This window comes from Camellia sinensis, chromosome 2 (assembly GCF_055761805.1).
Source record: "Camellia sinensis isolate YWXY chromosome 2, ASM5576180v1, whole genome shotgun sequence".
Lineage (NCBI taxonomy): Eukaryota > Viridiplantae > Streptophyta > Magnoliopsida > Ericales > Theaceae > Camellia > Camellia sinensis.
The window spans coordinates 69196030-69268118 of record NC_138962.1 but is presented as its reverse complement, the minus strand read 5'-3'; the positions used below and the strand labels follow the sequence as shown (position 1 = coordinate 69268118).

Below are 72089 nucleotides of genomic sequence, written 5' to 3'. Positions count from 1 at the left end.
ATTATGGTGGACCTAGCTCTCGTTAGCTCGGTCTCAACGGACCAAACTGAGGTACAAGCAATGAAGGGAAGAACTGAGCTAGTTGGAACTCGGTCATTTCTGTCGCTTTAGCATGGCAATGTTAGCTCGGTCGTTTTGTCATACTACCGAGGTAAAACCATTTCACTTGGTTTAAGCAGTGAAGGGGGTGTTGAAGGATAAGCATTATCTTTCAGGAGTGTGATTCTTAGGAAGACTTTACATTGAGGAATTAGAATCCTACTAGGATTGTACCACGCGAAACCTATAAAAGCTCACAACATCACCTATGGAGAGGTAACACAACTTTGATTTTCGAATACACAGACCTTTTGTCTATTTGTCTATTTTGCTGACTTAGGCATCGGAGAGGTATCCGGCACACACCCGCCGACTAGCTCACGTATGTGTTTTCAGGGAGTAAGGCGATAACGTTTGGAGGAGCGCAGACTTGATTAACAGGATTATACGAAAATATTATTTCTTGCTCGTACAAATGCATAAACAAAAGAAGGGTGAGATGCGAAGGCAGAGGAAGACAATTATGATCAAAACACCCACACAAAAAAAAAAAAAAAAAAAGTTATAACAAACAAATGTCTACTGTTATTTTAAGGGTAAATTTTAGGGGAATTTCATGTGATGGATTTAAATATTTATAAATTTTATACACTTTTAAATGCATTAATAAATATTAAAATATTTATTTTGTCACAACACTTTCTGAATATATTAATAGATTAAAAAAAAGAATTGAATTTATAAGAAAATAAATATGATAAATAGGACAGATCCATAGTCATCCACCACTGTTTTTATGTAAGGAAGTAAATGAATTGAATTATTTGTGACTTCAGCTCGATTCATTATGTATATTCTGAGGCCAAGTTTGGGAAGACTAAATAAGTGTACTTTTTGTCTTTTTGGACTAAAAAATTGAGATTGAAAATATGGATGTTTGGGTTAACTTTTTGACTTTTTATGAAAAAATGTGTAATAAAAAATTGTAAAAATTGGTTTGTAGTGGAAAATTTGAATTGAGAGTTGTGTAGCCGTAATTGTTGACTTTTGGTGAATAGTGTTAACTTTTTAACTTTTTGAGTAACTTTTTGACTTTTTGACTTATTTGGGACTTCCCAAACTTAGCCAATTTGGTCTGTTATATCAAGAAGTCAAAGTTAAATTTTTATGCTCGTTCAATAAATTGAGCTCAAGCTGGAATAAGTTTACTGAAAAAATTCGGCTTCTTTATTATTTATTTAAATAAAAAGATAAATATATTATTTATATATTAATAATTTAAAATATATTATATATGTATATTAATATAAAATAATATTTAATGAGTTGACTGAACTTGATTATTGAGCTATTTATTTATTTATTATTATTGTGCTTCAAACAAAATTCAAGCATAATTCCCATGAAAAATCACTACAAGTTATCAAATTATTTTTCTATTTTCTATATTTACTTTCTATAAAAACTCAATTCCCAAACAACTCTAATGAGCCGAACTAAGTTGAAACTCTCCAAAACTCAACTCATTTGCAGATACGCGAATTCACACAAATGAATAGCGTGATTGCATCTGCGACATTGCCGTACATTGCAATAAACACTTGCTCCAAAACAAAAGATATCTCGAATACGTGTTGTTTCTATATGAGTAACAGGTACGATATTAGATAAATTATCACACCATTTCTTACCTCAAAACATATGATAGACAAACATATAATTTAACAAGTTAACAGTCTCTTTGATAACCGTTTCGTTTTCACTTTCTAATTTATATTTATAAAATTTTTAAAAATTATCATAAAAACGTGTTTGATAATTTTTTTAGTTTATAAATAGTTGTCTCAGTTTATAAATTTGAGGGTTTTTAGTTTTCAATTTTTTTTTAAAATAATTATTTTTCAATTAATTTTTCTTTCAAATAATTTTTTTAATTAATTTTTTTTCAAATAATTTTTTTCCCAATTAAATTTTTTTCAATTATTTTTTTAATTATTTTTTTTTCAATTATAATGTGTGTGATCCCATTGTCATAAATAATAAAAGTAAAAATAAATATTTTAGCCCTGAACAAACATATTTTTTATTTTATGTTTTAAAATTTTTTTAAACATTTTGTTTAAACCAAACTCGTTTATAATTTATGTTTTTCTAAAAATAAACAAAAACCAGTTTATAAAATTTTTATAAACATAAATAAAAAAACGTAATCGTTACCAAATGCTACCTAAGTGTTTGTCTCGGATTGGTTTTTTTTATTGGCTTTTTATGTTAGGATTTTTTTAGTTTGACTTTTTTAGTCTCATTTGGTTTAACTTTTTTTATTTTTGTAAAAAAAAAAAAAGTATAATAATTATAGTTTGAATGTGACATTTTGTTTTATTAATTTATATAATTAATTTTATCTATTTATATTTTTTTTAGTCAAAAATCTAAAACCAAACTAAGCTTTAAATTACCTTTTGCTAGGATCAACTTTTTATTTTAACAAAATATAAATATAAATATAAATATAAATTAGATGAAAAAAAACAAAAAAGTAGTAAATCAAGCCAGTCAAATTTTTTTGTCATTTTTCAGTCAATTTACTTTTCTTCTTGTTGGGTCGGGTGACGTAGTACAAGTCATGTTCGCCGTGTGTCTCGGAAGTCAAACGGAAGAGTAGGCCATCTTCCAACCAACGCGTTAAGCTGCAGACTAGTAATCATCACATGGTGCTTCCACTTATAGCACACAAATAATTCATTATTCTTCTAATTTTCCACCCCCAATTCCATTCCTGCTGATGTGAAATTAGGAGAACTAAATATGGAAGAGATAGGAGTATCTGACTGTTTCACATAATTCTTAATCATACCGTTAGGGATGAAATTGAGAGATCTCAATTAAAAAATGTAACATCTCTATTTTTTTTATAACAATTTTATATTTATTTCAAATTACTAAAACATAATGAAACTCAAAAATTTTAAATCATAAATTCACTTTCCTTTTCTTTAACTTCTCCATTGGACCACCTATACTGCAACCCACAACCTCCGCTCTCTATTAACCCTTCTACGTCCACTTCCCAGGCCCTTTTCCTTTCCCATGCCAATGCCACAACTTCTTTTTCTTTTTCTTTTTCAAACTCCAGATCTTTTTCTTCAATCCCTTGATATATACCCTATCTTTTTATCCTCCAAATGGTGGTCGTGAAAGAGTAGAGACGGCTACTAGTGAAGGTTGTGGAAAGGTGAAAACTGCAAGGGTAGTGGGCGGTGGTTGCAAGGGGGGAGGTTGTAGCGGTGGGGCTATGAAAGTAGTAGAGCAATGGGGGTAATGGTTATTGGGTGATGGTCACAAGGTGAATGAGGGATAGAGAGGTCACATGAAATAGCGACTATAGGGATAAAAGATGGTTAGAAGTAGTGGTTGGTGGCTGGAGAAGGCGATAGTGAGGATTAGGGCTGCAAATGAACAGAGCTATTCATGAACAGAGCTATTCATGAATAAGCTCGGCTCGGCTCGACTCGTTTAGTAAACGAGCCGAGTTCGAGCTCGCATAAGCTCGGCTCGTTTACCTTTATTTAAATTATATAATAAATATATTATTTATATATTAAATAATATATAAATATATATAAAAATAATATAAATACATTTTTTATATATTAAATAATATAAATAATATTAAAAAAATTTATCAAGCCGAGCCAAGCCAAGCTCGAGTTTCATTAAAATTAACGAGCCGAGCCGAGCCGAGCCGGGCTCGAGCTCAGTTCTTTATCGCGCCAAGCTCGAGCTCAATAAGCAAGCTCGATAAGTAAACGAGTCGAGCTCGATCTCAGCAAAGCTCGGCTCGGCTCGGCTCGGTTCTTTTGCAGCCCTCATTAGGATGAGTGTGAGAATTAGGATTTGAAATGTTAAGTAACCTAAAGAGAAGATAAAAGTTTGAAATAAAGATGTGTTTGAAATTACAAAAAAAAAAATGTAAATAGATCAAATAATTTTTTTTTTTGATTTTTAAAGCAAATACAATAAAAAATGTAATGTTTCTCCTTTCATATTTTTTACACAATTTTACCTTTTGACTTGGCTTATATCACCAATGGATGACATGTCTTGACCCTTAACTTTCTAGTGATCTTTGGTCATATTTGTTTAAATGGATATGACCATAAAATTAGGTTAATAATTAAAAGAAAATACATAATTCAATATTTGGTTAAGAAAATGAAGGTTGAGATTGACAATGCATCCAAGCATAGTACCCCTCCTATGAGGGATTATTGAATCTCAAGAGGAAGGAAAGAGAGACACAACAAGGAACACTAAAGAAAAATTAAACTATCAATCTTACTTAGGGCTAGTTTGGCATGTACTAAATAAGTCAAAAAGTCACTATCTTATTTAAGTCACATCATCTTATTTAAATCACATCACCTCTCTAACACATCACATCAAACCCAACCCAAACCCAACCCAAACCCACCAATAAGTCAAAAAGTGCACTTTTTTAGGACATCCCAAACCAACCCTTAATAATTCAATCTAAAGATAAGATATGACATGCAATCTAAAAGATCTCATCTAAAACAAACATGAGATTTATATCATGCCATCCAAATCCAATTAACCCATGAATTCTTTGTAAAAAAATATATATATATAATAACCCATGAATTATTAGCATATAAAAATGAAATTTTAATATCAAAAGAATTAGAATGGAGGGAATGACCATTTTAGCCTCAAAATCCATTCTCTTAAATCGCAATCAAAGATGTTGAAACGTTCCAAGCATTCAATCCTTGTAGAAATATTGTCTAGTCTTTTAACAGGTAATATTCACATTTGACCTATGGGTCTTGTCAAGACCCACGTTAAGTAAATTTTAAAATATTATATATTTTTTTATATAAAATGTACAATTTTAAAAAAAATTTAATATGCATATTTATACTTAGGACATACATGGGGTATAAAAATAGTTCATGGCCAGAGATGGACCCGGCCTGATTAGGCTCAGTTAGGCGCAGGCCCGAGCCCAGCTCAGGACCCTAGGCCTGAGCCGTCATTTTGAAACTCGGCCCGGTCTGTGGGCTTGCTTGTGGTCTAACCTATCGGCCCGTTTACAACCCACTCAAAACCCGGCCCACTCAAGGCCTAGTGTCTTTTTAGTGGTAAAGAATAAAATTTTAATTAAAAAAATAGAAAAAAAAATATTCAGACCCGCTCAAAACCCGACTATCCCCTCTGTCTCGAATTTTGATAGGAGCCCCGAGCAGCCCGACATGAACCAGGCCAGGTCAGGCCAAGGCACATTTACACTTCTAGACATATGTTAACAAAAATTATAAATTATTACTTATCATTATTTGGATGCAATTTTCACTAGCTTTTGGCATTAGCATGTACTTTTTTAGGGTTGGGCTTGGAGTTTGTCTGGGCCTGTGGGGTTTACCATGACTTTTATTTCGATGATGTAAATCGGTTATTTTGTAAGGTTCGTCGTGTATATAATTCACACACAAAATTAGATTGATTTAATAATCGTTATCTATTCAATTTATTGCATTTATCTTTAAAAAAAATGAATGGCAAGTATATTTATAAAAGTAGATCATTCATTTCTTTTTTCTTTTTTTTTGGTGAAAAACACTATAAATTGAACATGTATTACGATTATTGAATCGATTTATTTATTTTTATTTTTTTATGAATGTTACAAAATAAATGATTCAAATCATTAAAATGAGACTTGTAGTAGACCTCATGTGCCCAAACAATATGAGGCAATCTATATTTTTTTTTTAAATATTCTTTTATGTGTATCATCCTCGTGATGTATGTTCTAAATTAAATTGGCATTTTAATCACTTACATCCAGTAATAAATGGTGAGAGGGTAATTTATGATCTGGGGTTGGGCCGAGATATTGACCGATCAGGTTGAGAGCCCAGCAGCGCACTGGGCCGAGATGATCCACTGTTCGCCCAGAGAAGGGGAGCCAAAACTTGGGCCGAGCAGAGTTTGGACCGAGCGTGTGCCACCCCGGACCGTACAGAAATTGCTCGGCCGGGAAGCGACCGGTCAGACCGGGATGTTCGGTCCGAGGATGGTCGAAGCCAGGCATGCTGAGAGACCGGCGCCCGAAAAGGCGCGGTCAGCCGAGGTAGTTGATTGACCGGCAAGAAGGCCGATCAAAGTAAGTATCCGGGCTAGGCTCGGCCGGGATGCCACTTAGCCCGGTCCTCCGTTTGTTTATCCGGGTAGGCGCTTAAGGTATGAAGCATGGTACGACCGAGGTAGGGCAGCTCGGCTGCCGGGCTCCAGCTGTGCTGACAGGCAGTTGAGGGCAGGTGATGAATGGCATGGCTTATGCTGACAGATGGGATAGCAGAGCCACGTGTCAGGAGATGACAGGGAGTGGATATGGGGCTCAGAAGGTATATAAGCATGTCTGCGCCCCCCATACGCAATACACGGACACATCTGTAAGGATTTCTTACACTCAAACACTCTCTCCCTTCTCTCTATTCCCTCTAAGGTGTGTGCTAACTTGACCGTCGGAGGGTTTTTCCGGCCACACACCGCCGGGTAGCTCACCATTACTTGCTCGCAGGTGATCGGACATCGACGGAGCTCGGAAGAAAGGAATACGGGCACGCCGGAATATTTGCTCCCCGTACAATTGGCGCCGTCTGTGGGAAAGTTGACAGACAAAACCTTGTCTTCCAGGTTCATCTGATCGCCGTCCATGGCGAACAACGACGAGTTCCCGTTGTCCGCCATCGACGGAGCCACCCCGGAGTATACCCGAAGGAGAGAGGGACCACCTGCCGTACATCCAATGGCTGACTTGGGGACGCCCACTGGAGGACAGTCAGGAGACGCACGGGATAAGCGCGGAAGGAGTCATGGGCATTCACGGAGCCCAGACGGTCACCGGCGGAGAGACTCACACGCCAGGCGACTGGAAAGCAAGTTAAGGGACCAAGACGCTGTCATCAGGCGGATGGCGGCGGAGATGGAGGATCTTAAGCGGCATGTCAAAGGGAAAGGTGTAGCTGGAGTGGGAGACCACAGTGAGCGCACCACATCCCGCCGGTCAGGCGATCAGAGTCAGCGACGTACTCAGTCCATTTCCATCACCAGGAGTTACCAGGTTGGTGATTCCGACGTGCATGCAGAAAAGTCTAGCGCGCAAGATAGTACCTACAAACCCTCACGTCCGGCGACGACGTCGAGGTACTCTTATTCTGCTCAGTCAGAGGACCTACGGGCAGCGTTAAGGGAGTGGGCTCGCCGGCGCGAAGCTCAGAGAATACCAGCTTTCCAGCGGCTCTCCTACGGGGCTCACGCCAGTGAGGAGGTTGGAATGCCTCCACCCCGCCAAGCAGTGCCAATATTTGAAGATACAGACCTGGCCAGGCTGAGTGCCACCCCATTTTCCCTGGAAATAGAAACAACACCGCTTCCAGCAGGCTTCCATCAACCTAAGTTCACACTTTACGACGGAAAAACCGATCCGTACATGCATGTGAGCCACTTCCGACAGGTTATGGCCGGACATCGACGCAATGACGGACTTATGTGCCTAATCTTCCCGTCCAGTTTAGGTGAGCTGGGCTTAAAGTGGTTTGAGAGGTTGCCGGAAGGGAGCATACAACGGTGGCATCAGTTGGCCGAAGCGTTTGTTACGCGCTTCAAAACTAACACAAAAACGCCAAAGGAAGTCGATCACTTGCTGAGTGTCAAGATGGAACCATGCGACACACTGAAGGCATACAATTCAAGGTATTGGGAGACCTTCAACGAGATCCTGGATTGCCCGGTCAACCTTGCCATCACGCAATATAAGCGTGGTCTCCCAGTCGGACATAGACTGCGGGACTCGCTTACCATGCACCAACCGACCTCCATGGGCCAGCTCATGCAGCGCATCAATGAGCACATCCGAGTAGAGGATGATGCGTCAGCTTCCACCGTGAAGGCCACTCCGGTTGGAACAGACAAGAAGACAGCAGGCAAAGTGCACGCAGTTGGGCAAGAGTCCAGCCGCTCAAATGACCGAACAGAGGAATCAGACTGAGGTTCAAATCGTAAAAACCGGGGTAGAGGACGTCGGAATGACCGGGATGACTACCCCCGTGATGACGTTGAGGACGCAAACAGGAGAATGAAGGCAAGGACTGGCATAACCACGGTCTTCAAGATTCCAATCTATCGCATACTTAGCGAAATCCGAGACGAGGAGTATGTCCGGTTTCCTGCTAAGTTGGGCGATGGACAAAAGGGGTACAATCCGCGGTATCGTTGTACGTTTCACCGGGAGAGGGGCCACCGGACTGAGGATTGTTTGCCTTTGCGACAACATTTGGAAGAATTGGTTGCGGCCGGGCATCTGGACCTTTACATTGATGGCGGCGTGAAACCAAATCAGGCTCCGGTCGATCCCAGGGGACAGGATGACCGAGATGCACCACCACAAGGAGTTATTAATGTCATCCACGGCATCGTGGAACCGGAGCGCATTTGCGAACTCTGGGGCATGATCAAGAAGGCAGAGCATATGAGGGAAGTTTTGTCAGTACAGCCTGCCATCAAAAGGGGGAAGACAGAGGAGAAAGATGTGATTAGTTTCACCTCAAGGGATTTAGAGCGTATCCAGACGCCGCACAACGATGCTCTTGTAGTAACATTACGCGTCAAAGAATTTGATGTTAGACGGATCTTGATCGATCAGGGAAGCTCGGTCGAGATCATGTATTGTGATGCGTTCAAACAGCTCAAACTCCGTGAGACAGACTTGGCTCCGGCCACTTCGCCACTGGTTGGATTTAACTCGCAGCCGGAGTGGCCATTGGGAAAGATTATCCTGCCGGTCAAAGCGGGATCCGTGGTCAAGCAAGTGGAGTTTTGGGTGCTATAAGTGCCTTCAACGTACAACCTTATCCTTGGAAGAGGATGGCTTCACGCCATGCAAGCCGTAGCATCGACCTACCACCAGGTGATGAGATTCCCCTCGGCTATGGGGGCAATCGAGGAGATTTGGGGTGATCAGGTCATGTCCAAGCAGTGCTTCGTGGCGGTCAACGGGAGCCGGGCAGCCAAAGGATTCGTTCAAATGATCGAGGGACCGGAGGACCGGAGTGTCTTGGATGATGTTGGCACCAAAGCAGAAGACAAGGCTGTTGAAGAATTGGTTGAGGTGCGGATTGATGCCGAGCAGCCGGACAGATTCTTCTTGCTCGGTTCAAGTCTCTCGGCCATGGAGAGAACCGAGATGATTGAGTTTTTGATGGCGAACATCGAAGTCTTTGCATGGTCGCCCTACGACATGCCTGGTCTTGACCCAAGCTTTATCTGCCATCACCTCAATGTCTTCCCTGGAGCAAAGCCAGTCATCCAGCGAACAAGGAGATCGGCGCTGCATCACGCCGAGGTAGTAGCAGAGGAGGTAAAGAACTTGCTTGAGGCATGAGCAATACAGGAAGTGCACTACCCTCGGTGGATTTCCAACACGGTAGTGGTGCCCAAGAAAAATGGAAAGTGGCGAGTTTGTGTCGATTACAAGACAGTCAACCGAGCTTGTCCGAAAGACAGCTTCCCTTTGCCGCGCATTGACCAGCTAGTGGATTTGACGGCTGGACACAATCGGCTCAGTTTCTTGGATGCGTACCGCGGCTATCACCAGATTGCCATGCATGGGCCTGACCAAGAGATCACCTCTTTCACGACTCCAAGGGGACTCTTCTGCTATCGAGTTATGCCCTTTGGTTTGAAAAACGCCGGGGCAACCTTTCAGAGGATGGTGACCAAAATGTTCGCTCCTTTGCTCGGCCGGACAATGGAGGCTTACATCGATGATATGGTGGTAAAGAGCCGACATGAGGCACACCATTTGTCCGACTTAGCCGAGATGTTCGCCATTCTGAAGAAGCACAAGCTGCGCTTGAACGCCTCGAAGTGTGCCTTTGGCGTGGGATCCGGGAAATTTTTGGGATTCTTAGTCACGAACCGAGGCATCGAAGCAGACCCTACTCAGGTCAGAGCCGTGCAAGAATTGAAACAACCCAGCTCGGCTAAGGACGTGCAGCATCTGGCCGGGATGGCCGCCGCGCTTAATCGATTTATAAGCCGGTCATCAGATCGCTGCCGCCCTTTCTTTCAAGCATTGAAGTCAAAGTTCTCATGGGATGACGAGTGTGACCGAGCTTTGGCCGAGCTCAAAGATTATTTGTCTTCTCCGCCGCTGTTGGTTACACCAGAGCCCGGTGAGGAACTCTACCTTTACCTTGCCGTCTCCCAGCACGCAGTAAGTGCGGTGTTAGTCCGGGCTCAAGGAATCAAGCACCTCCCAATTTTTTACGTAAATAAGACCTTGCTGCCGGCTGAGACGAGGTACTTGCCGCTGGAAAAGCTTGCGTTGGCACTGATGATGGCTTCGAGGAAATTGGCACATTATTTTCACGCCCATACCATCGTCGTACTGACCGAGTTCCCCTTCAAGGCCTTGTTTGAGCGCGCAGACTTTTCAAGCCGAATATTAAAATGGGCGGTCGAGTTGGGACAATTCGATGTGAAGTTCCAGCCGCGCACCGCAATCAAAGCCCAAACCTTGGCCGATTTTGTTGCCGAGTTCTCACCTGGCACTCATCCGGTATGCCCGGTCGACATTGCCGAGGCAGATGATGAGACGCCCACAATGCCAATCGAGGAACTACCAGCTGCAGAAGGTCACGCCGCGGAGTTAGCGCGCACCATCGAAATTCCCTCAGTTTGCACGGTAATACCTCCCGGTGCTGCGATGACGGAGTTGTGTATCACCAACCCATCCACTCTGTCCGGTACCGCATCCCCAAGGGGGGAAGGAATGGTTCCACACAGTTCAGAACTTGATGATTCGCCTACGGACTTGGGCATTCTGAACCAACTTGCTGAGTCCGGTGCCGAATCCCCAAGGGGGGAAGGAATGGTTCCAGGCAGCTCAGAACCTGCGGCCGGCTTCACACCGTAACCTGGTGATTCGCCTACGGACTTGGGCATTACGGACCAACTTGCTGAGTCCGGTGTCGAATCACCAAGGGGCACTGAATTTGAACCGATCAACACCAAACTTGACACCGCACAGCCGAGCAGTTGTGATCCCATTGCCCTTCGCAACTCTCAGGACCCATCTGACTGCTGGAAGCTTTTTGTGGGGGACATGTGGAAGCTTTTTGTTGATGGAGCGTCCAACCGTCATGGTGCCGGCCTAGGTATCGTTCTTATATCCCCGGACGGCCTAACCATTGAGCATTCTATCACACTCGGCTTCCCGGCGTCTAACAACGAGGCTGAGTACGAGGCGTTTCTTGCTGGGCTCAAGAGCGCAATTCAAATGAAGGCTGCCGAGCTTCTGGTATATAGTGATTCCCAGCTGGTGGTTAACCAAGTTTCAGGGATTTATGAAGCGAAGGACGACAGGATGGCGAAGTACCAAGCTCTGGTCAGAGACCATATCAAGCAGTTTGAGGCAATCAGAGTCCAGCGGATTGGCCGAGAAGAAAACAGCCGGGCTGATGAACTCGCCGGCCTCGCTTCCATGGTCGATAGTACGTCTCCAAACCCCCTGTTGATTGACTTTCTTCCGCGGCCGAGCATTGAAAACGCCGGGCAGACGGATGTACTCTGCGCCGAGCTAGGTCCTTCATGGATGGACCCCTTGATCTTGTTCCTCAGAGACCGGACTCTTCCAACAGACAAGAAAGAAGCACACAAAATCCGGGTGAAGTCCGAGCGGTTTTGGCTGTCTCCATCAGGCGCGTTATATAAGAAGTCCTTCACCGGTCCGTATCTCAAGTGCGTGCACCCGAACAGTGTGGAGGCCTTCTTGTTTGAAATTCATGAAGGCATTTGTGGCAGCCACATCGGGGGCAGGTCCTTGGCCTACCGAGCTATTTCGCAGGGATACTGGTGGCCGTGCATGCAGGCCGACGCGCAAAAATATGTCCGCAAGTGCGAGAAATGCCAGAAATTTGCCCATCAGATCTACCAGCCTGCCAGGGAACTTCTTCCCCTCACCAGTCCTTGGCCTTTCGCCATGTGGGGGCTAGATATAGTGGGACCATTGCCAACAGCACCGGGCAACCGGAAATTCTTCATCGCGGCCACAGATTACTTCACAAAGTGGGTAGAAGCTGAGCCCTTGGCAACCATCAAAGAGAAAGACGTGAAGCGATTTGTCTGGCAGAACGTTGTCACGCGGTTTGGCGTCCCCAAAATTTTGATCTCTGACAACGGCACCCAGTTTGACGGTCGCCTATTCAGAGGATTTTGTGAAGATCTGAAGATAGAATTCTACAACTCCACCCCGGCCTACCCGCAGTCCAATGGTCAAGCCGAAGCGTCGAACAAGACTATCCTGGATGGGTTGAAGAAACGGCTGGAAAAGGCCAAGGGAAAGTGGGCTGAGGAATTACCCAGTGTACTTTGGGCATACCGAACAACCCCGCGACGTTCAACCGGGGAAACTCCATTTGCTTTGGCTTACGGCATGGAGGCGGTCATACCCTTGGAAGTTGAAATACCTACCCTCAGAACCGAGAGTTTTGAGCCCGAGCTAAATGCCGAGGCTATTGCCTTGGAGCTGGACCTAGCGGAAGAGCGCCGGGAGAAAGCCCTCATCCATGTGGCCGCCTACCAACAAGAGCTCTCCAAGAAGTATAACAAGACAGTGCACCCCAGACCGTTCAAAGTTGGGGATTGGGTTTTGAGGAAGATTATGGGCAACACCCTGGTGCCAGGAGAAGGCAAACTAGGGGCAAATTGGGAAGGACCCTACAAGATCACTAGTCTGGCTGGCAAGGGGGCTTATCACTTGGAGGATCTAGAGGGAAGAACCATACCCCGGCCATGGAATGCGGCTAACTTGAAATTGTATTATTTTTAAGCTTTTTACTTTCCTCTTTTTGTAAAGCAATTTTTTGGCTTGCAAAGCAGAATGTAATTCTTTTTGTCAAATTATAGAAGTCATTTTGCATTAGCACTTGGATTATTATTTTTATGTTACAGACCGAGATGATGTACTCCGGTTGGAAGAGTTGGTGTCTTGCCCAACTTTGGATTCCCAACCGAGATGATGTACTCCGGTTGGAAGAGTTGGTGTCTTGCCCAACTTTGGATTCCCAACCGAGATGTTGTACTCCGGTTGGAAGAGTTGGTGTCTTGCCCAACTTTGAATTCTCAACCGAGATGTTGTACTCCGGTTGGAAGAGTTGGTGTCTTGCCCAACTTTGGATGCCCAACCGAGATGTTGTACTCCGGTTGGAAGAGTTGGTGTCTTGCCCAACTTTGGATGCCCAACCGAGATGTTGTACTCCGGTTGGAAGAGTTGGTGTTTTGCCCAACTTTGGATTCCCAACCGAGATGATGTACTCCGGTTGGAAGAGTTGGTGTTTTGTCCAACTTTGGATTCCCAACCGAGATGATGTACTCCGGTTGGAAGAGTTGGTGTCTTGTCCAACTTTGGATTCCCAACCGAGATGGTGTATTCCGGTTGGAAGTGTTGATTTGTTCAACTTTGTTACAGCCGAGATGGCTATTTCGGTTCATGAATTGGTCTTGTTCTACTGAAGTACTTAGACCGTGTTATGTATTCCGGTTCGATGAGTTATACCGAGATGTTTTGCTGAAGACAGAACTGATTACAACCGTGCATACACTTGCAAAAATTTGAATTTTCATTGATAAGAAATTCATTACAAAAAGTGGGGACCAAGCCCGGTTACATCAGCAGTGTTGAAAGCAAAAATACAAAAGAGAAGAAAATTAAACTAGAGGGGATAGATGAGTGAATTCGTCCTCGCCGGCTTCAAGGTCAACGGTTGGACCGGTATCTTGTTCACCGGGCTCCTCATTGCCGGGCTGCTCTTGCACTTCGGCCTCTTCTTCCTCAGAATCTGCCTCCCCGTCCCCATCTTCAAGTCCCTCCTCGGCCTCAGTCTGTAAAGCGCTGAAAACATCGTTGGCATATGGCACGAGATAGACCGGTAGTGAAGCTTTGGGAGGATTGGCAAAAACGTCGGTGTCAGAGCCCTGGCCGAGCTGTTCGCAAGCGGATTTCCAGCCAGCCTTGAAGTATATGTCTTGTGTTGCAAAGACTTGCTTCTGGTAATTCTTCTCGGCCTCGTTGAAACCCGCGTTGTTGGCAGCCCGGCAAGCCTTCCTCTTCTCCTTCTTCAGAGTGTCAACCTCGGCCTGGAGCTCGCTATGTTTTTTCTCGGCTGCATTCAGTTGGCCGAGCAGCCTGTTATTATCATTGTTGGCCATCTCGAGAGAAGCTTTAGCCCGGCCGAGCTCGGCTTGAAGGCTTTCAACCTGGCTGGCAGTGTCATTGGCTTTCTGCCTAAGCCGGTGGATGCGCTCCAAGACCAAATATTGTTTCTGAATGGCCTGCACAAAGAAGCAAAGTACATCAGAAAGGGGACCGAGCAAGAAGGACCGAGCAACACTTGTGAAATGTTAAAAAGAACGTCGACTTACCCTGGCCATGGACTTCACGGAAGATTTTACCAGCCGGGTGTCAGGGACGTGGTCACTGCCTACCACGTCGCCCGGTAGGAGAAATGCTTTGGAGAGATCGAAGGCGAGCAAGTGTTCTTTGTCAGCCTTGATCGAAGCAGTCGCCGGGATGTCCTGTCCCCGGTGCTTCAGCTGAGGACGCCAAGCGGGCACGGGAGCAGGGGTTTCAGCTGGATGTTCGGTTGTCAGCTCGGCGACGAGCTCGGCGGAGGGATCTGCCCTTGGTCTTTTTCCAGCCCGGCGCGCTTCTCTGGCAGATTGCCCGGCAGCTGGAACTGGAGAAGCAAGGGCTACCACGGCTGCACTCGATTGACCGGCAGCCGGGGAGCGGGTGGTTACGCTCGGTATCTCGGCTGAGGTCGCGGTTAGAAGGTTTTTGATCCGAGATCTTTTGGCCATTTCTTGCTCGTCGGTTAACCGGATTAATGGGACGTCTGGTAGGGTTGGATCTGGAGGAGGCGAAGGAGCTCTGAGGAAGTCGGTTACTCTACTCCGGCGCGGAGCAGAATATCTGTAAGTCGGTGTGTAGCCGAGCAACTCGTTGCAGTCTCGGTGACGGTACCTAAGCACGGCCCGAATTGCCTCGACGTTGGGGAATTGGTAGTTGGCTTGCAAGGCTTGGATGGCTGCAAAAGAAACAGGGAAACCGGTTAGTTAAACTAAAGAATTAAGTTCACCGAGCAAGTTTGAGTGGCTTACATGAAGAACCGAAGTCCTTGCTTATGAACCAGCCCGGCACCTCGGCTGTTTCGTAATTGCCGGACACCCAAAAAAAATCATCGTCGTGCATATCTTTGTCCGGGGTGCCGGTTACGATTTTTTCCTTGCCCGGTCGTATTTTCAAATAGTAAGCTAGGCCGTCACCGGTGTGGCCCATTGTGTATTGCCTCAATATCTCGGCTAGGCCTAAGTTGGTGCCTAGCCGTTGGTTCAATTCGTGAACGCCGTTGATTATTCTATAAGTGTTGGTGGACACCTGTGTGGGTGCTAGCCCGGTGCGGCGGAGGAACTCGGTTATAAGAGGGTTGAGCGGGAAACGAAGACCCCCTTCAACGATGGATAGCACGGTGAAGGGGCACTCCTCCCTACCCCAAGGTGTGGTCTCCTCTTCTGCGAGCTGCAGGTGGACATCGGCCGGTATGCCGTAGTCCTCCCTGAACGTAGCCAGCGCAGCCGGAGTATCCACTAGGAAGCGGAACTTCCCCATTTTTGGCCGGCTTAGTATATCCCGGCTGAGGGGTTTGGCTCTGGGTATTGGATGTTGCCCGGTCCTGAGAGCCTCAGGAATGACAGTGGTCCCCTTGGACTCTGCAGGAAAAGGATGGCAAGTGTTAGCGCGGTCGCGCGAAGGTGCTGGATTTAGCTCGGTCATTAAGTGTGCCAAACCACCTCGGTTGTCTATTCTAACTAAGGAGCCCGGTCGCCCAAGCGGACCAGATGTTAGCCCGGTTGAACGGCCAAGTCCTTTTGTTATCTCGGTTTTCGCCTTGGTTGAAACAAACATGTTGTTATCCCGGTTTGGTCGGTTTTTTGGATCAAAAGAAGGCCCAAAGCCCGGTTCACCCCAGTTCTTCAGTGTTCTTCAGGAAGACGAAGAACACCAAGAACAGTTGGGGCGTTTGGGACGGATTCCATGGCCTTGGCCCTAAATGCTACGTTTTTGTGCCCTAATGTGTGTAAAATAAAAGAAAATAGCAACATAAGAGGGTTTGAGTATCTTACCTGTGAAGGGCTGAAAGTGTTCTTCCTAAACACGAAGAATAGCAGAATGGCAGTCGAGCTTGAGCTTCAGAATCGTCAGAGATGGAGGCAGCAGTAGGAAAAAAATGGAACGATGGGGGGGGAGTTTGTATAGGCGAAAGAGACCGCCCAAATTCAAAATCTGACAAGAACGGCGGGTTGGCTTCTCGATGACCAATGGGAGCACGCCACGTGTCCCCATTTATGGCTACGTCAGGATTGAAGCGACGGGATGAAGAGACGAAGAGCCAGCCGAGCTACTTTCGACGAAAAGGCTGTAAGCCGAGGAACATGACCGGGGAAGGATAGCAGATTAGCTCGGTGAAGGCTTGGCGTCTTGACAACCGGAGAGATGTTATCTCGGTCGAAGTGAATAATCCCAGTCACGCTTCCGCGGACGGAATTAAGGGGCAATTGAGAGGGTAATTTATGATCTGGGGTTGGGCCGAGATATTGACCGATCAGGTTGAGAGCCCAGCAGCGCACTGGGCCGAGATGATCCACTGTTTGCCCAGAGAAGGGGAGCCAAAACTTGGGCAGGGCAGAGTTTGGACCGAGCGTGTGCCACCCCGGACCGTACAGAAATTGCTCGGCCGGGAAGCGACCGGTCAGACCGGGATGTTCGGTCCGAGGATGGTCGAAGCCAGGCATGCTGAGAGACCGGCGCCCGAAAAGGCGCGGTCAGCCGAGGTAGTTGATTGACCGGTAAGAAGGCCGATCAAAGTAAGTATCCGGGCTAGGCTCGGCCGGGATGCCACTTAGCCCGGTCCTCCTTTTGTTTATCCGGGTAGGCGCTTAAGGTATGAAGCATGGTACGACCGAGGTAGGGCAGCTCGGCTGCCGGGCTCCAGCTGTGCTGACAGGCAGTTGAGGGCAGGTGATGAACGGCATGGCTTATGCTGATAGATGGGATAGCAGAGCCACATGTCAGGAGATGACAGGGAGTGGATATGGGGCTCAGAAGGTATATAAGCATGTCTGCGCCCCCCATACGCAATACACGGACACATCTGTAAGGATTTCTTACACTCAAACACTCTCTCCCTTCTCTCTATTCCCTCTAAGGTGTGTGCTAACTTGACCGTCGGAGGGTTTTTCCGGCCACACACCGCCGGGTAGCTCACCATTACTTGCTCGCAGGTGATCGGACATCGACGGAGCTCGGAAGAAAGGAATACGGGCACGCCGGAATATTTGCTCCCCGTACAAATGGTGGTGATTAAATCATGTTTGATGAGCGATAACATTTCGTTTGGAATATTAGATGAATATATATATATATATATATAATTTTTTCATTATTGTAAGAAAAAGTAAAGTAAAAATTGTATCATTGTTACTTTTGGGTGAACTATAAATTTTTCGAAGTTGGTTTAAAATATCAATTACTCTGTAATTCTAAAAATTATATCCACTCTTTTAAATTTCTAATCATATATCAAATGATACATTTTATTAACAAACTATCAAATCAATTAACAATTTTTAATAGTATCAAAAATGTATTTCAAATAATAATTATGGTAATTTTATTATTGCATAAAAGAATAGTTATAAATTTTATTTTTTATATTATTTTTGTTAAATAAATTTTTTTAACAGGGGGTATTGGTAATTTGCAGAATTACAGGGATATGAACAATTTATATTTTAAGCAAATTTTAGATGTAATTGTAATTTACCGTTTATTTTTTTCTCTCTTAACTATTATTTTTGTATAGACAAGAAATCAAAGAAGGTAAAATAGAGATATGAATGAGATTTTTATTTTATTTTTTATTTTTATGGGTAACCTTAATATTATAAAAATATACAGTCAATTAATTTAGTTTCTCATAAAATTTTAATTTTTTATTTTTTGAGAAATAAAAGTGATATTCTCTCTTTCTATTTTCACAATTTTTTGTTTAACGAGTTTGACAAATATGTTGAAGTAATGTTAGAAACCTACACATTTATATCCACAATTTTACCTATAATGATGTTGCATTGAGTTGGACCTGCCATCATTAAGTATATAATAAATCAAAAGTTCACACATATCCTATCACGTTATTATGAATAAAATTATAAATAATTTTTGAGAGTCTCAAAAATTTTCCAATATGTTAACAAGAGATGTCAACCTCATTTCATAAACTTAGGAAGGTCTATAGTATCATAAATTTTAGAAAAAGTTATGAATTACCTTTTTTCTTTTTTCTTTTTTTTACTAATTAACCCTTTTAATTTTTTATATTTCTGTTGTAATACATTTTTTTTAATCATTAGTCATTGAGTTTTTTTAAAAAAATTATTAGAAAATCACCCTTCAAGTACTTGGATCCTAATTTGTTCATAATATATTTTTATATTTTAACAAATCTTATTATTTGGACATTTGATCCACCAAATCCTAATTTTCACATTTAAAATATTTTATGGACAATTTTACCCTTACAAATATTTTTTGAACACTTAGTAATTTGGTGATGTGAATATTCATATTTAACAGTGTGACAATATAAATATTCATGTCAGGGAATATTCACACTGTCAATATAAATATTAATGCACGCTTCATCTTATTATTATTAAGGATATTATGATAATTATGCTACTCATAAGACTTATTAGAATCTAAAAAAATAATTTAAATTACATGAAATATAAATAGGTAAAGGGAGATTCATTTATGCATTCACACATAAAAAGAGAAAGATCCCAAGCCCACCTTGTGATGATTTAATGGTTAATAATTTTTGTAATCTACAATGTGATTCCTTAAGGATCGTTTTCTCTCAAGTTGATAAGTTCAACTGCATACTTTTCGGTCCCATTTTTGATAATTTAAATAATTTTTTATATATATTATTTATAAATAAAAAAAAAAGTTAAATCGATCAAATAATTATAATTATTTTATGGGAGATGCACTAATAAATTCCAAATTCCTATCTTTTGATCCATTTAGCCATAACTTTTATCTTATGAACCAATAAGTCTCATTCCAGTGTTAATGACCAAATAATTTATGTTTTATCGCGTTATGCACCATCTAGTAAGGGTGAACGTGGGTTTTCACGATGTGGAATTTGCATCTCTGCCCAAAACCTTATTGTAGATATTTTTGGTTTCCCTCCTAACCGATTAGAACGGAAGAAACATATATGAAAATTTCTGGGTTTCCAATGTTAATGGGATAATGTTGGGTGTGTTTGTACTCTATCCATAATAGGCAACGTTGAATCTTTGTGGAGTCATAACCTAAATTAACAATTCATTTTCCTCTCAAACCCTAGAAAATAAGAAACCCCTCTTCTGGCATTACATTTACATCGGCGAGTTGAAGTGGTTGTTGCGACGTTGTGTGTTCGTGCGTGACGTGTACGACATGTATCGCCGAGTAAACAGCCTCCATTCGTCGTTGCTGGTGATTGTGTTAGTGGCAAATGGCATCAAGTAAGTTGATCATTTGTCTATTAGAACCCCTAATTTTCTTTGTGTTGTTCTGTTTGATCTTTGAATGTAGTGTTTTATGTGTAATATTTTGTTAACATCAATATTCTATCGTAGTGTTGTTGGACGTTAATGGTAGGATGGGTTTTGTGATTGCAGAAAGGGTTATGGTTGTATAATGCCTATTGCATTTGTAAGTTTGTTAATGTTGTTGGCAATTTGTGGGTTGGAATTCGGCTACCTTTTGGGGCCCAATGTATTTGATTTGATGTCTTTACATTAACTACTATTGTAATGGTATTTTGTGATTGGGTGTCTGGTATTTTGTCATATTGGAAGGGGAATGGTTCCTCTATTTTTTTTTTTTTTTTTTGAGAAGGGGGGGGGGGGTGGTGTATATTAGCTAGTAGTGATGTGCATTGTAAATGGGATTTATGGTATTAGCTGGTGGGATTAGTTGGTTGTGCTGTGTAATTTCGATACATCATCACAGTCGTGTTATGTTCTAATGTGGTTGGGGCAAATGTGTGGTGATGTTATTAAGGTTGGTGTTCGTTTGTAATCTTGTTGTAGTGCGATTTTGTTACTTTATATGTTAAATGGTCACGCAACACCGGATTACGCAAGCAACACCAAAGCAAACCCAGCAAAACATCACCAAAAAGGGGTCACGCAACCGAATTATTATCATCACCGAAAAAATGAAACACAACATACTCAATAACCTAACATTCTCTCTCCAAAACAATGATATTAATATTAAACAATCAAAACCCCCTCCTACACGTTAACATTGCCTTTTCCCATCCAAAACCGAATCACTCATTTAGGGGAAAAAAATCACACCAAGGGTATTCATGTAAATTCAAATGGAACCAAAACACTCTAAATAAAACTTACCAAAAAAATAGGACTAATTAGTTTATAAGAAAACTCTCTGGACAAAATGGTTTAATTTTCCTCCATATAGGATTTATAGGTAATTTTTTCTTATTTTATTTTATTCATCTCTAAAAAAATAAATCATCTATTTTTAAAGGGAGAAAACACCAATAAATCCCAACTTTAGATAATTTGAACCATTTAGTTCTGTAATTTATTTTATAAATTGATTGGTCTCATGTCAATGTTAATTACACTTGAGCTAACGAATGTAGTTACCAAAAAAGCCCAAAAGTATACTATAGCATTTTTTTCTTTTCCCTCCATTGTGAACAAAATGGAAGCTCAAAAATTGGAACGCCAACGTTTCCTTGACGATGTTGCAATGTTGATTCTCAATTTGTGTGGGTTGAACGCTAGATTTGGGAACGTTACACTCAAAATTCGTTATTTCCCAAATAACATTACAAAACCCCCCAAAAAAACCCTAGAAAATCATGGAAATCACTTTATCAAATTTACAGAGGCGAAGCGGCGTAGGCTCTAGGACATCTTGGAGTGAGATTAACATCGAGGACGTAACGTCGGCGATTTAAAATTAATCCATCGACGGCATCGTTGATCGTGTGTTAATGCAATGACAACAAATATGGGTGTCTTTAATGTTAGTTTGGTTGTTTGTGGAACAATATGACATCAAGGTCAAATGCTTGAAATGGGTTTTTGTTTAATTGGTGTGTCATGTGGGGTTTTAGGTGATCTTGTTCACGTCGCAAGTTTGGAGTTTACCATTGATTGCAAATGTGATATGGTGCACGTTTGTAATGTGACAAACACATGATTTTGTTGGTTAATGTTGTAATATTTTCATAAGTTTGGGGGTTACCAATGATTGCAAATGTGATGCTATGCATGTATGTAATGTAACAAACGCATGGTGTTGTAGCTAATATTTGTATGATTAAGTGTGTATTTTGTAATGTTAGGGGCTAGTGGGAGGATGTATGCCTAAAAGTGTTAGTAGGGTTTGGTGGTAGTAAGGGGTAGTGGCTATTAATTATTTGGGATTGTCGAACTGTGTCGATGTTATGTTATGTGGTTGGTGTTTGGTGTTAATGTTATAGGTTGTTAGTGAGAGACTTAATGGAACGATAATGTGGCTCTGGGATGATGTTATGTAGGTAAATATGAACGTTACAACTCACCCACCTCCCCAAAAAAACGCAAATGATTTAACATCAATAATGTAACACCAAGTAACATCAATAATCCCTACAATCACTCTATGAAATCCCTAAAAAAATTGGAAATGTTAAATCATACATTATCCACATACACTCAATCTCAAAAAAAATCAAAAACATAATCGCAATAAGGGGTAAACAAGTAAACTCAAATATTATTAAATCAAATCAATAATATATACTATAAATAAAAAGGACTATTTGATATATAAAAAAAGATATAGGACTAAATGGACTAACATTTTCTCAAATGGGATTATGAGTAATTTTACCTTTTTAAAGGCACTTGTTTAGTTTTTTTTTTTTTTTTTTTTTGTGAAATAAACAGCATAAAATAAAAAAATTATAATTATCGAATCAAGTTAATTATTTTTTACAAACAATATATATGAAGGATTCTACCATGGGAAAATTTTATACTCTACACCTTTGCTTTCGACCTTTGTAGGTTTTGCTTATGACCTCCAAAAGTTGTTTAGTTGTACTTTAAGTGATATGTGGTTATAATTTAATAAAAAATATCTGAGAGATAAAATTAGTCTAAGGTCTCTCTCCTAATTTTAGTAATGGAAGAGGTTCACAATATTATTTTATGATGTTTAAAGTCCCTCAACCCCACACCCATATATCACAAAGAAATTTGATTATCTCAAATCAAACCTCATTTCTCTCTCTCTCTCTACCAACTTCTCCATTCTCAAATAGGAGACAACAAGTGCATTGAGGAAGGGCAGTGCATCTTGACGTGAATAATGGGGGTGTTATCGAAGGAAAGCTAGCTCTAGCCGTAATGAATGGTGGTGGCGCTGCGGCGGCAATCGGTAGAGAAGTGGACTAGGGTTTTGAAGAATTTGAGGAAGCGACGGAGGTCCATCACGAGCCTCCTAATTTTGAGTACTTGGCATTTTCTTACCCATAACAAGACTAGTTGGAGGATGTTCTATGCTCTTGTAGCTGTGCTAGATTTCTTCCTCTATATCTTCAATTTTGACTTCAGACTGTGATTGTAAAAGGCAATGTGAATGAACGAGGCAACGTACAGAGAATTCACTAAATTTTTGGAACTAAGATTGTGTTGGTAATGTTGTGAGATTTAGAACTAAAACTCGTGGCAGAGACGGTGGCGGCGGGGAGTAACAGTGGTAAAAGAAGCGGAGCTAGTGGTGGCAGAGACACTAATTTTTGGATTGTATGTCCATACTGTTACAATCTGTATTAGTATCCGAAGAGTTTTTGTAGATTGTTGTTTAAGGTGCCGCTCAACTCCTTACGCTCCTTGTAGTCCACATTGATGGATGGTGGATATGCAATTGAAGACATTGCTGCCAATGGAAAATCTCACTTGTTGTTACTATATTGAATAGGAGAAAAATAAGGATGTAAAGATGTTAAACTTGTACTGTATTTTATACGAAAAATATATCAAATTTCTCTGATTGTGATCATTGTTTGTGAATTTTCTCTAGGTTTGAACCTAGAGAAATTCTTCGAAAATCTAGAGAAATTCTCCTTGTGGTGAGTCTCTCTCTCTCTCTCTCTCTCTCTCTCTCTCTCTCTCTCTCTCTCTCTCTATATATATATATATATATAGGTTGTTGTTGTTGTTTATTTGGGTGATCGATTTGTATATTGTACATTGTGATTGGGAAGGTAGAGAAATTTGTGAACAAAGCCAGAAAAATTTCTCTGGTTTGAATTCAGAGAAATTTCAATTTTCTCTGGTTGGAACTCACAGTAATTCTTTGTACGTAATAAGGCAAATTTCTTTGGATTTGAGAAAATTTCTCTGGAAAATTCAGAGAAATTCTCTGGATTGAATTTTCTCTAGATCGATTTGAGAGACCTTAAATATTATGAAAATATTGGATGTTCTTTATGCTATAAAATATTAATATCAGGGATCCTAAAAAAAATTCCTATTTGAGACACCTAATTTATTATCCTTAAAAATCACCTATAATGATGTGTGTATCAAATTTTGGTTTGTGAAACATTTCATCATATGGATTCTAATTTCAATATCACATCATTGAGGATATATAAATTGTTATAATTTTTTTTTTTTTTTTTGAATTATAACTCCCATAAAATTAAATTACATATACATGTGTGTGTCAAATTTCGATTTGTAAAATATTTTATCATATGGGATCTAATTTCAATATCACATCATTAAGAGTGATTTAAAAAATAATAAATTAAGGAGATATAAATTGTTATAAAAAAAAAATTTCAATTATAATTCTCACAAAATTAAATTACATATGCATAACATTACCCTCTACAATATAAAAAGTTTAAGTTTCTGCTAAATATATATATAAAGTTTTAGTTACAAAAACAAGACTTATACCTGTATAATACGATCCAATTGAAATGCTCCACATAAGAGAAACCAATCAGATTCCTTAAACCCACAAATTACTTACCAAGTATCTAATTCTTAACTTCCCCGCGTTGGATTAGGAAAATTATTTGATCCTCCTACGTTAAGGTGATCCTTACCAATAATAATATGTCATGTATTTTTTTTTTTTTTTTTCAATAACTTAATATAAAATAATTAATTTTATCTTTTTACTCAATACAAAATCATTAATTCTATTTTGAACCATTTAGTCCTATAATTTATTTTGTAAACTGATTGGCCCCATGTCAATGTTAATTACACTTGAGCCCACGAATGTAGTTATCAAAAAGGCCAAAATTATACTATATTTTTTTTTTCTTTTTCCCTCCATTCTAAACAAAAAAGAAACTAAAAAATGAGAACGCCAACGTTTCCTTGACGATGTTGCAATGTTGATCGTCAATTTGTGTGAGTTGAATGCTAAATTTGGGAACATTACACTTAGAATTCGTTATTCCCCAAATAACATTACAAAACCCCCCAAAAAACCCTAGAAAATCATGGAAATCACTTTATCAAATTTGCAGAGGCGAAGCGGCGTAGGCTCTAGGACATCTTGGAGTGAGATTAACATTGAGGACGTAACGTCGGCGATTTAAAATTAATCCGTCGACGGCATCGTTGATCGTGTGTTTGTACGATAACAACAAGTATGTGTATCTTCGATATTAGTTTAGTTGTTTGTGGAACAATATGACATCAAGGTCGATGCTCAAAATAGGTTTTTGTTTAATTGGTGTGTCATGTAGGGTTTTAGGTGATCTTGTTCACGCCGTAGATTTGGAGTTTACCATTGATTGCAAATGTGATGTTGTACATGTTTGTAATATGACAGACACATGATTTTGTTGGTTAATGTTGTAATATTTTCATAAGTTTTGGGGTTACCAATGATTGCAAATGTGATGCTATGCATGTATGTAATGTAACAAACGCATGGTGTTGTAGCTTATGTTTGTATCATTGGGTGTGTATTTTGTAATGTTGGGTGGCTAGTGGGAGGATGTATGCCTGAAAGTGTTAGTAGGGTTTGGTGGAAGTAAGGGGTAGTGGCTGTTAATTATTGGGGATTGTCAGACTGTGTCGATGTTATGTTATGTGATTGGTGTTTGGTGCTAATATTATAGATTGTTAGTGGAAGGCTTAATGGTACGGTAATGTGGCTCTGGGATGTTGTTATGATGTTATGTAGGTAAATATGAACGTTACAACTCACACACCTCCCCAAAAAAGTGCAAATGATTTAACATCAATAATGTAACACCAAGTAAGTAATATCAATAATCCCTACAATCACTCTACGAAATCCCTAAAAAAAATGGAAATGTTAAATCATACATTATCCACATACACTCAATCCCCAAAAAAATCAAAAACATAATCACAATAAAGGATAAACAAGTAAACTCAAATATTACTAAATCAAATCAATAATAAATACTACAAATAAAAAGGACTATTTGATTTAAAAATATATACATATAAAACTAAATGGACTATCATTTCCTCAAATGAGATTTATGAGTAATTTTACCTTTTTAAAGACGCTTGTGTTAGTTTTTTTTTTTTTTTTTTTTTAAATAAACAGCATAAAATAAAAAAATTATAATTATCCGATCAGGTTAATTATTTTTACAAACAATATATATGAAGGATTCTACCATGGGAAAATTTTATATTCCACACCTTTACTTTCGACCTTTGTAGTTTTTGCTTATGACCTCCAAAAGTTGTTTAGTTATACTTTAAGTGATATCATGTGGTTATAATTTAATAAAAAATATTTGAGAGAGAAAATAGTCTAAGGTCCCTCTCCTAATTTTAGTAATGGAAGAGGTTCGCAATATTATTTTATGATGTCTAAGGTCCCTCAACCCCACACCCATATATCACAAAGAAATTTGATTATCTCAAATCAAACCTCATTTCTCTCTCTCTCTCTCTCTCTCTCTCTCTACCAACTTCTCCATTCTCAAATGGAAGACAACAAACGCATTGAGGAAGGGCGGTGCATCTTGACGTGAATAATGGGGGTGTTATCGAAGGAAAGCTAGCTCTCGCCGTAATGAATGGTAGTGGCGCTGCGGCGGCAATCGGTGGAGGAGTGGACTAGGGTTTTAAAGAATTTGAGAAAGTGACGGAGGTCCATCATGAGCCTCCTGATTTTGAGTACTCCGCATTTTCTTGCCCATAACAAGGCTAGTTAGAGGATGTTCTATGCTCTTGTAGCTGTGCTAGATTTCTTCCTCTATATCTTCAATTTCGATTTCAGATTGTGATTGTGAAAGGCAATGTGAATAAACGAGGCAACGTACAGAGAATTCACTGAATTTTGGAACTAAACTTGTGCTGGTAATGTTGTGAGATTTGGAACTAAAACTCGCGGTAGAGACGGTGGCGGCAGGGAGTAACAGTGGTAAAAGAAACGTAGCTAGTGGTGGCAGAGACACTAATTTTTGGATTGTATGTCCATACTGTTACAATATACATTAATATCCGAAAAGTTTTTGCGGATTGTTGTTTGAGGTGCCACTCAACTCTTTACTCTCCTTGTAGTCCACATTGATGGATGGTGGATATGCAATTGAAGACATTGCTGCCAATGAAAAATCTCTCTTGTTGTTACTATATTGAATAGAAGGAAAATAAGGGCGTAAAGATGTCAAACTTGTACTGCACTTTATATGGAATGGATGTCAAATTTCTCTGATTGTGATTATTGTTTGTAAATTTTCTCTGGCTGTGAACCTAGAGAAATTCTCCGGAAATCTAGAGAAATTCTCCTTGTAATGAGTCTCTCCTTCTCTCTCTCTCTCTCTCTCTCTCTCTATATATATATATATATATATATATTGGTTGTTGTTGTTGCTTATTTGAGGGATTGATTTGTGTATTGCACATCGTGATTGAAAAGGTAGAGAAATTTGCGAACAAAGCCAAAGAAATTTCAATTTTCTCTGGTTGGAATCCAAAGTAATTCTTTGCACGTAATGAGACAAATTTCTTTGGTTTGGAGAAAATTTCTCTAAAAAATTTAGAGAAATTCTCTGGATTAAATCTTCTCTGGATCGATTTGAAAGACCTTAGACATTATAAAAATATTATATATCCTTTATGTTATAAAATCTCAATACGAGAGATCTTAAAAAAAAAATCTCCTATTTGAGACACCTAATTTATTATCCTTAAAAATCACCTATAATGATGTGTGTATCAAATTTTGATTTGTGAAACATTTCATCATATGTGATCTAATTTCAATATCACATCATTAAGGATATATAAATTATTATAATTAAATTTTTTTTTTTCAATTATAACTCCCATAAAATTAAATTACATATACATGTGTGTGTCAAATTTCGATTTGTAAAACATTTTATTATATGAGATTTAATTTTAATATCACATCATTAAGAGTGATTTAAAAATGATAAATTAAGGAGATATAAATAGTTATAATCTTTTTTTTTTCCAATTATAATTCTCATAAAATTAAATTACATATACAAAACATTATCCTCTACAATATAAAAAGTTAAGTTTCTGCTAAAAATATATATATATATATATATAAAGTTTAACTTACAAAAACGAGACCTATTCCCGAATAATACAATCCAATTGAAATGCTCCACATAAGAGAAACCAATCAGATTCCTTAAACCCACAAATTACTTACCAAGTATCTAATTCTTAACTTCCCCGTGTTGGGTTAGGAAACATCATTTGATCCTCCTACATTACGGTGATCCTAACCAATAATAATATGTCATGTATTTTTTTTTTTTTCAATTACTTAGGCTTCGTTTAGGAAGTAAGTTGATTTTTTGACTTTTTAAACTATTTTAGCCTAAACTAAAAAGTCTGGTTTGAGAAGAATTTTTTAATTTTTTTGTGAGAGAAGAGTGTAATGATTATGAGTTGGATGTGATATTTTGTTTGTTATGACTAAAATATTCTATTTTATTTTTTGTGACTAAAATAATTCCAAACTTATCCAAACCCACTTGCCAAATCATACTTTAATATAAAATAAAAAAATAATTAATTTTATCTTTTCTATTTAATATAAAATTATTAATTTTATTTTTTTCATCAATCACAGTACTATTAGAATATTACTGCATGATGTTTCGGACAAATCAATAACTTTTTGTTGGGTTAGAACTTGTTTGCAATGTTAACTATTAACATTTTTTATTTTTTATTTTTTGAGTTATATTACTTTTTTAAATTTTTATATATTTCTTTATAAAAAAAATTAAAATATATATTTATTTAAATCATTTTAAACCACTTATTACCACAAGTCAACTCCCTAGTCAATACCAACGAACCCTGCCCCCATGGACACAACCGTAATTTCACGGTACCGTCCGCCCGCCCACCACAAAAGTCCTCAATCACTTTTCCTTCACTCTCTCTTCTCTTTTATTTATTTATATACTATAATATAACGCGCTCCTCTTCGCCATCTACTGCCACACACACACACACACACACACACACACATAGAGAGAGAGAGAGACAGAGAGAAGAGAAGTTTGTACTGGTACCCTGGTGCCCTGTTGTATATGCTATCCTGGTAATGGGCGGCGCTGGTGGCAGCAACGGCGGAATAGCGGCGGCGGAGATGGCGGAGTCGCAGTACGAGAAGGCGAAGATATCGGTGTGGTGGGACATAGAGAACTGCCAAGTCCCGAAAGGCTGCGATCCACACGCGATCGCTCAGAACATAAGCTCCGCACTCGTCAAGATGAACTACTGTGGCCCCGTCTCCATCTCCGCCTACGGCGACACCACTGGTATTCCCTCCTCTGTCCAGCAAGCCCTCAACAGCACCGGCATCTCCTTAAATCACGTCCCTGCAGGTATACATACATATTTATGATTCACGATTTTTTGATCTTCGAGTGATCGGATCGATTGATTTCATGGGGTTTGATTGTGGATTTTAGTCCACTTTTGTCATCGGAGAAGATGATCGGTTAGTATGTGCCTAATTTGTACTTTGTGGTTTTGATGAATTGTTGAATTTATGTACAAGTTGTTTGTTTTGATCTTGGAGTGATTGGATGCCGATGAATTGTGGTTTTGTGATGTTGAGGTTTTTGATTGTCTTCGAGAATTTTGATTGTGGAACTAAAGGTAATTCAGTGGACCTATGTATGTGTTGTTTGACTTTAATTTTGTGATCGGAGAAGATGATAGGTCATCAGTATGTGCATAATTTCTTAGCTTTATACTTTGTGGCCGTTGTTGTCAAATCACAAATTCAATTGTGAATTATTTTGCTAAAATAATGAATTGAATGGTAAGATTCATTTGACTGATATATATGATATATAATTATATATATATATATATATATGAAAATACATTGTCCAAAATAAAGTAATTTATCAATATAACTAATTAATCTCTTCTATATATCTTGATAATTTGGTGAAAACAACGGCGATTCATGCATTATGTAAATAAAAAAAACAAAAACAAAAACAAAAAAACAACTGAATTGTAGTGAATCACAAATTGAATTGTACGATTAACTCAATTTCAGATTCAATAGCTCGATTTGAATTGTTGTTGTTGAAACTAGTATCAAATCATATGAATCGAGTTGTGAATCATATGATTCTAACATCTATGTTTGTGGCTTTAATGTGTGCATCTCATAATTTGGGGTGAAATTTTAGAATCATGAGCATTTATATTTCTGTTGATGATGAGATCTCTCCTTGTGGAACAGGAAAGGGGTTTCTTTACCAGTCTTTCTCTCTCTAAAAATTACTTTATTTTTTGCTATGTTTTCTTTAAGGTTCCCTTGCTTGTGCTGAAGTTGTGTGATCCTTTTCTTTTAAGTCTTGATCTTGCATATATTTTGAGGCACGGTTGACTTGTCATCAAATACCGGACGTTTTTTTCCTTTCTTTTTGTATTAACCCTTCTTTTGATTAATATATCAATTCCTTATTTTCTTGTTCTCTGATCTATCGGTTAGCCCTTTTTATGGCCCATAATGTTATTTTTCTCTCTAATCTTCCGTAAAATTGTCTTGAATTTTGCTTTCTAAAGAATGTTTTTGTTTAGGTGGGCTTGGAAACTCCTGCTTTAAACTACGATAAACTTCGCGTCTTTGTGTCAAATCATTGAATCTCATATATTCTGACGAGTGGCTAATAATTCCATGTTTTGTTACTTATATCAGTGTTGTGAAAAGAGTTGCCCTTGTGTCGGAAATAATAAGCACCATCAAGAGTTGCCCATGTGTCGGAAATAATAAGCACCATCCATGCAACTAACAATCTGCCATAGGAAGGTTATGATTTATGTATATTTCTTAATTCAGAAAAAAAGAAGCCAATAGGTCCAACATTCCACTAATTCCAATGAAATCGCTTCTGAGCTCGTAATAGAAAGAAACTGTAATTTTTTAAAGCCGAGATCTTTGATTTCTCTGTATCTGTAGTTTCCATTGTGTTGGACTTCAATCTTAAGCATTTTATGGCAGTTCATTATTGGCATTAATGACTGACGTGTTAGTTCTAATTTTCAGCATGTGGGTGCCTTTGCTTACCATAATTATATGGAAGCCCACATCATCCAACATAACTATAATGACCAATAATAAAAGATCAAATTTCTGGTAGAGACAGAAGGAAGCACTTGTGAAGATTATTCACATTCATGGGAGCAAATTGTAGTTGTTTTTTCATGTTGGATGTTATTGATTTCTTTTTCATATATTAAGAGATGTTCGCACACATTTGTGCATGTGTGCCTCGTGTGATTTTGTGGCAGTGCACTTGTAGCATTAATGGGTGTAGTTAAAGGTTTCCAGTTAAGAGGCAATTGTGCCATTGATTTTATTATTTTCTCTCTGAAGCCATTTTTCTTCTATTTGTTTGAATCTTTTTTACTGCAGGCTCTAGTACTCCCTTTAAATTTATGACTTTGTTAAATTGGGAAAAATTAAAGACTTGGATTTAATGTGATAGGTGTTAAAGATGCGAGTGACAAGAAGATTCTGGTGGACATGTTATTCTGGGCGGTGGACAATTCTGCGCCCGCTAATTATTTGTTAATTTCTGGTGATCGAGACTTCTCCAATGCTCTGCATCAGTTGCGCATGAGGAGATACAACATTCTCCTAGCACAACCTCAAAAAGCATCTGCACCACTCGTAGCTGCTGCAAAGAGTGTATGGCTCTGGACAAGTCTCCTGGCTGGAGGACCACCGGTATCAAATGGTGACTCACCTCAATTTGTTCATAGTGGCTCGAGCTATTTACCCAATTTCGATTCGTTACATATTCCAGTTTCTAATCATAGTCAGATAAACCAAACTGTGGAAACCCCTCATTTGGGAACTCAGAAGTCTTCAAATATGGGAAGGGGAACCGAAACTAAACAGAAAGGGAAACCATTTCGGAAAAACCAGAGTCAACCAAATACTTCAAGAACTTCAAGTGTGCCAATAGGGGTTCAAGAAAATAAGAACAATGCGAATGCCCGTCAACCTGGATATACACAACCTATGCAATTCAAGGACCCCCAGGAATCATCTAGTGCTTATAATCCCAGAATCTCCGTAAGTGGACCTGCCCCAAACTTCATTCCTGGCAATTCTGACCCTTCCTGGACCAACAGTAATAACCTTCAGAGCACTCATCAAAATCATTATTCGCACCCTGTAAGACCAAACAACCTCCCTTTGCAATCGTCATTTGCACCAGGTAATTTGTTTCCACCTGATCCACACACCCATGCATCTCATTTGATGCCTCTGAGGCCTGATGGACCAGGCTTTACTTCAGGTCCTCCAACAAATGTGCCTGATGTCGGTAAACCAACTATTTCTGGATACCCCAGCAATGATTACAGACCTTCTATTTCTCAACCGCGAAATGGAGTAGAGCCGAAACAAAGTAAAATAATTGAGTCCCCGAATCATGTGAACTTAAACGGTCTTCAAAGAGGACATACTGTGCATAACGCACCATCATTTTACCATGACACACTGAACAACAGGTACCCGAATGGTCCAGAATTTCTTCCGTCATCTTCCTCGGCTACGGGTACTGCTAATACCTCTGGTAATGGTGTATGGGGAACTCCAGGATTCCCCAAACCTTCTGACTATGTTCAATGCCTAATCGGGGTAGTTTTACTTGCCTTGAACACGCTAAAAACTGAGAAGATCATGCCGACTGAAGAAAATATCGCTGATTGCATACGTTATGGAGACCCCAAGCACCGCAATACTGATGTTAAGAAAGCCCTAGAGAGTGCGATTGAGCAGCAGCTGGTAGTAAAGCAGAATTTAGGTTCTTTGCAAGTATTATATGTCGGTAAGAATGAAAAACTATGGAAGTGTGTGAACCCCATAGGGGGTAATCCTAAGCACTGCCCAAAAACAACTTGGGATGAAATCCAAATTTTTTTAAAATCCTCTGCTGGACGCTCTGCAATAATGGCTTCTCAATGCAGGTATTTGCCTACTGGTCTATGAAGCACGAATACTTTAAATAGGGTGACGTATCCGTATCGGATACCGATACTCCTTGGATACGTATCGGATACTTATTAAAAGTATCGGATATTTCTTAATTATTTTTTTATTAATTTTGGAGTATCGGATACTTAATTTTGAAGTATCGGAATCGGATATTCCAAGTCATGTTTACTTGTTTTATGAAATTAGAATTGCAACATTTCTTGCATAGTAATATAATATAATATAATTACAAGTATAAATATAAGAATATTTTTCTAATACTTTGTTAAATTCTTCGATAAGAAGAGCATAGTGAGTTAAATAATAGAATTTATCAAATTGATGTATCCTAATTATTTCATGCATGTCCCTTATAACTACATAGAAAGTAAGAATTAACAAGAGAATATAATAATAGTGAAATTAAATATCAATAAATAAATAAGCAAGTGAACTTGAATACAATATTTTTCACTAGTGTCAAAGAAAAAAGTATAGGGACATGTTGTGAATTGTTCTATTATTGTAATATAAATATATTAAACTTGATATTGAAATGAAATATTTGAAAGGCCTATGAAAAATTTAAAAAGTAAACAAGCTACTAGCTTAAATTAATGCAAAATTCTTAAAGGTTAGTATTTTACATTATAAAATTACATTGTGGTTTCTCAACATTCTTTAGTTTATGTGTAACTCACTATTAATAATTTTAAAAAATATATTTTTTCACAAATGTATTCTAGCCGTACCGGTGCCCTATTTTTTTATGTTTTGTCGTATCGCCGTATCCGTATCTATGCTTCGTAGCTACTGGTTCACCTCAAGTTACTTCAGCTTCTTTGGATTTCATCTAACTGCAGATATTTTCTTTCATACTTCTTAGGTATGAAGCAGCTACTATTCTGAAGAAGATGTGCTTAAAAGAGCTTGCTTTGGGTGACATACTTCAGATTTTACACCTGGTGATAAATGCAAAGAAATGGATCACGCATCATCAGTCAGGATGGCAGCCGGTTAACATCACTCTTGCAGAGACCTTCTCTGATTGGGAGTAGTTGGTACATAAGCTCAATCAGAACTATTGATTATGGGGTAGCTTTGGAAGTTAATTTATGGCAGCCGAGTAGGTTCTTCTTGTTTTGTTCGAATTTTAAGGAAGTTAGAAAGATTCCTTGGATGAAGTGTGGTTAGATATCTAGTTATGCCCAGTTTAGCCCCTGTTGGATGGAGATTTGGGGGGGGTAGAATGGGCACGAAGCTAATATCTATAGAGGCAAATTTGCAGAGGTTGTAGAGTTGCTAGTTGTTTGATACAGGTCCAACTGTTGTGGTATGCATTGCTTTGCACAGGGTTGGAGCTTATTTGTCCTTCTTGATCATTAGATATTTCAACTTCACGAGAAGTTGTTGAATTAGAACATGTCCATAGCTAGCGGCTAAACGAAACTCTTCAATGAAACATTGCGGGAGAAGTCAATAAACCTTGAAGCTAGTTATCCCAGCATAGACTAATGTTTATGCATTGTACTGAAAATGAGTAGTTTGTGTTCATTTGTTACCTCCAATGATTGTGGAGTTAGCAGTGGAAGTGGTCCTAAATTATTGCAGTTTGCAATATCAAGGTGGAAGTAATTTCTGATGTCGAAATTTAATCAAGATGGAGGAGGAGATTTACTTAGTGAACAGAGAAATGTAAGACCTTCGACCTTTGCAACGCAGCAGAGAGATATAAAAGCAGCCGAAGTTATGCCAACGGATTATGTTGTTTTCTAGCTTCTAAAATTGGTCAGTTTAAGGTGGCAGCCAGGTAATGCCGTGTATCACAGTACTAAGGTATGCATGCGTGTATATGTTTCGATTAAATAGGAGTTTGCAGAGTCATGAAGTATTTTTAGTGGATGCCGGAAATTGAACCAAGATTTCTGTTGGGGTTTATGAAAGACAGTTATATTCTGCTGCTGTGTTTGTATATATACATGTAATGTTCATGGGTGAGGACTTAAATGTGTTCTTGCTGAGGAGAAACATATGAATAAAGTTGCTTTTTATATAATTGGCCCCGTTGAAAAATCATGTAATTTGTTTTTGGATAATATTATAACATATAAACTCATGTTTACAATTTAAATAAATTAAGAAGATTTTATGGTATTTACTGGATTTGTGAAGGGATTTATAACTGGAAAGGAAAGGGAAAGAGAAGATTATTAATAAAAAAAAAAAAAGCTTCTAGCTGATTTCTCAAGAAGTTGTATCGTTAGTCAACAACTGTGTCAGTAAGTTTTGTGACTGACTAATAATATATTGTGAAGGGTGTTGTTAATGAATGTTTTAAATGTATTATTTTTAAATTGCAAGATTTTTGGGTGCTTTCAAATCTAGCTCATGAATTGTCTGAAGAAAGCTTGCACTTTTTGGTAGTGGATGGAAAAAGAAAAAGAAAAAGAGAGAGAATAAAAAATTTAGAAAAAGAAAAAGGTGAAGATTAGGTAATCTTAACCAAAAAGCTTATTAAAAAATTTACCTATCACTCATTGGTCAGTAAAAACCCAGCCTGCACGCGCTGCCTTATGAGTGGTGGTGGGTAAGTTTTGGTTAACATTTTTGAGTGCGCACAACCTGTCTTGCTTCACCTGGTCTCAGAGATTGTGGTATTTGATCTCAGCACTATCAACTCTTGCTTCACCTGGTCTCTAGGGCTGTGGTATTTGATCTCAGCACTACCAACTGGTGGTAGGCATGTTTGTTTGGCCTCTAGAGATGATAGGATTGAGCTAATAATGTGTGTGTTATATCAAATTCATGTTTAGTTGTGATAAAATATCATGGAATTGTTAATTCTATGGAACTACCAATACCCCTCAAGGGTGGGATAAATCACACTATTTTTTAGGATCTCTCATCTTTCCAAAAAAAAATTTATTACAATTTTGTCTTTTCACAAAATGCCCTTTCTAGCCCCATCTCCACCATCCAAACCCTAACCCTACTCCTCCTACCGAACTATCACCATTGCCACCTTGAGCTGCTCCTTCCTTGGTGCCACCCCCTCCCCTCTTTAGCCTCACATGCTACCCTCATCCTTTCTCTAGCCCCTCTCTTCACTTGCTAGTGCCACTATCACGATTGCTCACTACCACGATTCCCCATTATCACGATGTCACGATCGGTACCCAAAGGTTTGGCATCGCAACAAAATAATAACTGAAGTCATAACAAATTAATAGTTTAGCGGGATAAAATAAAAGGGTACTCAAATCTTTATTTAAGTATAACAAAAATGTATACATTGGAGCTTCTATTCAATTGCAATACCAGAGATGTACTATGACTACAAAGTGCCTTTTGCTTACTCCATGCATTGGTCCTGATACGACACCTAAAAGTGGTTAACAGTTATAAGTGCATGGCAGAGTGAGAAATATTATACAATGAGCATGAGGATACAAAAATTACCATGGATAATTATTTGGCTAAATAGATATTAGTTTGGTAACTGAAATACATAACTAATTTTAAATAACAGAAGCAGAATGCGGAAATCATATAAGCAAATAATCATAACTACAATACAGAACAGAAGTCAAAACAGAAGTCAATAAATTCATGACAAACAAAAGGCTACAAAGTGACCAATCTGAAACTAGTGGTTATGTAAGTCCCCCAAGGTATGGAAGTCCCATGGTGATACTTACAAAATAAATATTTATAAAATTATTGTCAAATAATTTTTAAAATTTAAATAATTATATCCATAGGTTTCGACTTAAGCAAATAGAGTTCATAAAATAATTAACATAATTGAAATATTAATATAATGTATAAAATATGAATTATATAAAATAAATTGTGATAACTCAAGATATACGTAAAATATTTTATGATGACTCAAGGTATAATATAACTCACCTTAGTGTTAATTCTAACTTTTTACTTTATGTTCATTGTGACCCACAAAATACTCTCAACTAAACTCAAAGTTTTATAAAACAATTAGAGAGAGAAGTGCCGGGGGAGAGAGAAGAAGAGAGTTTGAGACATGATGTTGATGCAAAAGATGAACATCTTTATATAGGGGAGAAAGCGTGGGCATCAAGAGAATTGGGGGCACGTATCTTTATTGTACAAAAAAATGTTACGTTTTAATATATTTTAGTCTAGAAAAAATATAAAAATATATAACAAAAATATCATAATACTCAGAAAATCATATCAAATAATAATATAAAGTTAAAATTATTTTTTTGAAATAATTTTCAGTATAAAAATATAGAAACTATTAAATTTAAAATAATGTGAATAATTATACAAAAAAAATCATAAAAATATATTATTTTTATTTATAAAAATACGCAATTTTACAACAAATGTTGTCCTCAAAATTCTCAATTTTTAATACTCTAAAATTTAATAACATCTAATTGCTTAAATCACATGCTTCAAAAATTTAATATTAATGTGGTGTAAAATTAATTGAACATTTGGGGTGTCGCCTGTAATTTCTTTGTTGAGTAATTACACTTGGGCCCAACTCCTAAAATAGTTGTATTATATACCATCTTTTTGATAGGTCACAATGATACCCTACTTATATTCTAGCACATATAATTTCATAATTGTTTTGATTTGGCTCCAAACAATATATTAATCCTATTTTGGTAAACTATGCCTCTTAATTTTAAGTTAGATTACATTTTAACGAGTATAATTATAAAATCAAATATTTTATTTTACTTAATTTTATTTATTTATATTAAATTAATTAAACAATTAGGGTGTCACACACGATATTATACCTTTGCGACTCCTACCCCTCACAATCTCATAATCACTCTTTCTGTCTTCCAGCTTTGGTTGCCATCACCCCTTTCTTCAATATTTTCCTTAATTCTTAGATTTGAAAACCCTAGATATGGGGTATTTAGATATAGGGTTTAGCCGCTAAAAAGGGATTCACGATAAGGGTTAGAAGCGAAAGAGGGGTTCTGGTGCAAAGAAGAAGAAGAAGTAGAAGAGCGATAGAATGGTAACGGGAATGGTCGCTGTTGGAGAAGATGTGAGAAAAAGAATGAAATGATGGTGGGTAAAGGAAGGAGAAGGGAAATGAATTAGGTGGCGGCATATGAAAGAAGAAAAAAAGGTTGCTAGAAGTGGGCTAAGGTTTCACATGGGATGGGGGTCATTAAGAACGAAGATGGAGCTAGCAAAGGGTCACTGGAGTGAGAGGATGGTCGGATAGGGGTGGAGATTGTCACAGGAAGTTACAAGAATAAGGGGTTCAAATGATAGGGTTGGTATTATGGTAGATGCTCAAAGAAGAAAGGAAATGGAATAGATTAGGTGTGTAGGGGTTGAAGGAAATGACGGATCTAAAGAATAATTTGGGATGCAAATAACAACATTCTATGATAGATGCTAATCCAATCCCATAAGAATGAATATGAAAAGACTAATTTGCCCTTAGTTTAAAAAAAAATGACAAAGTCAAAGGTTTGGATTGAGCAGGATAAAACAAGTTATCCCACCTCTAAGCATTACATACTACTCATTCTGCGAGAAAAAATAACAACTATTACATTGATTGACTTTAAATATTAAATTTTGAATATCCTTTTCATTTTATTTTATTAATGTCTTAATTTGTGTGTCATTTGATAACATTGTTAATTTTTTTATTTTTAAAAAATCAATAAACAAATTATTATTGTTATTTTGTTTTGTTTTGTTTTTGGTGCTTTGTGTTGTGTTTGGCATACACAAATGTTTTGAAAATAAATATAAAAAAAAAAAGCAAAAACAAATAAACATATTTGTTAAGTTACTAAAAGTAGTTGCGATAAGAGAGGATGACTGGATATTGTCACGACCCAAACCCGCCCCTATAGGTTTAGTATCGTAACCGGCCAGTAATCCGTGGACTACCGAAGGCCTCTGAACAGATTAACAAAATCAAGGGGCTAGCAGAAGCAAATACATAAATATAATTGTCCAATGAGCTGTGCTGACTTATATGAAACGGAATAATTGAAAACTTTATATACATATGCAATAATCATTCATACATTATACCCACACACATTACAGTAACTTAAGTCCGGCCAACAGAATTAAAACAAGTTATACATATACATACAACCAACAGAACTTGAACTCAGGACACTTCGGGAACCTCCACATGAGGCGCAATGGTTGGCTGACAACAGGACACAGATCTAGATAAAAGCCTTCAGGCTCGGACTCCAAAATGCTCACCTATACATATATATATACACAATGAGCTAAAGCCTAATGAATAACATTAAGGTAAAGGGGTTAGTGAATGAAATCCGAACATATCATAAGCAGAAAACAGATCATAGCATAATCATTCTCATATCAGAACAGAATAATGGTACATCCCATAGAACACATTACAGAACGTCTTCCAACTAGAGTAATCGGTTCCGGATACCGATTAAACACATATCACCACAATGAGGTGGCTAACGAGATCTCGTAATTACTTGTATGTCATGGACCCGCATTTTCATGCCGTCCCCCATGACTTGGGACTATCTATGGATGCCATAATAGATTTCAAACTTGGGATGTTCGTTCACGTAAACAAATATCATTTCAGAAATCATAGCTTATCACATTTCATTTGGAACATAATTCATATCAACATATCTTTACAAAAATGTTACTCACAGTGGTTCTTGCAAACAGTCTATCAATCCTCGGACGTTGACCTACAAACACAAAGGCACATAACACCAATAGATCTTATCATTACACAAGTACTTGGCAAACACGACTTAGCTTACATTACATTGGTCTTTGTTAATTCTTAGCTCATTGCTTAAAACACACCTACTTGCCTTCCCTTAACTTAGTACATTCATTCCTTAGTGTATTTCTAATCCATAACCTCCTTAATATGGCTTAATTAAGACTTAGGAATGCCTAAGATGCAATGAGGATGCCAAAATATGCCTTGGAACACTTGGTAAAATTTTCTGAAAATAAGGTCACCGCTCGAGCGTAGACTTCCTTGCTCGAGCGGACATGCAAAACGAGAGGGGTCGCTCGAGCGTGACTTCCTCCGCTCAAGCGACTTGCAAACTTGGAAAAAGTACTGGTTGGTTGAAATCCACGCTCGAGCGTATCGACAACATGCAAAAGGGTTCACTCGAGTGTCCAAGTGGTCGCTCGAGCGGAGAGCTCATGACTGCAGAAAAAATACTGAGAGCTCGCATTCTCCGCTCGAGCGCAGGTTTCCTCGCTTGAGCGGACTGTGAGATTCTAGGTTTCCAAAAACAGGGCTTGAGCTTCAAAATGCGATTTCAATGGCTACACTCATGCGTGGCTTGTTTTTAATGCTCGAAAACCTTTCTAAAACATGAACACTTGGTTGTTTACAAATTCTTTTGCTCAAGGCTCATGAATTTGCTAATTTTAAACTCAAAAACTTTTGCATGAAAGATCTTCAAACTATGTTCTTGATTTTCTCAAAACATGCAAATGTTGATAAACAAACTCATGAATTCTGAAACCATGGACATGATTAAAGCTCACATGCATGCAAAGACTTTAAAACTCAACTCAAAATGATAAAATCAAAGATGATCTACCAGGAATACACATGAAAGTAATCTACATGTTCAAAGACCCATTTCTTGCACTCTCATGAAAGTAGCTTAAAGCTTGATAAAATCATGATGCATGGAGGAATAGCTACAGAAATTAGACATAGAATCCTTACCCAAGACTTTAATTTCAGAAATGTGAGATGAATTTCCTAGTTTTCTTCTTTTTCTTCAAACTTGTGAGCTCTCTCTCACTAAAACCAAACTCTCTCTCTCTTAAGCTTGAACTCACAACTTAATGAAGTATAAAGGGCCAAAGAATGTTGCCTACATTCTCTCATATCTCATCAGAAATTACACAACACACACTCTCACATTTGAATACACAACACGTGCACATACATGCACTACTCCAACATACCCACAAAGATTTATCCTCTACACTCAACACCACCAAATGCCTCAACACATGATGCACTCAAACACATCTTGGATCATTAATAGGATTAGATTAGGTACCAATCATGCATCATTTAAATCAAACACAAGTAACCTTAATTAGTCAAGATTAGCACAAAATTCAATTATTCAAAAATAGTTCCAATTAAGCCTTAATTTAATCACATGCGGTTGTACTAAACTGAATCAGTTTTTAACAAAAATTTTCAGATGGTTCTAAAAATTCTAATTAGTTAACCCATGAACTCAAATTCGGTTTCTAAAAGTATTTAGGCTAACAACTTTAGATTCTAAGTAGAAACTATAGCAGATAATTCTATGAATAACAGATAGAAAGCCAAATCATGAAGAATTACGTAATAAACTCATAATCCATTATATTTACTTAATTAGCATCCTTAATTACTGATTAATAGCTAATTACGAGTCGGAGTTATTACAGATATGATGGCTGATGGTGGGGTTAGTTAGAGGTGACTGCCAAAGTTGGTGTATAAACTGTTGTCATAGGTTACAGGTGGTCACTAAAGCCGCCTAAAGACTCGTCAAAAGGTGATTGGAACTTGCCAGAGAGTCACTAACAATTAGTCTACCAACGATTGACTATGACTAGTTTAATAGGAGATGGAGGAAAAAATGAAAATTATTTTTAAAAATAAGTGTGAAAACTTTTTGTCACTTTCAAATTTCTTAAAAAAAAAATTATTTTTATTTTTTTAAACAAAAATAATGTACCAAATAAATATTCATTTCGAGCTACCTAAATAAAAATGAAAAGTTGTACCCAAAAAGATAATTACAATTAAGTAAATAAAAATGAAAAATGACAGCAAAAACAGAAATAAAATGAAGGCATTTTGGTTCCGTTTTGAGTCTATTTACGTAGAAACCTCTTAAATGCTTGAAAATATAATCTAGCTTCTTGAATTATAAAATTATACAAATAAATTTCTTAAATTATTACAAAATGGGCCTGGCTTTGGTCCAGTCCACCATCGGACTAGACCGTGCTGTTGGGCCTGTGGGGGCTCACTACGGGTCCCGTTTTGAAAATCTGAATCGTTCAATGTGTAGAACTCGTCGAGTACTATATGCCTGTGAAAAATCACGTTGATCGGATATCGATAGCTATGTGATCAAAACAGTTTTTTTATCAACCGTTAATTTATTCACCGTCCATTTTTTTTTTATACAAAACTGATTTAATCACATAGCTATTGATATCCGATCAACGTGATTTTTCACAAACATATAGTACTCGACGAGTTTTACACATTCAACGGTTCAGATTTTCAAAACGAAGCCCATGGTGGACCCCCACGGGCCCAACAGCACGGTCCAGTCTGATGGCAGACTAGACCAAAGCTAGACCCTTACAAAATATCACTTTGCCTCGTAAAATATAAAAGTATACAAATAGTCCATCTAAATTATGGGAGCTTTTTTTATAAATCCATTTTCTAAGAGCTTTATTCCATCCAACCCATATTCTTTTTGACTATTCTATTAGGTCCAATTTGAGATAAGAAGACAAAAATACCCTTTTTATCTACTTATGTTCCATTTACTTCACATTATTTTCTTATGTTTCAATAAGTCCTATGGGTGACATAATTACCAAAATACCCTTAATGTGAATGTTCACACCGTCAATATAAATGTTTATATCATCAATGTGTAGGGGCCCGGCTCATGTCGATCCTCGTGGGTGCCGGGAAAAATTCGAGTCGGGCTGGGCTGGCCCACAAGCCAAAAAAATAGGCCCGACCCAGCCCGTTAATAATATGAATATTCACATTGATAGGAGTGTAAAATTGGTCTGCGGCCCGTGGGCAGCCCGAAACCAGCCCGTCGCCCGGGGTGGGCTCGGGCCGGCCCGTTCACAATATGAATATTCACATTGACATATTAACATTAACATTAACATTGACAAGAGTGTAAAATTGGCCCATGACCCATGGGCAGCCCGAAGCCCGGGCCCGGGCCCGAGTCGGGGCGGGCCCGTTGACAATGTGAATATTCACATTGATATGTTAACATTCATATTGATAGGAGTGTAAAATTAGCCCGCGGCCTGTGGCCGGCCCGAAACCCGCCTGCAGCTCGTGGGCTGCCCTGGGCGGGCCCGGCCCGACCCATTAATAATACAAATATTCACATTGACATGTTAACATTCACATTGATAAGAGTATAAAATTAGCCCGCGCCCCGTGGCTGCCCGAAACTAGCCCACGGGCCGTGGGCGGCCTGGGGTGGGCCCGACCCGGCCTGTTGACAATGTGAATATTCACATTGACATATTAACATTCACATTGATAAGAGTGTAAAATTGACTCGCGTCCCATGGGCGGCCCGGGGCGAGCCCGGTCCGGCCCGTTGACAATGTGAATATTCACATTGATATATTAACATTCACATTGATAGGAGTGTAAAATTGGCCCGTGGCCCGTGGGCGGCCCGAAGCCCGCCCGCTACCTAGGGCGGGCTCGGCCCGGCTCGTTGACAATGTGAATATTCACATTGACATATTAACATTAACATTGATAAGAGTGTAAAATTAGCCCGTGACCCGTGGGCAGCCCGAAGCCCGGCCCCGGGCCAACGCGGGCCCGACCCGTTGACAACATGAATATTCACATTGACATGTTAACATTCACATTGATAAGAGTGTAACATTAGCCCTTGCCCCGTGGTTACCCGAAACACGCCCACGGCCTGTGGGCAACCCGAGGCGGGCCCGGCCCGGCCTGTTGACAATGTGAATATTCACATTGACATGTTAACATTCACATTGATAAGAGTGTAAAATTGACTCGCGTCCCATGGGCAGCCTGAAGCCCGTGGGCGGCCCGGGGTGGCCCGGGTTTGGGTCTGGGCCTACCCCAGGCCGCGAGCGAGCTTTGTGCAGCAGACAAGTTTTACACTCCTATCAATGTTAATGTTAACATGCCAATATGAATATTCACATTGTCACGGGTCGGGCCAAGCCCGCCTCGGGCTACGATCGGGTTTCGGGCCGCCCACGAGCTGCGGGCCAATTTTACACTCCTATCAATGTGAATGTTAACATGTCAATGTGAATATTCACATTGCCAACGGGCCGGGCCCGCCCTGGCCCGAGGTCGGGCTTCGGGCTGCCCACGGGTCACGGGCCAATTGTACACTCTTATCAATGTGAATGTTAACATGTCAATGTGAATATTCACATTGTCAACAGGCCAGGCCGGGCCCGCCCCGGGCCGCCTACGGGTCGTGGACGGGTTTCGGGCAGCCACGGGGCGCGGGCTAATTTTACACTCCTATCAATGTGCATGTTAACATGTTAATGTGAATATTCACATTGTCACGGGTCGGGCCAAGCCCGCCTCGGGCTGCGGTCGGGCTTCGGGCCGCCCACGGGCTGCGGGCCAATTTTACACACTTATCAATGTGAATGTTAACATGTCAATGTGAATATATTCACATTGTCAACGGGCCGGGCCCGCCCCGAGCAGCGAGCAGTCTTTTGGCCGTCCATGGGCCGCGGGCCAATTTTATACTCTTATTAATGTGAATGTTAACATGTCAATATGAATATTCACATTGTCAACGGGCGGGTTTTGCTCCGCCACGGGACGGGGGCCAATTTTACACTCCTATTAATGTGAATGTTAACATGTCAATGTGAATATTCACATTGTCAACGGGCCGGGCCGGGCCCGCCCTGGGCTCCTGTCTAGTTTTATACTCTTATCAATGTGAATGTTAACATGTCAATGTGAACATTTACATTGTCAACAGGCCGGGCCGAGCCCGCCCACAGGCCGTGGGTGGGTTTCGGGCAGCTACGAGGCGCGGGCTAATTTTACACTCCTATCAATGTGAATGTTAACATGTCAATGTGAATATTCACATTGTCAACGGGTCGGGCCGGGCCCGCTCCGGACTGCAGGCGGGCTTTTGGGCGCCCATGGGCCGCGGCCCAATTTTATAGTCTTATCAATGTGAATGTTAACATGTCAATGTGAATATTCACATTGTCAACGGGCCGGACCGGGCCCGTCCCCGGCTGCCCATGGGCCACGGGCGGGTTTCGCCCCGCCACGGGATAGGGGCCAATTTTACACTTCTATTAATGTGAATTTTAACATGTCAATGTGAATATTCACATTGTCAACGGGCCGGGCCCGCCCTGGCTCGCGGGCGGATTTCGGGCCGCCCACGGGCCAATTTACATTCCTACAAATGTGAATTTTAAAATATGAATGTTCACATTATTAAATTGCTAATCGTTGAAAAAATATTTATAAGGGTATCAAAATTAAATATAAGGGCATAAGTGTCCAAGAAAATAGTGTAAATTAAGAAAATGGACTTTATGGAATAAAACTATACATACATGGGACTAAATGAGTTAAAAAATTCCTTCATGGACTTCTTAGGTTAAAACACTTCTAAATTGGACTTATCAATAAAAATTCCCTAAATTATTGATGTGTTTTACTTTAACCCCTTTTATTAGGGGATCTAATTAGTACATTTTTATAATTTAAAAGTTTATTTATATTCTTTTATAGTTTAAGAGTGAAAATGATAATTGTTAATAATTTTGAAAGTCTATCTATATGCTTTATAATTTAAGGACTCAAAATGAAAACTTCTCAATAGTGTAGTCCTTGTTTTTCTCAATCTAGGGCCTTGTTTGGTAGTATCCTAAAAAAACACAAAAAACACAAAAAAAAAATAAAATAATAAATAAATAAAATAAAATAAAAAATAATCTAGACAAGAAGTTCTCCAGCTCCATTGTCACAGCCGATAAAGTTTCCTGCTAATTCTAGGGTTTCTCTACTTCTCATCGCCGTATTCGATGCCCTCTCAATAACTATTTGGATCATCAATTCTCAGGTGAGAACTAAAATTTTTCCTCTCTAACTTTCTTTACATACAAACATATGTATATTTCTGTAGTAATACTAGTAATTGTTCATGAGTTCGCTCAATGGCTGTAAAGCTCTCGTCCTTGACATGTTACAAGAAAATCCCCAAGTGGGTTCGTTTACGAGCCAATGTTTCTTCAATGTCATGTGCAAACAACATCCAAATAATCCCAGAAAATGATCAGAACCCCTCAAATATCTCTGAATTTGAAGCAAATATTCAATTTTTGAAGAATCAGCTTTACCCAGATAGCCTAATTCGGGTTTTGGATTCCACACATGATTTAAATTCTTCACTGAAACTGTTCAAATGGGTTTCCCTCCAAAAACAGTTTCGGCACACCGCGGATACCTATTCCCAAATGATTTTGAAGTTGGGTTTGGCGGGAAATGTTGAGGCAATGGAGGGTTTTTGCAATGAGATGGTGAAGGAGAGGTGTCCGCGTGCGGATGAAGCATTTGTGGCATTGATTGATTTGTTTGTTAAGCACGGTAGGCTCAGCGAAGCTTTACGTGTTCTTGTGACCATGAATTTGGGTGGTTATAAGCCTTCGATTGGTGTATTTAATTTTTTGCTGGGTGCACTAGTTGAGGGGAAGAGAGATTTTCAAGATGTCTTGTTTGTTTACAAGGAAATGGTGAAAGCGGGTATTGTTCCCACCACTGATACGTTGAACTATCTGTTGGATGCTCTGTTTGAGGCTGATCGAGTGGCTACTGCTTTGGATCAGTATAGAAGAATGAACAACAAACGGTGTAGTCCTAATAGCAGGACTTTTGAGATACTCATAAGTAGGCTTGTTGAAAGAAACCGAGTGGATGAATCAATTGTTGTGTTAGATGAGATGTTTGAACTTAAGCTTGAACCAAGTGTGAGTTTTTATAGCAGTGTTGTACCTATATTCTGTAGGTTGAATAAACTAGAGGTGGGAACCAGGCTATTTAAAATGATGAAAGATTCTAAACTTTCCCCAGATTCTCAACTTTATGAGGTTTTGATACGGTGTTTGTGTGAGAACCTTCACTTGTATGATGCAATAAACCTTATTGAAGAAATGATAAATAGTGGTTTAACACCAGCTGATAATATCTTGGTACATATAATTAATGGATTTTGCAGATTAGGAAAATTTGATGAGGCTACAAAGTTTTTGGAAGATAAACATGTTTTGGGTAGTCATCCTCACAATGCATTGCTTGGAGGTTATTGTAATGCTGGAAACTTCCTCGAAGCAGAAGTTTTATTTGCTAACATGTTAGAGAGGGAAATAGCTGATACTAATTCTTGGAACATTCTCATCAGATGGCTTTTTGAGAATATGAGGATTAATAAAGCTTTGAAATTTTTATGTAGAATGATTGTTTCTTCATATGTCCCTGACTCTGCCACATATTCGGCCCTTCTTGTTGGTAAATGTAGACTTACCAAATATGAGGATGCACTAGAACTATTTTATGAGGTTCGTGCCAAATCATGGGTTTTGGATTCCACCTCTTATGCTGAGCTAGTTGAATGTCTGTGTCGGAGTGAAATGATTCAAGAGGCCGCTGAAGTGTTTTGCTATATGTCTAGCAACAAATGCACCCTCCACTTGTCCTCATTTATCACGCTGATCAAGGGAATTTGTGTAACGGGAAATGTTGGTAGAGCAGTCAAGCTGTTATCATCAGCTTACGATTCTGGTACTTCTTGTTCCTCTGCAACGTACAATGCTATAATGCTTGGTTTGTCCAAGTCTGGAAAGGCAAATGATATCTTAGTAGTGCTATCAAGAATGCTGGTAGAGGGTTGTACTCTTGATGGGGAAACATATGGTATCCTCATAGAAATCATGATTGCTCTTGGTCGCACCAACGATTGTGTTTTGTTTTTCAATTTAATGGCTAGTGAGGGTTTATATCCTGACTCGGAAACACTAGCTAATATACTATCATGCTTGTCCAAGCGCTCTCAGCTGCATATGATTTTGCTGGCAATAGATAAGCTTGTTCTAAATAATGAAATCCTTAATTCAGAAATATACAACATACTGATTAATGGTCTTTGGAAAGAGGGATACAAAAGCGAGTCTGGTCGATTATTAGATGTGATGTTGGAGAAGGGTTGGGTTCCGGATGCTCCTACTCATGGATTGCTGATGGGGTCTGTTGTTGGAGACAAAGCAGAATGCAAGTTAGGGGCCTATGAAGATATTAACATCCAAGATCCGATTAGCAACATACTTGCTGAGGGATTGAGTGAGACTTAACTCACCTGCCTTCATGTAACTGTTAGGATCAACCGATTTTCCAATTCCGATGTTGGATTGACAAGTGTATCACATCTACAATGACGAAATTCTTATAAAAAAAATTCCCAAGTCCCGTTAAGGGATTTTCAGATGAAAATTCAGTCCTCCAGGGCAGGGGATTGTTGACATGCCAGGTAAATTCATCTTGCATTGTCATCATACATCTTGTAAAATATGCTTGTATATTTCTAATTTTTTTATTCATCCAAATTATCATACCATGGTGAAATATGATAAAATAATTGAAGAATTTTTTCTCTTGTTCTTGCTAGCTTCTTTTTGTCCTTTAATTTTCAACTTGCAAATTTTTTGGATGGAGAGAATGGATGAATATATTTTAATTTCATTGTTTGGTGCATCTGTCTTCTTTATATATATATATATGGATAGATCAAGGATGAATATCTTCAAGAGAAATGATTTTCTTTCAAGACAATTATTTGATGCTTCGTATTTAACTTACAGACAAGTAGCCTCATGATATTCTTTGCCTTTTTTTTCAACAAGTATTTTGCTCAAATTTAACCACTGACTGAACCAACTGAAGTTTTGGACTACACTCTTTAACAATACAACTTGCCAGGCCACACAAATTAGTGCAGTATCTCTATGTTCCCAAGAAGAAAAATGAGGTCATTGTGTGGGTGAGATCATCTTATCTCTAAAAGGGCGATCAGTTAGACACGACAAGGATTATGGAGCGCAGAAAGAAGTTTAGTTTGTAAAATACTTTCTACTGAATTATTATTCAAATAATCCTATTAGGCATAAATTTAAAGAGTAAAGGGGTTGATTCCAGGAGAGAAAAAGGGTCAAGTGTGAGTACTTCTGCTCTTTGTATAGTGGTTGTGTAGATGAATCACAATATGCAATTCCCTCTTTCTTGGCAATCTGTGAAGCAGCATATTAACATAATCCGAGTGAAAAAAATGTTGAAGGTGCTATGATTCTATTCAGCTGATATAGAATGTATAAATTCATACCTTACAAAAAACTTCAATGTTGTTGGATTTCATATAATTTCTGTGAGCTTTTAATTTTAAGTCATGCCTGCTAAACTCTAGTCTCCGAAGTGATCCATTGTCCATCACAGACATTCTGACTGGATTTAACCTCTTTTTTTCTTTTTAATGCATGTGATTTATTAATTTGTGTTGGGGATGATACCATTCTCCTTCATTTCAGGGATGGGAATTACTAATTTCTTAAAGGTCTAGTCTAGTGGAGAGAAGCCAAACCCTTGTTAAAATTATTCACTATCCTGAAAAGAGGATGTGTTGGATGTGATAATGATCACAAATTACTCGGATAGCAAATATGGATTAACTGCACATGCCGTGCTAGCTACAAAAATGATATATGCTTCAATCTTGTGACCTAACCTAATGGTGCTTGCAGTCGATGAAACTCAGGAAACAATGTCAGTAGCAGGGATGAATGATCAAAATCCCAAACCCTAGAGAAAGTAAGTAGCCAAATGTTCATGCTTGAAAGTGTGGAAGTGTATGTCTAAAGTAATTGCTTCAAGTGGACGTTGTAGGCATTCCACAGCCAGAAGCCCCATCACTTATTGAAGAGTTTAAGCCCATGTTTGTTTAGGCATACTGGATTAGGTTAGATTAGCATTCTCATAACTAATAGTCTTAGTACTATGAATCTTTTTGAATTGTGTATCCTATCCTATGTTTGGATTGGGTTAAGATTATAAGGAGTAGGGGTGGGCAACGGTTTATCCGATCCGCAAAAACCGCCCAACCCGCCCAATCCGCACACAAATGGGCGGTTTCGCAAATACAATGCGGGCGGATGCGGTTTGAAATATGGCATCTTTGCGGGTTGCGGGTTTAACCCGCACATGCAAGAAACCACCCGCACTTTATTTATTTTTTATTTTTTTATCTTAATTATTGTTTTCATTTTTATATCCCACCTAAATATTTTTGTTCAAAACAAAACACCTTTTATTTTTTAAACTTACTCTAGCATTACATTTGCTAATAATATTATATCAACTAAAACTGAATAAATACTAATCATATTATTATTGTTATATAACTGAACTTGTCCCGGATGAAGTGTGATTTGAAATTTTAAATTCCTTAATGAATATGGAGTTATAGTTTAGGATTTTGAAATATATGCTTGTGTTAGTTTATGAATTGGTTTAAGATTTTGAATGATTTGTTTGTATTACGAATTGATTTTGTTGTATTTTTAATTTTATAAGTTTTAATTCATTAATTATTAATGTTGGAGCATTTTAGAAAATGGAGAGAAAATTACCCAAAATAAATATTTTCAAAATGAGAAAAAAACAAGGCTCAAAAATAATTTTTTGAAGCAAAAAGTTCAATCCGCAAACCGCCCGCACATCCGCGAACCCTACCCGCACAAACCGCAAACCGCACTGCGGGCGGTTGCGGGTTGTCTTTTCCCCAAACCGCATAAATGCGGGCGGATCCAAACCGATCCGCAAACCGTCCAAATCCGAACCGCGAACACCCCTAATAAGGAGGGACTAATAGTTCAGACATTGGCTTAGTCCTCTAATTTATATCCCACCCCTTATGTGGGATTGAATAGTTTATCATATGTGGGATACCATATCCGGATGGATTGTTAGTCCATACTTCAATTGTTTAACCAAATATCGGATTAATAATTTTATTGGACTATTAGTGCAATCCTAAGCTCATATCCATCCAAACAAACATGATCTAGGGTCGGCATTTGGACGGACTTACTTTCTCTAGGGTTTAAGCCCCACATCCAGTAGAACCGTTCAGTTCAAGTAGCATATACACTTTTCCATGGTTTGAAACACCTTCTAGAGCACCATGGCCATGTTTGTTTGGGCGAACATGTGCTTGGGATTGAATTAATAGTCCAATAAAATTATTAATCCGATATTTGGTTAAAAAATTAAAGTACGGACTAACAATTCATTCGGATATGGTATTCCATATATAATGGATTATTCAATCCCACATAGGGAGTGAGATATAAATTGGAGGACTAAGTCAAAGTTTAAACTCACTTATCAAATGACCATAATAGAGGTATTATGGTCAATATATTAGATGTCTCATGTCTTGTTATGTCTTATCCATTCCAATTCCCTTAAACAAACATCGGATTAGATAATATTTTGTTAATCTCTCTTTATAATCCTAACTCAATTCAAACATAGGATATGATACACAATCTTAAGGGATTTATAGTCCTAAGACTATTAGTTATGAAAATGTTAATCCAACTTAATTCAGTCCGCCAAAACAAACATGGTCTAGTGTTATGAAAGGCAGCCATGTTTGTTTGGATAGACTGGATTAGGTTTTCCCATGAGTAATAGTCCTAGGACTACGAATCCTTTTGGATTGTGTATCGTATCCCATGTTTGGATTGAGTTAGGATTATAAGGAGAGATTAACAAAAGAGGGTAAATTACAAACACACCCTCTGAGATTTACTTAAATTTCAAATTATCCCTGTGGTTTTAGAAATTACAATATGCCTCCTAAGGTTTATAATTTTATAACAAATAGATCATTTTATTAATAAATCATTAAGTTAATTAACAATTTTTAATAATGTTAAAATTTTATTTCAATTGATAATTGAGATAATTTTATTATTGTATAGGTGAAAAATTAAAAATTTTACTTTTTTAATTAATTATGTTAAATAAAAATTCTGACAAAGGTATTTATAATTTTCTAAACCACATGAGGCAATTCGTATTTTAAACAAACCTTAGGGCGTGTATTTGTAATTACCCTACAAAATATTATCCAATCTGATGTTTGTTTAAGGAGATTAGAATGGATAGGACATGAAATATTTAATATATTGACCATAATACCCCTATTATAATTATTGTAAAATTTTGGACTAGCATGTTTTATAATTTTTAAAAAGCAAATTTTTCTATTGTTGCTCCATATCCATTTTGATCCATTTGAACAAAATTTAACCAACTTTTTTTTTAATAGAAAAAATCAAAAAGCATTCAACTATAAAATTTATATATACATAAGCAACCATTAAAAAAAATACACTATTATTTTAATCATCTATCCATTCATTGTCCAAATTCAAAAAAGTATTTATTTGAACAAATTTTACCCTCACTTTTTTTTAATAGAAAAAATCAAAAATCATTAAACTATAAAATTTATATATACACAAGCAACTGTTAAAAAATATGCATTGCTATTTTAATCTTTCAATTCATTTGAACAAAATTTAACCCTTTTTTTTTTTAACAGAAAACATAAAAAATCATTAAACTATAAAATTTATATACACAATCAACCATTAAAAAATATGCACTAACATCCAACCATTTAATGCCCAAATTCAAAAAGACATTCATTAAAACAAAATTGAACTTTTTTTTTTTTTTTGATCAAAAAAATAACAAAAATCATTCAACTATGAAATATAGCTATTTATAAAAATAATGATATTAGAAAATATAAGCAAACATATTTATGGAAGATGCATACAAAATATCAACTGTAGACATATTGAGGGGGTTGACATCTGACGCATACAAATCATACTGCCACCTATGTAGCTCAATTGATCTCACAATTCACTTTAAGCCTATGCTGTGAACACTAGTGTCTCGATGTGTTTATCGATGAACTCAAACAAACTAAACAACCACATATTTTTAAAAAATGTAATCAACCCCAAGCCTTGGCCTTGGTAAAACTTTATGGAAGGAATAGAAAATAAAATATATATGAATTAGAAATTCAAGATTCTTACATATATCATCAAAAAAAAATAAAAAAAAGCAATTTCACACTCACACACACTGAGAATGAGCTTGTAACTGGTTATCAGATTATATTCTCGAACATGAAGAATATTAATTCTAAGTGTACTTGCCTAAACAACAGACAGTGAGAACAAAGAGGAGACACAAGAAGAGGTAGTTGGAAGCTCCTTGAGCCATTATAACTAGAAATGTTTGTGGGTATAGGAAGATATAGACTTGACTAGATTTTGAATGTGAATTATGCAATGAAATCTTTGAAAGACAAATGCATACAGAGTTAGAAAAGGAGTCTGTGTGTGTGTGTGTGTGTGTGTGTGTGTGAGAGAGAGAGAGAGAGAGAGAGAGAGAGTTGAAGATAAAGGTGAGAGGAGAAGAAAGGGGGGAAAAGCAAAAGGGAAGATGAATATGTTGCAATGATAAAGAAAAGTTGTTACTTCGACATGGAGGTTGGAAAATGTTCTGCCTCTCAACAGTGGAAAGAATCATCTATCCTTTCTTTTTTCTTTTTTCCAAATTCCTTTTTCTTTTCAAAAAAATGAAGAAGCTGAAATTTAAAGCAGTACTCTGCAAGTGGCAAATCACATGGATATATATACATGTACAAAACAAAAACACAAAATAGGCTATGCATGGGTATATGGTGATTGGGATTTTTTTTTTTTTTTTGGTTGCAGTGGAAGATTTATATTAAAAATATAGGACTAATTATATTTTTTTCAAATCTCAAATGAGGTGAGTGTAATTTATCCTTAAGCTTTTTTAACTGAAAGGCAAACCTTAATTAAATTGTTAAAACTTTTGTTTCTTGAGGTTTTCAGGTCCACAATTTTTGGAACATATCATGCAACCATTCTGGTCCGAGGATAAAAAGTGATCTCAAGCCGATCTGTAAAAAAATTTGGTGTTGTTTGGATCATATGGTTTGCTTTTAGCAATCTTTTCAATAAAGGATAAAACTGAAAAAAAGAGTACGGAAAACACTTCTGTGCAACATTTTTTTAACTCACTATGTTCATCAAGTTTCATTTTTATGCTGATGGTAAACCATCATCTGTGTTGCCTCTACTATACTTTGAATTTGATTTCTCTGAAATAAAAGAAATGAATATCAAGAAAACCTTTATATTGTGTTATGAAAGAACTCAAATTTGAATAAAAACACTTCCTTACTCATTAAGTATATATACATCTAAGATGGAAAGGGAAGTTTGTGATTTGAAACATCCAATTGAAATGCTCCACATAAGAGAAACCAATCCACCTCCTTTCTCTCTTCTTTGGATATATATAATATACAGAAGATTGGGACCCCTTTTTTATGCAGAATCAAAAGCACTTTTTCCTGAGTAGGATTTCTTTGCCGAAAGCAAGAGAAGTTGATAAGCTGATGATGCAATCAAATTTAATTAGTAAACAACTTTTATAATAAAAATAATAAAAAAAAAAATCCTCTTTGAAAGTAGAGACAAGACTACGTCTATCTAATCTTTCTAAATTTCGTAATGACGGAAGTCTCGTGTGTTAAGCTGTCTTTTTTTTAACAACCTAGGAGTCGGGTTCATAAAAAACTTTACATTTTTATTACTGATTACCATTTTATCTCTTCAACTTTAAAACAGTACAAATACCCCTTTTGTAGGGGGAGAACAGGCAACAATTTTTATAGTTGTGCATTTGCTTCATTTTCAATTTTTCACCCATTCCAAGGGGTATAAATTTGTAAGTTTTTTTTTTTTTTTTAATTTTTAATTTTTATAATTGAGAGATCTAATTATGTGGATTTAAACTTGAGGAGGGTTAAAAAGGATATTCAATAATGGTTGATAAATAAAGTGTAATTTACCCTTTAAAAAAAAGGATAAAAAGCAGTTAACACACATAAATGGGCACATACATTTTCTTGTATTTGATTTCGGGTTTGATTGGTTGTTTTGGCTAATAAAAATTTTGAATGGATTACTTGAGTTTGGAAGACTCTATTCTCATGTAGTTATATCTTTGTTTTCCTTATTAATTGCATTTTTTTACATCATAAGTCCAATATCTACAAAGTTCATTATTAGAGATTTCAGACAAAGATATGCAGATAACATTAGACTTGAGGTTTTCAGGTCCACAATTTTTGGAACACATCATGCAACCCTTCTGGTCTGAGGATAACAAGTGATCTCCAGTTGATCTGTAAAAAAAATTGGTGTTGTTTGGATGGGTTGCCTTTGGCAATCTTTTCAATAAAGGATAAAACTGAAAAAAGAGTAAGAAAAACACTATTGTGCAACATTTTTTAAACTCACTATGTTCATCAAGTTTCACTTTTATGCTGATGGTAAACCATCATCTGTGATGCATCTACTCTACTTTGAATTTGATTTCTCTGAAATAAAAGAAATGAATATCAAGAAAACCTTTATATTGTGTTATGTAAGAACTCAAATTTGAATAAAAACACTTTCTTACTCATTAGGTATATATACATCTAAGATGGAAAAGGAAGTTTGTGATTTGAAACAATTTGGGTAATTCTTAAGTGTACAAGTGCATATCATATGCACTTACATTAGTTTTCACAAGTGTATGTAAGTTGCTTTACAAAATTGCACAAGTTTCACAAACATACGCAAGTTAACCCTTAAAAATTTGAAAAATCACAACTTACGTGTATTTGTAAGAATTTACCTGATTTTGTGAGATAACTTATGTATATTTGTAAGAACTTACGCAAGTGCATATGTTATGCACCTTGTACACCCAAACACTTGGCTTATGGACCAAGTGCTTTTTTATTAGAAGGTGATGTTTTTGTTCGAGTTTTATGATTATGTGATATAACTTTTCTTTTGCCTATTCTTCTCCTACTTATTGTTAATATATATATATATATATATATTATTTGTGTCATTGTTTTAAATATTGGTCAATATGTATCAAGTTCATAGTCATTCACAATTAATATGGTCGGTTCAGTTGCTATAAAACTTTTCTTTTTGTGACAGATAATTTTTTAAAAAAAATTACAGCTATAAATCTAGTTTATAATACGTAACAGTTGATATTCCTAATATTGTTACGCAACGACTGATATTGATACATTTCTGATATCACTATTTAAAATTCTAATTTCTAAATGGCATCTTTTCATAAAATTATATGCTCAGTGCTCATATTAATAAAAAGAAAAAAAGATTGCGAGTTTTAAAAGGAAAATGTCTCGTACCTCAAATTTTGTGGCTCAAAAGTGGCTCAAATGGCCAAAACGACGTCGTTTTGGCCATTTTTATGTTGTTCTGTACTCAAAACGACGTCGTTTTGGCCATTTGAGCCACTTTTGAGCCACAAAATTTGAGTTACGTAGCATTGTCGGTTTTAAAATGTGAGCTCTAGAAAAGGTCACATATGTGAGCCCTACTTATGACGTGATGTTTTTATTAATATTTTTATTTTTTTTTATTTTCTATTGTCACCTAAATAGAGTTCACTTTAAAACTCTACTTTTAAAGTTTTGTACCATTATCCTAATAAAAATTAGGATAAATTATAAATACACCTTATGAAGTTTGTTTAAAGTACAAATTGTCCCTGTAATTTGAAAAACTACAAATGCATCTTTGCTAGTATTTTTTATTTAACGAAATTAACTAAAAAAATGAAATTCATAATTGTTTTTCTATACAATAATAAAATTACCTAAATTTTTAATTGAAACATATTTCTAATATTATAAAAAATTATTAATTGACTTGATAATTTATTAATAAAATAAATTATTTGTTATGAAATTAAAAATCTAAAAAGATATAATATAACTTTTAAAATTATAAAAAATAATTTATATTTTAACCAAATATCATCAGGAGTATTTATAAGGGGATGCAATGAAGCAAAAGACGCTTTTAGGTTGCCCCTAGATTACAATAATCAATATTAAAAGTTGCTACGCATTGACAAATTTTGATGGGATGCAATGATGGCAACCAAAAAAAGGCAATGCATATGATTTGTTTGTACGGACACATTCAGAATTCTAACATAAAAGGGTAAATATGTATATAAGTAAAAAAATTTAAATCAAAGTGTAAATTGAGTGTTATTATTAATACTCTATTAATTATTTTGAACTTTTATTTTTTTTGGATCTTCTTATAAATTTTAAAATTTTTTTTTCTCCTAAATAATACCAAAATGAACCCATGAAGGTGATTACTGTTTCGTCTTCACATACTTGTTTATGACATGAGAAAATAAATGTTTGGTTACTTGTTCCTAAATAAATAAAGAATGTTCGGGCTTGTGTTTTCGAATTGCGATCATATGTTCGGGAGTTTAATTTCAAAAAAATGACGAATAATTATTATTATTTTTGTCATTTTTTTCAAGAAACTTACTGTTGGACCATTTTAATATCTTTTATTTATTTATTTATTTATTTATTTTTGTGACTTTTTTGGTTTTGTACATGAATTTTATTTTGTCTTATTCATGAATCTTATTTTGTTTGATGAATGGAGGTTCATTCGTTTTTGGTGACCTTTTGTCTTATTCATGAATGAAGATTAATTGGAAGTTCATGGACTTTGTGGTGAGTTAATATTTGGAGACTCTCCATTTTCTCTAGTTTAATGGTCATTATTTTTTAGTGTAATTTGTAAGGTCCTAGTGGCCAATAGATTGTTCCTCTCATCTACTTTTTTCTACACCAATTATTTTTTACACTTGAGAGATTATTAGACAAAGAATGGTGTTTTTTTCTTGGTAGAGCTTGGATTCACCATCTTGTGCAGAGTTGGTTTGAACCATACAACAAGTGACCGGGTTGTTGTATCCTGGAGGGAACAAGTCATAAATTTGTAACTGTTGCATCGGTATTTGGTTTCTTCCTACAGCAGTGGGCTTGATCTCCTTAAAGAAAACGATATATCCGTGCTTCAGTCTGATCTATTTGTATCTCATTTTCTTTGCATTATTTATCAATAAAATATAATTTTTCTGGTATTTCACCAACGCTTTCGTTTATAAAGCCAATTTCCTTTGAGTTAAGAATATCATCAAAGTTATAAATTTCATCTGAACTTTTATTGTTGTACTCCTCTCATATCATGGAGTTGTGGTTGTCAAAAAAACTTTCACTCATCGTCATTACCGGATGAGTGTAGATAATCAAATGGTTGTCACTGTTACTGCTGGAAATTTATCGTCAAAGGGTTTTCAAGATTTTGAAGGCGGATAGGTTTTGAAGGTGAAATTTGGGAAAGATGGATAAGTGGTGATAGAGGTGGGTATTCTCATAAATCCTAACTCATAATGTAGTGGATGTGTGAGTTTAATTGTGAGATGAGATGTCTCAAAATTATTGGTGTCCTTTTTAATAATTTTATTTGAGGTTATTATTATAATAAAAAAACTAAAAAAAAAATTCAAAATAATTGATGAGGTTGTATATATATATTTTTTTCTCCTCTTAACCAGTATGTTTGCATAGACAAGAAATCAAAGAAGGTAAAATAGAGAGATGAAAGCGACTTTGATTTCGATTTTGATTTTTATAGGTAACCTTAATATTATAAAAATATACAAGTCAATTAATTTAGTTTATCCCAAAATCTTAATTTTTTTATTTTATCAGACATAAAAGTGACGGTAATTCTCTCTTTCTATTTTTTACAATTTTTTATTTATTGAGTTTGACAAATATGTAAGGTTAGAGATTCATATATTTATATCTATAAATTTATCCATAATATTATTGCATTGATCTGGACTCACCATCATTAAGTGTATATGTATAACAAATCAAAAAGTAGAATTGTGAATAATTTTTTAGGTCTCAAACATTTTCTAACATGTTAACAATAGATGTCAATGTCATTCCATAAACTTACACTACGAAAAATTAAAATTTTAGGGATCAAAATTCAGAGATAAAATTATTTTTTAGGGATCAAATATTTTTGTTACGAAAACAGTCATTATGATATTTTTAGCAACGAAAATTAGATATTAGTGATAAATTATTATCTTTTGAGACCAAATTTTTTGTTTCAAAAAATAAACCATTTTTAGACTAAATTGTTTTATCCCTAAAAATATTTATTAGTGACATTTTTAAAATTTTATCGCTAAAAGTCTTATTTTTGACTTTTCAGGATGACATTTTAACAACTATTCTCACGACGATAAAAGTTAAATCCTAAATGTCTTTTGTAACAAATTTTTTGCTTTTAAAGACCAAACTCTTATATGTTGGTCTATAGTATCATAAATCTTAGAAAAAGTTATAATTGGCCTTTTCTTTTTCTTTTTTTACTAATTAACCCTTTTAATTTTTTGTATTTCTGTCTTAATACATTTTTTTTAATCATTAGTTATTGATTTTTTATGAAAAAATTATTAAAAAATCACCTTTCAAGCACTTGTATCCTAATTAATTCATAATAAATTTTTCTATTTTAATAAGTCTTATTATTTAGACATTTAATCCACCAAATCATAATTCTCACATTTAAAATATTTTATAGACAATTTTACTCTTACAAATATTTTTTAAATCCTTGGTAATTAGGTGATGTGAACATTCATATTTGATAGTGTGAATGTTTAGATTGACGTGTGAATGTTCATATTACGGAACATTTACACTGTTAATGTGAACATTAATGTGCGATTTATCCTATTATTTATTAAGGATATTTTAGTTACTATGCCACTCATAGGATTTGTTAGAATCTAAAAAAATAATTTGAATAACGTGAAACATAAGTAGGTGAAGAGAGATTTATGAATAAATGGATACTAAGTTATTAAAAAAAAAATCCCATTTTTAATCTGTGAAAAGAAGAAGAATATGAATCTCGTGATTTATAATCTAGCAATATGCATTCACACATAAAAAGAGAAATATCCCAAGCCTACATTTTGATGATTTAATGGTAAATAATTTTGGAGCCCTGCTGGAGACCCCCAGCAGGGGAGACCCCCAGCAACCCCCACCTCCACGTGGGGGGCTGGTAATGGCTGAAATCAAAAAAAAAAAAAAAAAAAAAAACAAACAAACAGTTTTTGGGCCAATAGGAAGAGACCCCCAGTACCCCCACTGGGGGTCTCATGCATTTTCCATAATTTTGTTAATCTACAATGTGATTCCTTAAGGATCGTTTTCTCTCAAGTTAATAAGTTCAACTGCATACTTTTCTCATTTTTGATAATTTAAATAATTTTATATATATATTATTTATAATAAAAAAATAGATGGATCAAATAATTATAAGTATTTTATTTTATTCATCTCTGAAAAAATAAATTATCCATTTTTTAATGCACTTATTTATTTATTTTTTTGAAATAAACATCATAAAATAAAATAAAAATTATAATTACCAAATCAGGTTAATCATTTTTTACCAATAATATATGTGAGGGATTCTAACATAGGAAAATTTTAGGGAGCTTTTTTGATAAATCTTTTTTTTAAGAGTTTTATTCCATCCAACTCATATTCTTTTTGACTATTCCATTAAGTCCTATTTGAGGTAAGAAGACTAAAATATCATTTTCATCTACTTATGTTCCATTTAGTTCACATTATTTTCTTATGTTTCAATAAGTCATATGGGTGACATAATTACCAAAATACCCCAAATGTGAATGTTCGTATCGTCAATGTGAATGTTCACACCGTCAATGTGAATGTTCCTATTTGACGTAAGAAGACCAAAATACCCTTTTCATTTACTTATGTTCTATTTAGTCCATATTATTTTCTTATGTTTCAATAAGTCCTACGGGTGACATAATTACCAAAATATCCCTGTAGACACCCCATTTTTGACCGACCTTAACACTCAGACGTCACCAGTTGAGCGCTCGGTGATGTTGCATTTTGTGCTCGTTCTGAGGTTTTAGAGTCTCGGCTGTGAGCCTTGCCTCCAAACTTCGGGGCTCTTTTGTGCTTTGCCTCGGTTTGCGAACCGGGTCCTGTTTCCTCCGTTTTCTCTTCCCGAAGGGAGGGAGAGGTCTCGCAGACCATCTCTCAGTGGCTTTGGGCTACGTTTCGTGGTCGTAGGCCATTTTTCCCGTTTGGAGCCCAATTTCCGATTTTCAGAGCCGTCGGCCGTGTGTCTCGATTCGGGACCGCTTAACTACCTCCGTTTGCTCCGGTTCTTGGCACACATCATATTTCCTCCCTTTAGAGGGACACTGTGGCCCGGGAGACCACTTTCGTGGTCATACGCCACTTCTGGTGCCTAACAGCCTGTTTTTTGGGCCCCGAACCGCGCGTTTTGGCCCCCGAACCTTCGTTTTGCATCCGTTTTGGTCCATTTTTTGTAGGAACCCTATTTTCATTGTTAGGAAGGGAGTAGGATGGTGGCCGGCCACCTTTTCCCCTGAAAAGCCAGTTTTCTCTTTTTCTCTCTCCAAAAGCCGATTTTTCTGACAGAAAGATGGTTTTTCTCACTTTTGAGCCATATTTTCTGGCTTTTCATACCACCATTGTGTTGTGCTCATCTGGGAGGTCACCAATATGGATAGGCCGGCCAGAAATTCATCTTGACCCTTTTAAACCTTGCTTAAAAGCTAGCTTTTCTCTCTCTTGGGTCACTTTTTCAGATTTTTCTATACACAGCTGTATTCTACTCATCTGGGAGGCCATCTTTCTGGGTAGGCCGACCAGCAATTTTGCTTGAACCTTTTGACCCCTGGTCAGCCGACCAGGAGGAGTGGCCGGTCGGCCACTTGAACTGGCCGACCTGCTTCTTGCTTTTACTTTTTCTAAGTGTAATCCAGCTGTGCCAGCTGGAGGCCATTTGATGCATCCTCCATACACTCCATACACGTGTATGGAGGATACTTGGGGTCTCTTGGAGATATTTTGAAGCTTCTCCTCTATAAAGGAGAGGCTTGGCTTCTTGATTAAGGGTTAGACATTTTTGCTTAAGGCTCATAACCTCCCTCCTCCATTGTCACCACTCAAAGCTCCAAAACCCTCACTTTCTTGGTCCATTTGCACTACAACCCTTAGCATCGCACCTCCATCATCCATTCCAGCACCTTGGAAGTCATTTGCAGAGGTTGAAAGCTCACCAACTTGGTCCAAAAGCTGCTGGAGGTCGGCTCTTCAAGGGTAAGTGTCCATTTCCCTTAAATTTATATTTTTTTGCATGATTGGTTAGCCTTACTTACAAACATTTTGGGCTTCGACCCAAACTAGAAAGTGTCTTATTTTGATCCCCTCTCCAACTTTGTTTAAAGGCACTTTGTTGTTTGAGGTCATTTACTTCCCCTTATCCTCTATCTCTCTTTTAGGGCTATTTTTGCATCCTATTTTAGCCTTACTTGTGAGCATTTTCGAGATTTACTATAAACTGGGAAAAGTCTTTTTTTGACATCCTCTTCAAGTTTTGTTAAGGTCCCATTTCTGTTTGGGGTCATCTTCCCCCTATGCATGCTTCATCTTTTCATGATTAAGGCTATGCATTAGAGCACTTGCATTGGCCATGGTTTGGCCTCTTAGCCACTGAAATCCAGTGGATTTTTAGTGGCTTTGATGCATTTTTAAGGGCCAAAATTAGAGGGGGGTGACCCCCTCTCTCCTTGTCTTGTTGGGGGGTCTTTTGGGCCTTCCAAAGAGACCCCATTTTTCATGCATCGAAGTCTAATTTCAGGCCTCATTCTGTGAGTTTTAGGGTCTGCCTTAGGTCTGTCCAATGCCCTTTTGATCATATTTTATGCCTACAATGTATGTGTAGAACAATTCCATTCGAGGCCTTTTGAGGGGGCCTTTCATCGTATGCTTCCTTGACTGATTTCAGGGCCTATTTGGTGAACTTTAAGGCTTTCATAACTCATTTCCAGAGTTGTTTTGGTCGTGCTAAGTGTCTATCTTATATGTGCTTAACAACCCCTTGAATGACCTTCCAAAGAAGCCCCTCATTTTTGCATGCATTGGCTGCATTTCAGTGATTATTTGGGTATATTTTGGCATGTTTTATTCACTGTTTTTGGCTGGTTTGATGAGTTCTCATTTGCTTCATATACGTGCCATGTAAACCATGCTTGCTAGCCAATGTTGCATGCTATTTTAGTCCATCATGTTAGCATCTTTTGGCCATGCTCTAAACTAGAAATGTGCATTTTTTGGGACTGCCTTGGCTCTGTCTTTAGACTTCATGATCAAATAATGCTTCATTTGTATACTTGTGGTTCAATGCATTGGACTAGTTTTGGGTTTCGGGGCTTATTCTATGCATTGGGTGTCATATTTCCATGTTTCAGAACTATTTAGCATTATGTTTTAGTGCTGAAAATTACATGCTTGAATGCCATGCTTCATCCTTGCCATGCTTTGGTAGAGTGGCATTCAATGCCTTAGGTTCGGTCTTCGCTATGCGTGCATGTGTGCACGCATTTCGGTTGTCTCATTTTCATCTAATGGCCACTGATGTGAGTGTGGCTGAGGTCCACTCATGTTGGTGTAAGTCCATTATGCATTGTGTATCCCTTTTCAATTCATAACATTGCGTATGCTAGGTTGCATGTCAGAGCATTGTGTATGCCATGTTACATCGCGCATTGTGTATGCTATTTCATAGCATTGTGTATGCTAGGTTGTATGTTAGTCGCATTGTGTATGCCATCTCATTTGCATCGTGTTTGGGATAGGAGTTAGCCCGAGCACGGGAAACGAGGGACGTTCCGTACTCCGAGTGACGAACATGTCTCAATTCCCTGTCACCGACACTCCGGATTACCCATGATGGAGTTTAGGTCTTGTTGTGTTTTCATGTGTATTAATTTCATATTGAGCCATGCAATTCGACTCCTCGGCCATCATGCATCGATATGCGTGATTGGTGGCATGAGGATCGAAGACTACACTCCCTGAAGAGTAGTCATGCATACATATGTGAAATACTTCGCCATGCCCCTTTGTTGCTCTCTGTTGCAGTAAATTAGAAATCAGCGGCCTTTTCGAGCGTTGCGCAATATTTCGAAAATAATTGCAAACAGAAGCAAATCGGAGCATCGCAATGGATTTCCGCGCCAAGCAACTCGAGCATGCATCATTCATCATTTGGAACAGAGCTGAGGCAGTCCATGGATTTACGTGCCAATTTATTCGCTTTCCTAGATTAATTTGTTAATTAATTAGGGTTTTGTAATATTTAATTATTCATTTCGGACTGTATTATCATTCGGACTGTATTATTCTTTCGGACCCTTCGAGTGAGGGCACAATTGTAATAAGTGTGCGTGTGTGTGATGTATGTTTTTCAACCCCACGTCTTTCTCCCTTTTATTTACCAGCTTATGATGGTTAGATTAGGGCATGTTTCAATTAGCATACAGTATGATAGCATGTTTGCATCATTCATCTGTATTGCATGCATCGGGCTCGGTGCACCATACTAACTGCATTGTATTTCGATTCCAAATTGAATACTTGTTAGTTGTAGCATTTCATATACCATCTTTAGAATAGCCGAGCCTATCTTAGTTACATTTTGCATGTGTTGCATTAGGCATTTCTGTATAGTTAGGATTACGCATGAATTTCTAACATAGCTTTTGTTTTTGCTTGGAGTACTTGGTAAGTTTTATGCTTTAGCATCCTTGCATGTGTGTGAGTGACTGCCATGATAGCATGCTTACCATGAGGCTACCTGCTTATGTGATATACCTGCTTGAATGCCTGTGGGTGAAGGTTGGGTTATTTGGATTGGAACAATTCATCAATTGTGAGTTTTAAGCCCACTAGATAGTGGCAAATCACCTTGTTTTCTAAGCCCACCTGAAGGTGGCAAATTCACATTTTAGCCTACTTGCGAGTAGCAAACCATTTTCCAAAAACAAACATGAGACGTGTTGTTCCAATTCAGGCGATCCGGTCTATATTTGTATGCTGTGCGCATAACATAGTAAATCTAGGCTAATAACCGGAATAAGAACGTATAATGTTTTCAGAACTAGATATCATGGTTAGTAGAGGCCGATCTTTGATCGGGCAAGCGGGGGTGCTCACGAAGTGACCTTCCCCAATCGTACCCAAGTTTCCGAGCCGAGGCAACTTTGGTGATGACGGACATGTGGCCTTAGGCAACGAGTCAGGGTTTCCTAAATTTCCCAAAATAAAATATTTAGGTGACGACTCTGTATCTGGCAAAGCAGTCTATGTTTAGCACTTCTTTCAAAAAATATGTTTTCAAAAACGATTTGCCGGATTTGGAATCTTTGATGATTCATCGGTCTTGCATTGCACTCTGCAAGATTAGATACAGGACCATGACAATTGAGTCCGAACTGTAGTGAGGCCCAAGGGCGCGTCTACAGTTTCTGGCGACTCCGCTGGGGAGTTAGAGAACTTGACTCGAACTCATGATATCTTGTTTTGATTACACTTATGTGTTTCTTTGCATTGCATTTGCATTGGTGCGCCTAGGACACCGTGTTTGCCATATGCTATTCCTGAATGGTTTGCCGGAGGCTTGCTTTGTCAAAGCATGTCGTAAGGCTGACCGGTTGCGGGCTCTGCCAGTATGGGAACACAAACCCCGGTTTTACCGCGGCACCCTTTTTGACCATTCGACCTAGTGCATATTCGGAATCCATAGTGACCATTTCAAACTAGGACAGGTTGCTTACCCATTTATAGGTTGTTTGAAACCGCTGCGTGCATAGTGAAACCCTAGTTCCTGACAAAATAGGACAGGGAAACCTTACCCCAACATAGGGGTGTTTTGGCTCTTACTTGTTTGTTATGTGCTTTTAGAGTGCGTCTCTATGCGAGTGCATGTATCAGCTTGCAAGTCTGGGTATCAGGCCTGCGGGCATCAGTTCAATATTTCTGGGTATCAGGCCTGCAGGCACCAGTTCAGTATTTTCTGAATCAGTTATCTGCGGGTATCAGATTCAGCTTTGGGGACAGTGATTTGGGAATAGTAATTTGGAAATAATGATCAGTCTTTGAGAATAGTGTACCAATTGCGTGTTAATTATACCCGACTGTGTGTTGTGTATTTACGCCGTTATGCTGTTTGTTCGTCTGCTCGTTTATTTTCTTATTATTGCTTTATTTATCTTTTCGCGAGGTAGTTGAGCACAATTGCTCCAAATCAAGCAGATATTCCCCAAGCACTCTGGACAAGAGGTCGCCGACTCAATCGATCTGAGGATCTGGTCGACGGACAACCAGTGTTCCACTCTCTACCCCGAGTTATCAGACAGAGGTCGAAAAGGCGCAGTGTATCTAAGCAGAGGTTGCCAGAGCAGCGGATTACCCCATTAGTGGATAGTCGGATTGAGATCCCAATTGTTGCTATAAAGATAGACTTGCCAGTAGTTCAGACAGATCAAGGCAGTATGGCGGGACCGACAAGAGTTGAGGAAATAATGCGTCAGATGCAGGACACCATGAGAGCCATGCAGCAGGATGCTGTTCGCCGGGACGAATTTGCCAAACAACAGGCCGAGATCATGGCCCAGCAGGCAGAGTTAATTGCCAGATTGCAACAACAAGCCGGAGGATCTGCTTCACACCCAGTTCCTCCCCCACCAGGAATCCTGGCACCCGAGGAGGCACCAAATGTCCAGGCAGATACAGACATACCAACGGGGCCAGCTCTGCCCCCAATTCTGCCCCAGCTATCTAAGGCACCTACGCCTGTTAATCAACCTGACTCTCCCTTCGAGTTCGAAGTAGACCATACATCACTGAAATTGAGCAAGCTTGAGAAGTTGTTCAAGAAATCCCAAGGGGTAAAGGCTATCCTGGATATCGAGGACGGATATACCGACGTGGCTGTGACGCTGCCGGATAGGTTTAAAATGCCGCAAATTGATCGTTTCGATGGATCTGGGGACCCCATGGTGCATCTCCGGCTATTTTCAGATATACTACGGCCAATGGGCCTCACCAGACCACAAAAGCTTTCACTATTTGGCCAGACCCTGTCGGGTCTGGCCGCTATCTAGTATGCGAAGTTAGAGAATGATGTCAAGCGGAGTTGGGATGAAATGGCCGAGGCCTTTGTCGCGCAATACTCTTACAATACCCAAATCGAGATTACGACCCGAGATCTCGAAACAACAAGGAAGGAGCCTAAGGAGAGCTTCTCGGATTTCGTAACTCGGTGGAGGGCGAAGGCTTCGATGATGACCCTGAGGCCTACCGACAAAGACCAAATTAGGATGATTATGCATAATCTCCAGCCAAAACTGATGCAAAAAAGGATTGTGCTCCCATTTCTCACTTTTTCAGATCTACATGAAATGGGGGTACAAATTAAAGATGCATCTGATTGACCAAGATAGAAAGCAACCCCGAAGAACTTTCAACCGCAACAACAACACAGGCACCAGCAATGCCGCAAATGCTAGAGCTTCAGAAGTAAGCGTGGTCACCACCATTCCCCCTCCCCTTCCAAGACCCATGGCAGCTACACCTTTCTCCGGCGCGTCCAAAAGTAACACACAAACCACTCGATTCCAACCCAGAGGCCAAAGAACATTCACCCCACTGTATATGCCCCTGTCCAAGGCTCTAGGGGTATTAATCAAGAAAGGGCACTTAAAGCCTATGGAGCCGAGGCCATTGCCACATCCACTCCCTCCTTCTCATAACCCGGCAAAATACTGTGCATACCACCAACAACACAGTCATGACACTGACCAATGTTATAGATTGCGTCATGAGATTCAAGACCTCATTGACAAGCAAGTGATTGTACCTCCAGAAAAACCCAATGTCACAACAAACCCTCTCCCACCGCACAACCAAGCTCCACCTCCCAAAAGAATCAACTTCATCCAGACTGGTGTCGTGTCTTACGATCCCAGCATATATATCACTCCTTCCCACCTGCCTAAGCCAGAGGTGCTCCTTCTTGGCTGCACTAACTCTTTGTGCATGTTGGACATCTCTAGAACCCAACCCGAGCCAATGGTGGTGACTGGCAGAGATAGAACAGAAGAGATTTTAGAAGGGGATGGAATTGTTCAATCAGGGTTTGAGCAGTCTGGGAGTGTCGCTGGGGAAGCCTACGATTCGAGTGATTACATTCTTCCAACAGGCCAGTTTGAGCCTAATATTGAATTGCCAGATAGGGCAGAGCTGTGTGTGATCCGAGAAGATAGATTTGAGCAGGGGACAGATGGTTTGACGGTTATGGAAGAGGACTTGGCCAACCTCCAGTTTTTCAACAACCAAGATCCAGGAGACGTGGCAGTCAACTGGTTTGATCATGAGGAATCAACAGAGGCTACTGGGTGGCTTGATGACTTGCCAGACGTTGTTGACGAAGCTCAGTTAGAACAAGGCCCGGCAGGGGCAAGTATACCAGTGGTGGCCGGAAGGGCCGGAAGTCAGAATGAATCGCCGGAGAGCGCCGGTGCTAAGAATTCCGCTCGAGGCTTGGACATTATGAATGCGGGGATTGTTGAACAACCAGCTATACTGACGCAGCTGGAACAAGAAATGTTGGAGGATGCAGAGAGAATTAGGAAAGCTAAGGGCCCAGAGGGGACTGAGAGTGCTGTGTGCACGAAGATAGAGAATGCTGTGAGCATGTGGACGGGGAGTACTGCGGGTGCAATTGAACCGGAGCCAGACAGGTGTCTGTTGGCTGCCGACAGAATGTGGTGGGAAGACGATGATTTATGTCTTGCCCATACGGATGAGGATTGGGGGAGTAATCAGCCAGATGATACCTGGTATATCGGTGAGGTCGATCATATGACGAGAAGCGGACGGTATTTTAAGCCCCCGCACCTAGACCAGCCGGAGGCATCTGGGAAGGATAAGGAAGTTGAGAGACAAAAAGAGAAGCAAGTCGAAGAAGAGGCTGTACTGAAGCAGTTAAAGAAGATACAAGCAGACATCTCCATCTGGGGACTGCTTATGGCATTGCGAGTGCGTCGACAAGCTGTCTTATCGGCCATGGACAAGGCCAAGCTCTCTATAGACACCACGCCCGAACAGTTGGTGGGCTTAGTTTTTTCGGGAGGAGCTACCCCGATGTTGACCTTTTCTGACAAAGAGCTGCCACCTGAGGATGCGAACCATAACAAGCCACTCTACATCTCCGTGGAGTGCAGAAATAAATGGATACCTGTGGTGCTTGTCGACACAAGGTCTGCCATCAATGTATGTCCAGCGAGGACTGCCTATGCAATTGGCTTGAAGACCGCGGACTTTGTGCCAACAGCCCAGGTGATTCGGGCATACGACAACACAAGCAGAGAAGTCATGGGGACAGCGAAAATTCAAACCAAGGTTGGGCCAGGGCTACATGAAATTGACTTTCACATCCTAGAGGTTCCCGCCACTTTCAATCTGCTATTGGGGCAGCCATGGCTGCATCAAGTCAAGGCCGTTTCTTCTACCTTGCATCAAATGGTGAAATACCCCCATGGAAAGGGAGCAGCCATTGTTTTTGGGAATTCATCGATCCATCCACTGCCGGAAGTATCTACGCCAGTTTTGGAAATTGAGCACGGTATGGAGGATGTGTTCTTATCCGGTTTTACCCTAGCTGAGGCCCGGGTCGTGCAGAACATCTTAGCTGTTAATGAGGGGTGTATGTCAGTGCTCAATCGGTATACCTCATGAACAAGCTTCAACATATCCCCGGGATGGGATTGGGAAAGAGCGGCCGGAAGGGCGTCGCAGCATCATCCGAGGTGCCACATAATCCACATACCTTTGGTTTGGGTTATCTGCCCACCAAAGAGGATTGGATAAGGAAGGGTAAGGAGATGGCTGGGAGAGCCAGAGCGAAGAAGGCGGGGAAACCTTTTGACTTAATGCACCGGCCCATTCAGGATACCCTAAACGGACGCTTCGTTCGGGAGGGGGAGGACTTTCCGTTCTGTGGCTTCCTAGAGCCGTGGCTGAACGCGGAGAAGAAGCGCGTGCCGGGGTTTGAGATCTTCTTTGACCTGCAGTTACCCGGGGATGACGTTACCGGAGAGCAGGCAGACCCACTAGCTGAGGTTGAGCAGAGCAAGAAAGTGGAGTCTGAGGACGCCGAAAGTGAAATGGGGGTAGCGCTGGCGTGTCTACTTTCAAATCCTCTGATCGAGCAAAAGTGCTTGGGAGATAACTTCTCGGTATGCGTGATCGGGAATGGGACGGCTGCGGGCCTACCAGCGAGCATTTTGGATACATCTATCGCACCCTCTCTCATTTGGCAGTATGAAGAGGGATTTTTGTCCAGCCGCACTGGGTCAGGTAGTGAGCCGGAATCTGATTCCACCGAATCTTGTGAGTCAGAATCAGGTTCCAGCTCGACTGAGTCTGAGTCTGGTAATCCTGGGGATAATAACCCGGATGCCACAGTCTTGTTCAGGTCGTCTTTTTCTTTCTCTTTTGAGTCTATTGTAACCGAAGAATCGGACGATTTGGATGTGTTTAATGAGAATCAAGTAGCTGTGGTTTCTAAGTACTTTTCTGTGCCCTTGATTTATAGCGTTAATTCAGACTTTCAAAATTTTGATGAAAACGACGAGGAAGAAATTCCTCCGGTTTTGCAACGCTTAATTAAATAAGAGCGGGAAAGATTTGTTAAACTCTTAATGGATGAAATCACTACTGTGAATGTCGGTACTGAGGAGGACCCGCGGTTGGTCTAGATCGGGTCCACGTTGTCTTCGGAGGAACGCGAGCGCTTAGTCGCTTTATTAAAAGATTTCAAAGATGTTTTCGCATGGTCCTACGAAGACATGCCTGGAATCGATCCTAAGATTGTACAGCACCGGATCCCTCTTGACCCTGAGGCCCGACCCGTTAAACAAAAACTCAGAAGAATCTGCCCGGATTGGGCCCTCAAGATTAAGGAAGAAGTCACCAAGCAAATTGACGCAGGTTTCCTGCAGGTATCCGAATACCCGACTTGGTTGGCTAGCATCGTTCCACTGCCGAAGAAGGATGGTAGGATCTGAGTATGTGTGGATTTTAGGGATTTGAACAGAGCTAGTCCGAAGGACGACTTTCCCTTGCCGCACATTGATGAGTTAGTGGACTTCACAGCGGGGTATGCTTTGTTTTCATTTATGGATGGCTTCTCAGGCTATAACTAGATAGTGATGGCACCTGAAGACCGAGAAAAGACTGCCTTCACCACCCCGTGGGGGACCTACTGCTACAGAGTAATGCCGTTTGGGCTGAAGAATGCTGGCGCTACATATCAATGGGCCGCGACCACAATATTACATGACATGATCCACAAAGAGGTTGAGGTGTACGTGGATGACGTGATTGTCAAGTCCAAAGAAAGGGAGGGCCACTAAACCGCCTTGTAAAAATTCTTTCAAAGGATCAAAGAATTCCGATTGCGGTTGAAGCCTCAGAAGTATACGTTTGGTGTTACAGCAGGAAAAATGCTGGGGTTTCTCATTACACAGAGGGGTATCGAAATCGACCCTTCCAAAATCAAGGCCATCCTAGAAATGCCACCACCAAGGACTAAAAAGGAAGTGCGAGGCTTTCTGGGTAAAGTGCAATTCATAAGACGGTTTATCTCAAAATTAACCTTGACTTGTGAACCACTTTTTGGTCTCCTGAAGAAAGAAATGAAATTCCAGTGGGACGACCGATACCAAACTACTTTTGAAAAGATCAAGGAATATTTACAGAACCCACATGTGTTGTCACCACCAGAACCGGGAAGACCGTTGCTATTGTACCTTTCGGTAACTGAGACCACAATGGGCTGCATGCTCGCGCAAGAATCAGAGGACAAAGTGGAAAGGGTCATCTATTATCTGAGCAAGAAGATGCTGGTGTATGAGACTCGCTACACACCATTGGAGAAGGCTTGTTTAGCCTTGGTATGGGCTACCAGGAAGCTGCGGCATTACCTGTTAGCTCACTCTGTAATGTTGGTTTCGAGATTAGATCCCATCAAATATCTCTTCGAGAAACCGGCACTTACGGGTAGGCTAGCTCATTGGTTGTTGTTGCTTTCCAAATTCGATCTAAAATATGTGACGCGCAAGTTGGTCAAGGGAAGAGCAGTTGCAGAATTCTTAGCCGATCATCCAGTGGAAGGGGGTGAAGCAGTTGAGTACTTATTCCCAGATGAGGCCATTTTGCATATCGACAATGAGTTTTGGATGATGTATTTCGACGGAGCGTCCAACCAGTATGGGTATCGGATATGAGTGTTGCTGATAGCGCCCGACAATTCCCGTATCCCTTTAGTATTCAAGCTCCGATTCAAAGTCTGGAACAACGAAGCAGAGTATGAGACATGCATTGCCGGTCTAGAA

The 72089-nt window shown here is 38.6% G+C and overlaps 2 protein-coding genes across 2 annotated transcripts; both read left to right on the top strand.

Annotated features, from left to right (window-relative positions):
- Window positions 1-28505: 28505 nt before the first annotated feature.
- Window positions 28506-34859, top strand: LOC114268170 (uncharacterized). The gene is made up of 3 exons (XM_028209286.2): window positions 28506-29177; window positions 31305-32796; window positions 33690-34859. Exons 1-3 carry the CDS (start codon window positions 28895-28897, stop codon window positions 33859-33861), a joined length of 1947 nt encoding a protein of 648 aa, XP_028065087.1. The 5' UTR covers window positions 28506-28894; the 3' UTR covers window positions 33862-34859.
- Window positions 34860-45587: 10728 nt separating this feature from the next.
- On the top strand, window positions 45588-48293 carry LOC114268179 (uncharacterized). The gene has a single exon (XM_028209294.2). It carries the CDS (start codon window positions 45815-45817, stop codon window positions 47999-48001), a length of 2187 nt encoding a protein of 728 aa, XP_028065095.2. The 5' UTR covers window positions 45588-45814; the 3' UTR covers window positions 48002-48293.
- Window positions 48294-72089: the final 23796 nt, after the last annotated feature.

Coding starts and splice junctions, on each gene's coding strand:
- LOC114268170 (XM_028209286.2), top strand. CDS start 28,895: ATGGGCGGCGCTGGTGGCAGCAACGGCGGAATAGCGGCGGCGGAGATG. Junction 29,178..31,304: donor CTTAAATCACGTCCCTGCAG/GTATACATACAT, acceptor TTAATGTGATAG/GTGTTAAAGATGCGAGTGAC. Junction 32,797..33,689: donor ATAATGGCTTCTCAATGCAG/GTATTTGCCTAC, acceptor CATACTTCTTAG/GTATGAAGCAGCTACTATTC.
- LOC114268179 (XM_028209294.2), top strand. CDS start 45,815: ATGGCTGTAAAGCTCTCGTCCTTGACATGTTACAAGAAAATCCCCAAG.